The 72089-nt window shown below is 42.4% G+C and overlaps 4 protein-coding genes across 4 annotated transcripts; 3 read left to right on the forward strand and 1 right to left on the reverse strand.

Annotated features, from left to right (window-relative positions):
- The first annotated feature begins 8971 nt into the window (after positions 1–8971).
- On the forward strand, positions 8972–18370 carry rgmb (repulsive guidance molecule BMP co-receptor b). The gene is made up of 3 exons (XM_079160476.1): positions 8972–9450; positions 13399–13964; positions 16066–18370. Exons 1-3 carry the CDS (start codon positions 9333–9335, stop codon positions 16822–16824), a joined length of 1443 nt encoding a protein of 480 aa, XP_079016602.1. The 5' UTR covers positions 8972–9332; the 3' UTR covers positions 16825–18370.
- Positions 18371–20775: 2405 nt separating this feature from the next.
- erap2 (endoplasmic reticulum aminopeptidase 2) lies at positions 20776–28199 on the forward strand. The gene is made up of 21 exons (XM_079161492.1): positions 20776–20850; positions 21577–21950; positions 22055–22241; positions 22335–22504; positions 22599–22737; positions 22821–22955; positions 23053–23173; positions 23270–23424; positions 23508–23621; positions 23725–23856; positions 24172–24303; positions 24888–24956; positions 25086–25261; positions 25448–25527; positions 25632–25815; positions 25933–26089; positions 26188–26372; positions 26532–26693; positions 26899–27039; positions 27430–27511; positions 27811–28199. The coding sequence occupies exons 2-21, from the start codon at positions 21784–21786 to the stop codon at positions 27955–27957; spliced, it is 2835 nt and encodes a 944-aa protein (XP_079017618.1). The 5' UTR covers positions 20776–20850; positions 21577–21783; the 3' UTR covers positions 27958–28199.
- A 3398-nt stretch (positions 28200–31597) lies between these two features.
- lnpep (leucyl/cystinyl aminopeptidase) lies at positions 31598–45155 on the forward strand. The gene is made up of 22 exons (XM_079161483.1): positions 31598–31983; positions 34229–34320; positions 35002–35204; positions 36228–36339; positions 36418–36675; positions 36885–37075; positions 37269–37407; positions 37767–37901; positions 38053–38173; positions 38283–38434; positions 38527–38640; positions 38734–38865; positions 39051–39185; positions 39717–39877; positions 39951–40039; positions 40129–40315; positions 40441–40597; positions 41011–41195; positions 41414–41575; positions 41963–42103; positions 42216–42297; positions 42534–45155. Exons 1-22 carry the CDS (start codon positions 31956–31958, stop codon positions 42663–42665), a joined length of 3108 nt encoding a protein of 1035 aa, XP_079017609.1. The 5' UTR covers positions 31598–31955; the 3' UTR covers positions 42666–45155.
- A 9012-nt stretch (positions 45156–54167) lies between these two features.
- slc14a2 (solute carrier family 14 member 2) lies at positions 54168–58275 on the reverse strand (the record flags this gene model as incomplete). The annotated part of the gene is made up of 10 exons (XM_079160729.1): positions 54168–54551; positions 54638–54687; positions 54825–54959; positions 55210–55357; positions 55777–55969; positions 56166–56294; positions 56630–56819; positions 57489–57693; positions 57819–57884; positions 58252–58275. 10 exons carry the CDS (start codon positions 58273–58275, stop codon positions 54168–54170), a joined length of 1524 nt encoding a protein of 507 aa, XP_079016855.1.
- Positions 58276–72089: the final 13814 nt, after the last annotated feature.

The raw sequence follows: 72089 nt of genomic DNA on the forward strand, positions 1-72089 counted from the left end.
AGGCACAGTAACGGCTGTGGGAGCAGCTGGGGAATCAGACGGTGATTCTCTCTTCAGCCTAAACACTGGGATTTACACACTGCTCGATGCCCAGACACAGAGCGCTCCTGTGCCAAGATGAACATGCATATGCATGCAATCATGCACGAATACACACAAAGGAATCTTCCACGTGCACACATTGCGTCATACAGTTCAGGTCATTTCATCACCTGATCTTCATTTTCCATCCAAAGCGCTTCACCTTAAACAAACAATAATAATATTATTGATTTATTCAGAGAGAAGAAGACAGAAAGGGAGTCCCTTGTGTAGAAATTGGTTCCTGTTCTAGCAGTTTACTTTTGATATAATATGCTACTGTTTCAGTTCATTGCACTCACTCAGCAGCACTTTAAGCCCTATATTTAAACAGACAAATTGACAAACTCAGCACTGATTCTTTCTCCCAGAAGCGGGAGCACTCCGATATTGTGTGCTTTCACACTGGTAATTGTCCAGTTGAACCAGTCTACATGTTGAGATGCCTGTCAAAGCACAAACTGTCACAATGCAGATTGTCATTGCAGCTGTGTGTGCTCGCACTAACTGTGACAACAATGGCAACAGTGCTGACAGTGTTCACCTGGCGGGGAACCGGAGGGTGAGTGCTACACTACTGCGACGACGGCGTTATCAGCGGCGGCCATTAGCTAGCCAGTAATGCACAACAGAAAGATTCACATGCACTAAAAAGCATGCACAGCCAGCCCAGCTACATAAACAAAACAAAGAGAAGCTTGGACAACAACACACACACACACACACACACAGAGGAAGAGCGACTTCTTTCTCTGCTTTGTATTAATGCTCTGAATCCCGTATATAAAGAACTTTTAAGTGTTGTACAGCCCTAGAAAGCTAGGCTGCTGTGTTTACAGTCCCCCAACACTCACTGAAATGTAAAACTGAATCAAACTATTCTTTCAGCCACATTTACACAAAATAAAATGTTCACTGATCACGTGAGATTCTGTGTGCCAAGCAGCTCAGGACGTAATGCCAGTCAGGATATGTTAATTCCCACAGCAGCCATTTGGAGACACGCAGCCTCCTGTCTTCACAGTGTGACTCCAAATCCCACCGTCCCTATCGCGCTTTTATCCCTATACCTGTCAGCAGATGAGAGCTCTATACACCTGCGGCAGCCTGCGTTCGTGTGTACATGTTTGGGTATGTTTGTGTGTGCTCACCGAGGAGCTTGCTGTGCAAGCATATTCACAGCCAGCATTTCTGACAGGCCTAATGAATCTCCAGAGAACAACTACCTGCCAGCTCTCTCTTGTTCTGTCTTGTCTTCATTGTTCTCTCACTCTGTTTTCTCCCTCCCGCTCTCCCCCCCTCCTCGCTGTTTGTCTGCCGTAACCGACACTGCCTCTCTCAGTGCGGCGGGTTTTGCCTCCATCAGCTGACAAGCCTCCTTTATCTGTGCTGGGTACACAGCGTACATACCCCCCATTAACTCCCAAGCAAGAAAATGGTGCGAGAGAGACCTTGCTGTTATTCATGATGTGGATGAGATGAACTTCTCTCATAAGAGAGCCGACTAATGCTTTGTTTCTCCAACTTCTGCTGTGTGTGAGAAGGAACCTCCTTCCAGTGGGGAGGCTTTAATTATACTTACCCATGCTGTATTAGTCATGCCTCATCTCAGCTTGTCTATCCGAAATCCATTACCTATGCCTGAGGAGGCCTTGTTAGTTCACAATTGTGCGCTAATTACACAACATTATGATACATAAGCCTCATCTTGCTGTAATCAGAGTAATTAGGGAAATAAAGTTGGTCTATACGAGCAGGCAGGCAGAAGAACCACGACTGTGGAGAACAAAAGATTCAAACTCGGTATAACATCCACCTTAAACGTCCTTCAAAACACAAATGCGTGTATGTGCACGCACACACACACATATATCTTACATGTCAGTTAGAAAGTTGTGACTGCATCACTGATCTGTTGCCTCGCATGAACCGAGGTGGAGCGTGCACACAGAGCATGAGTAATGAAACGCTTCACACTCATTTGGCTTTTGCACTTCAAATGAGATTGGCACAGCGCAGCGTCTAAAACACAACCATTAGATCTATAATGACTCCACAGCCTACTCCCCGTGGACTGGCTCCACAGACACACACACACCCACACACACACACACTCCCAGCCCCCCAAATAGTCTATGTATTATGCATTCCACCCATCTGCCACTCTGTGAGCACTCTATCCCAAGGGGAAGAGAGGGGAGGAGAGGGGGAGGAGAAGAGAGGGAGGCACTCACAGCTGGATGTAGGAGAGAGAGCAGTGGTGAGCTCACACTCTCTCTCACTCTTTCTCTCTCACTCTCTAGGTGTGTTTTTTATCCACCTGTTTTAGACGCATTTTCAATTTGCGCATAAAAAAGCCAAACTTAAAATATCTTTAAAAAGTTTATAGGGTTGGCTGAGTTGAAGAAGTTTGTGTAGCAAAAAAAGCAAAATGCGAGAGTAAAATGGAAACAGACTTACATGTAAGAGACGAAAAATTGAAAATATCAGATCTGTGTGGAGCGATGAGGAAACATTCATCAAAAATACATGAATCAAACATAAATGCCTTATTTCAATAACGTTCTTTTTTCTCTTTTTTTTTCATCGTTTGAGGATTTAGAGTCCTTTTCTTCTGCAATGGTTTAATGGCACCTCACTGGAGAGTTTGCGCTACTTACTGTTCATCTCCTGATATTCGCAAAACAGTAGTTGATTGAGACATGAATCACATTTTCTTTTCAAGATTACGATTAAAAATTGCACATTTGAATAGAAACCTGGCTACACTCTTTGCTGTCCTTCTTTTCTCTCTCTCTTTCTCTCTCTCTCTCTCTCTCTCTCTCTCTCTCTCTCTCTCTCTCTCTCTCTCTCTCTCTCTCTCTCTCTCCTGTCAGGTTGCGGGCTGCTGGAATGTGAGAGGCTGTTTGGGCTTCCTCCTCACAGACAGGTATGAGCATATGGCTCCGGAGTGTGAGTGATTTATAGATGTCCATACCTTTTCCTTTTCTGTGTGTGTGTGTGTGTGTGTTGAGGGGGTTGTGTTTACAACTGAAAGATGGGGATCGCCCAGCAGGAGATGCCGCTGACCATCTGTAGCAGCAAGACTCTAAATATCTGTGAAGCTTCAGTGTGTTTGCATGTGTTGAAAGCACATTCACAAAGTAACTTGCTTTTGTGTGTGCGCGTGTGTGTGTGTGTGTGTGTGTGTGATACAGAAAACAGAAAGGGAGATGTGTGTGTGTGTGTTATCAAAGTAGGTGCACAAAAAGCAGCGTCAAACTGAACAATTATCAGGTGATCAGATCCTAAAAACGTCCCAGTTTTTGGAAGTCATGCACTCATGTATCCACCAAAAGACGCCCAAAAGGAGTGTTGATAGAATCACAAGGCCTCTCCACATTTAACTTGATGTTAGCTGGCAAAGTGACTGACTAAACAAGTTTCACTGCAGAGCCAGCTGGAGGCGAGAAAGGGAGCAGTTTTAATAGTGTGTCTTTGTCTCACAGCTGCCAAACATTCACCCTGACCCAAACCAAACCGCAACCCCATGATCCTCATCTGCCCTATTACATCCTTCAGCTGCTTCCTTCTTACTGCTCTGTGTGTGTGTGTGTGTGTGTGTGTGTGTGTGTGTGTGTGTGTGTTTGCCCCGAGAAAACAGAGGCTTCGTTGTCACCACGCTGTCTGATGCAGCTGTGTGGGCTTCAGATGTTTTTACAAAAAGGATGAAATGATAGAGGGAAATGAAGAGGGAGAGATAGAAAGAGGGTAAAGATAAAAACGGTGAAGAGATGGTAGAAAAATAATTCATTTGTAAAAATGGGTCGTGTTTGTTTTCCTCAGATTTATTCAGATTTATTTTGTGATAAATTATTCACTTTTCAATACCACAAAAATATTTTTTACTCCAAGGAATGATACCTCGCCCAGCTAAAACAGGAACGTATCCCTGACATTCATCCTCTTCTCAAGTAAATAATACCACAACATGTAAAAGATACAAGTAATAGTCTTACTAAGTAAAGTTTTACTTAGCCCGGAGCAGCTAATAAACTGACGACTGAGTGTATATTGTTGAGTTGTAAGTAATCTAATCTGTGAAGTAACAAGTGATTATCACTGTCAAATACATGTAGTGGAGTAGAAATTCATATTTTCCTAGAAGAGGAAGTATAAAGTTTGTGTCAAATTGTACCCAAATACAGTAGTGGAGTAAACACACTTACAGTTACTTTCCACTTATAGAAGGTAATAAGAGGAGGAAGAAGAGAGAGAAGAAGGAAAGAAGAGTGTGTTTGGAGAACCAGAACAGAAAGCAACATGATGAGTTCTGTTTCTTCTCCTCTTTCTATTTTTAACTGTAGTGTCATGATAGTATTTTGGCTCTACGTCAGCACCAGTCAATCAATGCACATCAGCAGGCTGGTCTGAGGGGAAGAGACCGGGGCTGAGAGCGTAAGGAGAGAAGTCTCAATGTGATAATCTCCCTCTCTGAAATCCTCTCACTCCACTGATCTGAGCTCTCTGATGACACTACGTTTCTCTTCAGCATTTCAAAAGATAAACTGACCCCGAGATGTCCCACTCTGACACTTTTTGCATAGACGCACCTGAAACCAGCCTTAGTATCTTGTCTTTGTAACAGTGAAGTGAATGTGTAGACACGGGAGGTCTGATAAGGCCAACTCAAGTGAAACACAACATGAGTTTGGCCAGGGAGTGAAACAGCTATTATGAGGTTGGGTTTCCACTCGCATTACAAGAGGCTTTGATACCTGGATTTTATCTTTTATGTTATCGTCACACATCAAGAATACAAACATACACACACACACACACCTGCAGGACCGCTTACCTTTACCACCCATCTGTGAGGCAAGATTTTGTGTGTGTGTGTGTGTGTGTGTGTGTGTGTGTGTGTGTGTGTGTTGTGGTGGCTGACACTGAGAACGAGGGAGTGGATTTACTGAAGTAAATATTTTCTATTTCATGTTACTTTATAGTTAGTAGTTACTTTCCCAATTACTCATTCAAAATAAAATCTCCGTGGAAATTATGATGCATTTGTTGCCTGAAAAAAAGTCGTACTCCTATTCATTTTACTTTTTGTCTGCCAGTTTTCAATGCAAATTAATTTGTTTGTTGTATTTGTCATAATTCCACTGCTACAGTTAATTGTAATTGTTCCAATACATTCAGTTCTTTTAAACAAGTTAATTTAAATTAAAGCCAGGCTCTTACTGCTTTGTCTTTGTCTCTTACAAATTACGACATCAATATTGGTAATCCATAAATAACACTAAATGGGCCATTCGACAGTGCTTTTACTATCTACTATTATCTTATCAATACTTATTTACTTTTACTTAAGTAAGATTTTAAAGCAGGACTATGACATGTACCAGAGTATTTTAACACTGTTGTATTACTGCAGTAGTACTACAGATGTTGTACTTCTTCCACCCCTTCTTGTGTGTCTGACAGATAAGTATTGCAACATCTTACCTTTCCTATAAGCACGGCCTTTAACATGTTTGCAACAATGCAAACTCTCAACACTTACACACCCTGGCTCACACACACTCATACACACTCATACACGCATGCACAGGTGTGCGTGGAGTTGTGAGAGCCATTTGTTGAATGACGGGCTGTTTGGAGTTGGGGTGAGGGGGGAGGTGAAGAGAGGTAGAAGTGGAGAAGGGAGGCAGAGGTGTGGAGGTGAAGACAAGCTGGACGTTCAGAGACAGACGGTCTTTGTGCCTGAGGCGCAGTATGTGAATGCATGTGTGATAGGCAGCTCTGCAGAGATGTGTGTGTGTGTGTGTGTGTGTGTGTGTGTGTGTGTGTGTGTGTGTGTGTGTGTGTGTGTGTGTGTGTGTGTGTGTGTGTGTGTGTCTGTGGAGCCGGGTGAGTTAGCTTCAGCGTCCTCTGCTCCCAGGTCTCAGCTGGGGTGTAATTGATTAAATGAATTAGTATGAAATATAGAATTAAACTCCATGAATTGGGTCGTGTGTTATCGGGGTTTGTGCGCGTCTACATGGGCAGATGTGTGATTAGAATGAAATTTGAAATTAGTCATGATGAATAGCACCATATGCACTCGTGTAATTGAATTAACCAATCTGTGTTCGGAGTGTTTGCGTAAATGAAACGTTCACCTAGTGTGCATTATCCTGCAGAGGGGTGGCAGGTCGGTCAGAGAGGCAGTTTTAACCCTTGAAACGTTGCTTGTTTAGTTTCTGTTCCAATATGTGATGCACATCTGGTTGGCAAATTAAGGGGAAAAACAGGGATACAAGGTCTTAGAAAGGTGTTGGACCACCAGAACACCTTCAATGCTCCTTAGCATAAACTCTCCACATGTTTCTGGAGGGATGAACACCATTCTTCTGAAAGATATTTCCTTATTTGATGTTGATGGTGGTGGAGACGCAGTTTAACATGTTGGTCCAAAGGTGTTTAATTGGGTCTAGATTTATTAGTTAGCTATATATTAGTTGTCGTAGTTAAGTAGAAAATGCCTCTAAAATGTGGTGAGTAGAATTATAAAGTAGTGTCAAATGGAAATACCTTAAAACTTCCTTTAAAACGTTCCTTTATTTGTCACCTATTTGTCATTTGTTTATCTCCTCCAGGCCTACTTTAAATACTCAAACTATACACACTGTACAAATACACGTATATACACTATACAATACAACATCTGACAAGATTGACTGACTCATGGACACTCACAGACTTCCTCATTGGCGAGATCAGAGGCTTCTGGCACAAACAGGAAGTCAATATAATCTAATATCAGAGCCTGTATGAGTTGCACACATCATCTTCTCTGGCCACACTTACTGTCGAATCCCCATGAGCTTTATAGTGACTGTGTGTGTTTATTTTTTCTGACACAATCAGTGGGGAAGGAGCGGCTATGACCAAACTTATGTCCGGCAGTGATGTGGGGGCACATACTGTAGTTGAGTCATGTTAGAGTGAAACTATCCGGCTATGACACATGGCACATAAAACATCAACCACAGAGCCGCTCTGTTTGCTACACAGCAGCCACTGTTATGGAGACACACACACACACACACACACACACACACACACACACACCTTCATTCACACATATGAGAACACACTGTACACATGCAAACAAGTTAAGCCACAGAATTACAGCACTGTGCCACCCTGACACACTTACTCTCCTGACAGAATACAAACTGAGCATTAAAAGAACAAACACACCGTAGATATGCACACTAAAAATGATCTATTGTAGATGCTTTGACGCTTCCTTTGAAGCCTGTCTAACTCCATAACCTCTAGTTGAAAAGGGAGTTTGGATCACGTTCAAAATCATTTGCAATACAAAATTAAAATGCGTTTCAACAGCCTCCAGAAAGTAGGTGCGGAGTGATTCATTTATGAGTTGTGGCTGCGTGGAGGGAACAATAGCAATTGCAAAGGTTTAGACAGTTGTGCATATAGTGTAGTGTCTTGTCATAATATCCTAGGGGTGTTGCCATTATCTGCTCAACAGTTTTGTTCTTTTCAGTTACAGATTTACGACTGTTACAGTTTAATGTGGCGGTGTTCTTATGTCAGTGACTGCTTTGTGTCACAGAGGTGCTCCCTTCACATTGTGTTTGTCTTCTGTTTCTGTTCTCTATTGTGTGCTTTTTGCCTATAATGATAGATGCACAAAATCCAGAGAGGGAAGGTTGGTCCTTCCAACTGCCGCATAATTATTTGGAATAAAGTTAAAGGTGCAAGATCCAAGATCAGGAGCATTTCGATTGACTCTCAACTGCTCTCAACATGGTGACGGCCAGCAGGCAGGCAGGTCTCAGCTAACAGCGCTAACAGTGCAAAGTATGACGAAAGTGCTGACAGAGCTAACAGCGTTGACCTGAAGGGGAACCCGAGGGTGGGTATTACGCTTCTGCGGAATGGCGTTATCAGCTGTAACCGCTGTAAGAAAGCAATGCAGAGTGCCGGTCGTGAGCTCACGTGCGCTAATATGCACTAAAAGCATGCACGGCCGGCCCGGCTATGTCAACAAAGAAAGGAGAAGCTTGAATAACAACACAACACAAGAGCAACTTCCTTCTCTGCTCTGGTAGACATTACTCCTCTTTATCAACATGTTTTGCTGTTTATTAGCGCTCTGAATGTTAAATACAGCTCCTAATGTTTTCAGTCCTAGAGGCTTTCATTACAAATCAGAGAACAAGCAATCAAACATGAGTTAGCCACTCTGTAGTGTACATTCATTGATTAATAATATTTATTTTCCACAAAGTATTTGCAGCTCATTTGGTCAGTGGATCAAAAAAACCTTAAGGCAGATTAAAATCCTAGCAGTGAGGAAAATTATATATATGCACACTTGTTTGCTCCTTTCTCAGGTAACTATGTGTTTCCTTTCCTAGTTCCGATGGATGGACTATTATTAGTATTATTTGCAAGAGTAGCAAGAGGAAGAAAAAACGTGCACACATTAGGAAGCATGGTGATATCTTAGAAGGTTTGTGTTGATCAGCTTTCTCTCTGCCAAATAAAATACCTTGGCAGCACTACATTACCCATTACAGCCCATTATTCTCTTCGGTATACACAGTGATTTAATGGCATCTTACCAACCTTTTACAACTTTTATCTCCGGCCTCTTTATTATTTTGTAGACTGCTCTCTCTCGCTCTCTCTCTCTCTCTCTCTCTCTCTCTCTCTCTCTCTCTCTCTCTCTCTCGTGGTAGGCGGGTTTTTCCGCCAGCAGGGTTTGGTTGATTCTCTATTGATTTGTCGGAGGGGCAGAGGAGGAGGAGGAGAAAGTGAAAGGGGAGGAGTGGAGGAGAAACCCCGGCCTGCATGGTGAGGAAGAGAGAGATGTGATTGTGCGTGTTCGGGACGAGAGAGAGGAGAGCATAGTGTGATCACAATCAAGGCGAAAGTCCGACCGTGGAGCGAGCGCAGTTAAAAAAATCACGTGGGGCCGTGGATTAGTACAGGGCGAAAAGTAAAAGTGTCGTCGGAGTGACTTCTACTTGTACTTTGTTTTCCTCCTCTCTTTGCCTTTCGACACCCTCCGCCCTGCATTCCGCGGAGCAGCTGTGTTTTAATGCCAGTACGCACCCGAGGTGGAGAAGAAGGAGAGAAGAGTGAGGAAGAAGAGGCAGAAGAAGAAGAAGAAGTAAGAAGGCCTGGACACCACCCGTCCTCTCCCTTTGGAGGTCCGTCCACTCTCCCCTCCTGGCCCTGCATGGACGGGGATGGGGAGAGCCGGATGCTGTTGCCGCGGGGCTGAGCGCCTCGCCTCCCCGTCTCCGGTGCGCCGCTTCCGGCCGCTGTTGCTGCTGATCATCGCTCTCTGCTGTGGTGCTCACATAGGTAACTAACTACACTTCAACACTGCAACAACTAGTGTGTCTCTCCGTCATGGTCGCAGTTTATCTGTAATTTTATGCACTTTTAGCATAAAAAAACTGTGCGCTGCACAAACTGCAACCGCAGTACCATTTATGTTCAGTCTGTTGCATTTCGAAGTGATCAGAGATCAGGTACTTTATTGGTTATTAGTAAGCGTTTGTGGTCGTTGCATGGCCGATCCTTTTCGTTGGGCCCAGTGCTGCCTGACAATGGCTCTCTCTCCAGCGGTAGTGCAGCAGTCTGAGCACGGATCGAGTTTCTCCTCCTCTCTCCTGGGCCGTCATTCTCCTGTCTGCCCCTAATGGCTCATGGAGGAGGGGAAGAGAGGCTGAATCGCTCCTAATGTCCACATCTAACAGATTACAGCTTTACCCAGAGCAATATTGAAACAAACTGAATCTATCCTGGTGTAAATCTGACCATAAAAAGTTAGGATCAGTGCTGCACTGTGTTGTAAATCTATTGTGGAATTCAGCTTTTGTTCAGTTGCATGATGCAAATTGACTAAATGTATCTTAAGAGATGGTATCAAAGTGATTTAAGTTACACAAGGTAGACTAAAATGCCTTTCTGAATAACAATGTGTTAATTTTGTGTTTTGAAATGTGTGGTTGTTTGCCTAATAAGCATAAAGTCACTCAGCTCAATTTAAACATAGAAGTGCAAATAACTTCTTACAAAGAAGTAGACAAAAGAAGAGTGTGTTCACTGAAAGCCTTAAGTAAATAAGGTGTCTGACACTAATGACTCCGTCTTTGTGGCTATACAGAGGCCACTACCCACTTATTTACCACATTGTTTGTTGGTTTTCAAGTCATCATCACAGATGCATTTTTCATACAGTGCAAAAAGGTGTACAATGTCCTCTTTCTGGCAAACAGCCTATTTTTCTCTGTATTGCTGTGTGTGTGCGCAGGGGGTCGGCTGTTGAGGCGGCTGTCTGTTGAGCAGTCACACCTCCAGTAATTAGTTTAACACAGCTCAGGCAGCGGGACAAAACCGCCTCTGCACGCAGCCTGGTGGGAACAGAGGGACCCACATCACGTTAAAGACCCTCTTGGCACCTACTGCTACACGCGCGTCACCTGGAAAGAATGTGTATTCTTTAGTCTGTTGTTTTATTTGTTATCACTTGGACATTTCAAAGCATTTATTTCATTGTCGCTCCAGTCGTGAGCTCCATGTGTCCGTTCAGACAGCGAGACAGGAATGGCTGAGTTGTTGAGTATTGTTTGCACTCCTGAGTGTCTGGTCGAGAGAGAGAGAACGAGTGCCTGCTGTAGTGAGCTCCTGTAAAGCTTTGTTTCTCAAAGCGCGGAGGGCTGTTTGTGTGATTTGAGCTCAGTGTATGCGTGGGTGTGTGTAGCACACACACACACACAACAAGGTGATCAATAAGCACTTCACAAGCCATTCCCTCTGCTGAGAGATGATCCCAGTGGATCCTTTTCTGATCTCCGGAGATCAGAGAGACTGCCGGATAGAGAGACAAAGAATCGCTAAACTGAGCCTGAGAGATTCGGCCAGCGGATCTTTTGACCTCTGTCTGGTGGAGAGCGTGCCTCGGGAGACAGAGAGAGGGCTTAGGGCTGAAAACAGAATACAATAGTGCTACAATATGTCCGAATAGTGCTGATGGAGGGAAATACAAAAATCTGACAGCAGATGAGCCTTGAGAGGAAAGAAGAGACGAGACCTGGGAGAGGGGGATGGAGTGAAAAAGAGGTTAATATTGTGGTAGGACATGGAAGGAGTGGTGTGGGCATTGCTGGCTGTTTTATTGTGTCTATATTAGATACTCACCCCAGGGGATGAAACAAACCAGGCTCTGGATGTGTTGAACGGCTCTCATGCCTCAGCTCTTCACATGAGGGGTTCTTAATTCTCCTCTTAACAATATGTTCAAGTCAATTCAGTCTTTATCGACTCAACTTATTGCTTATTTATCTGCATAGATTGGATTTTCTTTTAAAAGTACAGCTATGCGTGCTTAAAAAGGACGCTGAGGAGACCACCGGAAGCCTTTAAGAGCAAAAATATGCTTTTATATTATTTGTATATATTATTCTATTATTGATCTTCCACATGAAATTCCTCCTTCCTTTTTGCGTGATGCATTCACAGGGAGGCAAAAGTGCAGGGTCATCTGGTGTGAAACTTCAGCAGATGCTTGTCATCAGAGAGGTTTTAACCTTTATATAAGTCAGCGGTTTGAACCCGAGTTCTTCAGTTACAGGGTCGAGACTCTTCTCTGCTACGTCACCCTGCTGCGAAAATGTCAGTGAATGAGAGCTTTTGTGTGTTTTTAGAGCAGCTCATGATTCTGATACCCCTCCGACAGAGAATAAACCCACTCTGATTAGATTGGGAGTGGTATTTAGGTACTGCGGGGCAGATAGGAAGGAAAGAAGGAGGCTGTTGGTGCGCCAGTCAAAGACACAATGTGTCCTCAGTGCTCCGACCGTCTGTACAGTGGTGGTTGGCATGGACGGCAGCCTTTGCTTGTGTGTGTGTGTGTGTGTGTGTGTGTGTGTGTGTGTCTGTGGGTTGGTGTCAGTATTTAACAGGCAGGAGAGAGATTCTGAAGCATGGTGTAAGTGGGGGTCCGTTACCTGCGCTTTGATTTCTAAAACTCAGAGCACTACTGCCCCCAAATGGTGGCGCCCGACTCCGTCATGCCCCAAAATCAAATAAATCTACAAAGAAGAGCTGGAATGTGCTGTTTGCTTGTGTGTGTTTATGTGTTAGTGGTTGTGAAGTGATGGTGTGACGTTAATGGAATCCGTCGATTTCAGTAAAAACCACGCACTCTCTGGTTTTGCTCGGCAATTAGGAGATCATACCACCATCTGAACATCACTGACTGTGAGTTAACGGAAGCACAAGCAGCATTCTTTCTAAGACAGCTATTTGTGTGTGTATGTGTGTGTGTGTGTGTGTGTGTGTTTGTGTGTGTGTTTGTGCGGGCGTGCGTAGCTGCCCATACACTGCAGAGCCTCTCTCTGGCATAATCTAATAGGAGCACGCTGCGACTGATGCATTAGGTCTGGTCTCTAATCTCTCTCTCGCTCTAACTCCCTCTCCCTCTCTGATGATCTATGATATAAAAGGATGGTTTGACCCTTGTTACATTCAGAAATATAGCAACAGATAAAACATCAGGGACAATTTCGGACCAAGAAATGTGTTCCTAATGTGTATACAGGGGACAGAATAATCTGTCTTTTGGATGCATCAGCCTGCTCTGGTGCTCATAGCTGTAAACAACCATTAAAGTCACAGAAAACTAAAAGTTATATCTAATAAAGATATAATTGTGATTGAGTATTTTCTTTTGCTTAAGCCACACAGAATCGCAAATAAAATACCCTCGAAAATAACCGCATAATTCAATCAACATATTTCTGACAGTCTCAACAAAATGGATCATTATACGCTTTGGCAGTGTGTTTGTGTACATAGCACACCTTGTACTGTCTTGCTCTCTCTTTACACTCGTTGTGTTATGTGCTCTCTGGCTATATAAGAAGTATTATCTCACTTCTTGTGGAAAAAAATCTTCTTTATCTCTTCTCTCTGGCTGCTCTTTGGTTTATTACACTTCAGGTTTATTGCACTCGCAGAGCGGCACTACTGATTCATCAAGACATTAAACCAGCAGACGGCTCTTTTCCCAATTTTATTAGGTTGGATTGTAACAGGTAGCATTGTGTCTTTAAGTTCAAAGTAACCTTAGTTGTCATCTGAGTGCACATGAGTTTTGTATCTCTAGTTAAATCCAGCTTTAATAGTAAATACCTACACTATCAGACGTGTGATGATCTTTAAGGCCAATTTAGCTGGTCCCCTATCACTGTTACTGTTCCTGTGATGATACTTTGCTCACAATATTTCTGCTGTCCTCTCTAGGTCAGTGCCAGGTGGCAACCCCTCAGTGCCGTATCCAGAAGTGCACAACCGACTTCGTCTCCCTGACCTCCCACCTGACGCCGGCCGTGGATGGCTTTCACACAGAGTTTTGTATGGCTTTACGTGCGTACTCGGCCTGCACCCAGAGGACGGCCAAGTCCTGCCGGGGGAATCTGGTCTTCCACTCGGCCGTGCTGGGCATCTCAGACCTCATGAGCCAGAGGAATTGCTCCAGAGATGGGCCCACGTCCTCCACGCACCCCGAGGTCCAACACGAGCCCTGCAACTACCACAGTCGCACACAGCACGCCCACGCACACTCCCACGTGCACGCACACACGCACTCCCACGCTCAAGGCCACGGCCACGGCCACGACCACGACCACTCTCGGCCCGTCTACCTGTTCTGCGGGCTGTTCGGGGACCCACACCTGAGGACGTTTAAGGACAGCTTCCAGACTTGCAAGGTGGAGGGGGCGTGGCCTCTCATCGATAATGACTATCTGTCGGTACAGGTCACGAATGTTCCCGTGGTAACTGGCTCCAGTGCCACAGCAACCAATAAGGTGAGAAGAGAGAAAATGGGTTTTTGGGTTCTAATCTGCTGTTATTAAGGCTGAAAGAGTTTCTTAAGTGAGAGCAGCTGGTGTAATCTAGTTTAGGTGTGTGTGTGTTAGAGAGAGAAATGTTTCTGTAATGACCTCTAAGTTGTTTTTCTGTGCCTCAGAGTAAGAAATCTTATCAGTGTGAGGCTAGAAAACACGCTGGCTCTCCCTGCTCTACTTTTCTCTCTCTTTCTGTCTCTGTGTCTGTCGTATCCTCGGGCTCACAGGTGTGAGGCTAACGGCTCGATCTTGTGACTATCTCTTGTGACTGAAGCAGTGTTGGAAACCTAACTTGGTTTATGGCTGCATATAGCCTGACCTCTAATAACTTGGAATGACATGTGTGAAAGGACCCACTGTTTACTCGTGTGTGTGTGTGTGTGTGTGTGTGTGTGTGTGTGTGTGTGTGTGTGTGTGTGTGTGTGTGTGTGTGTGTGTGTGTGTGTGTGTGTGTGTGTGTGTGTGTGTGTGTGTGTGTGTGTGTGTGTGTGTCATAAGTGGCACTCATTACACTCCGCTTAAAGGACTATGTGTGCTAAGGACCCTTATCCCTTTATGACAATAAGACACACACGTACACTCACAAACACACACGCACCACCAAATGGATGGCGAGCCACACAAGGTGATCTTTGTGGCGTTAAAGAAGCAATGTTGATGTTTCCCCCGATGATCTGCCCTCTCTAGCTCAGTCGATAGCTTTAATTATTAAAACACATACACACCCATGCATACACTTAGTCATGTATGCTTTGACAGAAACACACACATTAAGCAAATAGTAGGGTTGCTACACTGTGGAGCTGAAGGTTTGACCTTGTGTCAGAGGTGGGGCAAGTTATTAGTCATGATTATTAGGGACACACACACTCTCTCTCTCACTCACACACACACACACACACACACACACACACACACACACACACACACACACACACACACATTAACAGCCCTCCCGGCTTAATGGCCTGCCAGGCCTCATTCCTCACGGCTGTCACGTGAACAAAGCAACCATTCACCGGAACTATGATGCTAGTGCTAACCGTAATGCTCACACCACACCCTGTATCCACCACCGCCTCCACTCACCACTGGAGCCCTATATGTGTGTGTGTGTGTGTGTGTATGTGTGATTGTGTGTGTGTGTGTCAGCATGTTTGCATAGCTGTGTCAAATTACTACGTGTTAAAAAGTCATTTCTCAAATCTAGTGTGATGAGAGTCAATAACCTGTGTAACGGGTGAATGTCAATATTTGTAAGTGTGTGTGTGTGTGTGTGTGTGTGTGTGTGTGTGTGTGTGTGTGTGTGTGTGTGTGTGTGTGAGTGTGTGATAAAGACCTTTTACCTTATTTCTAGGGCTGCAACCATTTTCTTTCTCAATTAAATTGATTCCTCAATCAATTAAATGTTTTGAAAATGTATCCAACCAAAAGATGAAGATATTTATATAAACCATGACTTGGTTTTCAAAGTAGTAGCAGATTAGTTGATTAACCAATCAATTAAATAGGGCTGCAACTCGTGTTCATTTTCATTACCGATTAATTTTCCGATTCTTTTCTTGATTAATCGATGAAAGTCAGTGAAGTCTGTAAATGATCAAATAAAGATATTTCATTGACTATTGTATGTAACAAAGACAAGCAGCAAATCGCAGAAAATAGTTCCAAGTGATTTTCTATTCAATTAACTAATCGACTAATTGTGGCAGCTCTACAATGATTCGGCTCATTGTTTCAGCTCTACTCATCTCCTTGAAGAAAGTTGTGTTTGTCATTAGATTACATTACATTACAGTAATTTAGCAGACACTTTTATCCAAAGTGACTTACAATAAGTGTATTCAAGAGAACTACTAGTCACCAGAAGTCATAAGTGCATCTCCTTTTTTAAACAAGCTTCTAAGAGCATAAACCAGATCAAACGTACAGTGTAGAAACAAACCAATACGAATACAATAAGTGCATCATCTAATGAATTGACTTTGTAACTGTGAACTGTACATCAATCAGCATCATTGAACCACTTTAAACTTGTCCCTAACTCTCTCCCTCTCTGTAGATCACCATCATCTTCAAGCCCTATGAGGGTTGTACAGACCAGAGGGTCTACCAGGCCGTCACAGACAACCTCCCCGCTGCCTTTGACGATGGAACCGTGAGCAGCGGAGACCCCATCCACGTTTCCGCTGGCGCAGAAGGTGCAACTGGGAAGGTCCGGGCTCTGTGGATCTCTGAGCGCAGCCCGGGGCACCACGTGGAGCTGCACGCCGGCTACATTGGTGTAACTGTAATTGTTCGCCAGCTGGGCCGCTACCTGACCCTTGCAGTGCGGATCCCGGAGGAGCTGTCACAGGCCTACGATGCCACCCAGGACCTGCAGCTCTGTCTGAACGGCTGCCCCGGAGGAGAGCGCATCGACCAGGCCGGCCATCTTCCCCTGCCGCTCTCCCCTCCTGCGCTCGGCCTGCAGCTTCAGCAGCTGCGTCGGCCCAGCTACTCCTCACAGACACAAGCATCCCCCTACGGTGCCACGCAGGTATTCAGTGTAGAGGGGGCGAAGGAACGCTGCAGGGAGCAGCTGGATGTGCAGGACATTTACTTCCACTCCTGTGTGTTTGATCTCCTCACCACCGGGGATGCTAACTTCACAGTGGCGGCTTACAGCGCCCAGAAGGACATGGAGAGTCTTCACCCACACAGGGATAGATGGAGGATCTACCCCCGTGGCTCTGCCACCTCCACCTTCCACTCGGATTCTCCACCTATCAAACGGCTGGCTCTGCTCCTGCTGTGTGCTCTGAGCTTGGCCTTGATGTAAGAGCGGGAGTGGGAGGCTTGTGTATGTGTGTGCACTAGAGAGAGAATTTGGGGTGTTTTGTTGAGCACTGATACTTAGCAGCGCTGTTTCTTCTCTCATTTGGAGAGGAAACAGCAGGCTGGACAGCTACTGGGAAACTAGTGTTTTTGACACCAGAGATACTGACAACACTAACAGAGTCTTACCTGGCAGAATTAGCCTTCTGGAGAATAACACGGGAGTTGTGATGACGGCTTTCTCAATCTGTCTTCATCTTTAGATAAGACTCACGCCAATGACACAACCGTACCTGTGAGGGTGAATGGAGTGTGTGGAAATACACTTCAAACTGTAAATAGCTTGTCTTCAGTGCACAGTGTAATGCCGTAGAGTTTTTTTCTTTGTGCCATTTGATGTGATTTCTCTTTAATACCTCAGACAGAGGATGTTTGTTTTAACAGAAGCACTTTATATAGTTTTTTTTAAGTTTTTTTTTTTTCTTTTTAACAAATCCACATCAGTGTTCTTCTTCTCTCACTTACTGTCCTGTACCAAAATCTCCAATGGCTCAAGTTTTGGAGACCATCAATAATTAGATGTTTTGAACCTTTTAATGTAAAAGTCTGTGGAATACAAGGAGCTGCCATTCTTTCTTCAAATCTTCCAGTAGCTGATTTAACTCAGCGTCTCATTTTTAAGTCAGTCAATGTGAAGTGTTCTCTTTTGAATGTTTTATGAATATTGTCGCAGCAAATGCCATCAGTACTATTTTGTTGCTGTATGAATTTGTTCTTTTTCCTCAGTCCTGATTTCAAACATGTTCGAGTGTGTATGAAAGTGTGTGTGTGTGTGTGTGTGTGTGTGGGTGCGTCAGTGTTTATTTTTTTAACCAGTTGGTGACACACTTGGATGTGTTTTATTTCCTCTGAAAATCATGTCAGAGGGATTCCCACCTTTTTGCCAAAAGGCTGTGACGATGCCGGCTCATGTATGTTGCTCTCTATATTCTTTGTTGTGTTAATTTGAGCCAAAGACAGATAATGTATGGTTTTGTATGTACAAAGGAGATCAAAACTCACCACCAAGCCAGCACCCATCTCCTCCTCACACTCTGCTCTTCTTTTTAAACTTGCTACTGTAGACTGTTTTACTCCTACTACCAGGATTGATGAGCTGCTCCTTACTGGTATACTTGTAAGATACTGGAGTGAAGACAAATCATTGAGAACTTTACCACACCGTCTGCTGAGATGTATGCTTTAGCAGTGTGTTGTGAGACTATGAGCCTTTTCAACATTGCAACATTCTGTATAATTATGCCCCATTTGGTTGACCATAATCAGCTTCATCTCATTTTTTGGCGATGTGATCTCTTACATCATGTGTGAGTCTCAGTTTGGTGAAGAGTGACTGGTCAATGTTGAAATACTTAACTTATTTATGAACGTAGTGTCCTGTAGAGGAAGTTAAGCTCCATATTCTTGCTGTTGGATAATAATAAAAGAAAATGTCAAATGTGATTGTACTGCCACTTAGTGGTGCTCTGTTGCTATGTCAGTGTGTTACTCAAGGTGCTAAAAAAAATGGAGGAAAAAAAACTGTCTGCAAGTGTTTTATTTAAAAAAAAAACAGAGTCAAAACAAAGCTTACTTCATGTTTACTAATGCCACATTAACAGTAATTAATTAACAACATAATAAAAAATTTAAAAGTATGTTTATAACGAGCCAAATTTCCCCCACTATTCTTTTTAGAGAGGGAATTCAGGATTAAAGATGATTACAAATACACACAGATCTTCTTACACACACACACACACACAGACACACACAGCATGTGCACTAACCCATCTGTCTGAGGTTAGGTTTCGATCAGATACCAGGCTTGGCCTCACAATCGGTTTTCAACTGCCACAGTTGGCAACACCTGGGATGTCAATGAGAAAAGGGCGCGACAAAAGATTTGAAGCATGTGAGAACTGCTCCTCCTGTGATCCTGACAGTGGATCATTTCCCATTTAGTCCTTGAGATTCCAATCCAAAAAAAACATAATCATAACTCCAACCGTATGGGAGGACTATGGTCTTCTTTCAATGTGGAAATCCTCGCTGTGCAGACCAAAGACAAGAAAGAGTTCCCCTCTCTGGGTACGTTTTCAGAAGCCCTCGATTTCCAACCATCTGAAACGTCATATACATTGTTCAGATCAATTACATATTCTAAACACATTCCCACACTGTAAGACAGCACTATGAAGGTGAGTAAAGATCTGGTAATTTTCTCACTGATGGCGCTTTCGTCCAAATAAGGCACACAGACTCATATGCTTACCACTTAATGACAGCGTAAGTGGTCATCAAAGTGTTGAAGACGAGGACCTTCATGAGAAGCAGCCTCATAACCAGGAGAACCACTGTGTTTGTCCACACACCAACATCTGCAGATCAAACCGCACAAACCCCACCAACTTCAGGAACATCTTTATGAATCAGGATTTTTTAATTTGTTTGCAAACAGTGAAAATGTACCTTCTGTCTTTTCATATTCATAGCAGATCTTGTCTTCATGATCTGAAATTATAAAAATGTATACAAATTGTAAAATAAAAAGGGAGGAATTTGGGAGAGATGTCAGGAACGAATTTCACGCTCAGCTGTAGTTCTACCTGACGAGGTGGTGTGGTGTCTCCTGTTGACTTTTGGGCGTTTCCTGTGACTCACAGAGCAACTGTAGGACGGCCAGTTCCCGGTCGCCACCGTGATCATCGCCACAGCGCTGTTGCCCCGATGCTTCCTGCCTAAAGCGATGCTGTGTGGCGAGCTGGACATGTGGCCTTCTGATGGTGACCTCCAGCTTACCTCGAGGTGCCCTCTCCGGAAGTCACTCACCATACAGACCAGCAGGGTCCAGCCCAGTCTCTCCCCCGACAGGTGCACAGGTGGGGCCAAAGATGCCAGCACATTGCCCTCTACCCCTCCTAAAAGATGATGGAGGACAACATGAGAGGATATTTGGGTGCAGACTTGGTCTGAAGCTAACGAACACAAGGTTTCAAAACAATAACGCAATGACTCACATAGAATGTATAAAGTAGTTAGCTTATAAGAAAAATAACACTATGTTACTGGTGTGTAACAGTTTATAAAGACTTCATGCATTAACATTATTGCCAATAACAACTACAGATATGATAATCGCTCAGTCCTTCTGATTGTGATTAAGTCTCAATACTAAATTGAGTCCTATACTAATCTTACTAATACTAATCTTGGCTGGAAATGTGTGATGTTGAGCTGTATAAATAATACTGACTTGACTTCCAACCACCTCTGATGAAACTCAAACACAGTGGTCATGCTTTAAAAAAAATAAAAGTTCTCTGAGAAGTGGATATTTTGGATATTTATGATTTTCACCAAACAGTGATATTAATATTCACCATAATCATGTATTATAAATGGAAAGCTCTTACCTGCCCATAAATAGATGATAGGAAGGTAAAATAGACCCCTGTGTGGTTCAGCCATGTCTGTTAGTTATAGTAGCTCCACTGTCTGTTTGTGCACTTTGTGAGTGTGTGAAAATGAGGGCATGCCGTTTGGCTTTGCCAGGAGCATTGCATTATGGGGGATTGACATGTCACATTGTCATGACCTTAAATACTAACAATAAAACACCCCCACCACACACACACACACACACACACACACACACTGGGAGAGAAAGAGAGGGAGACATAGTGAGCTCTTACACAGTGTGGGCTTTATCTGCATTCATAAAGAGGACAGAATCAGGACAGTGATGTGGACAGTAAAGACAGTTTAGAACAATTAAAGACACACCTGCTTATGGCTGTTAGCTCCCTGAGGTAAGAAAACCGATCATATCAACGCACCCAGAACATTAGATACTACTCCTGTAACCTGCATGCACACACACGCGCGCGCACAGGGTAATTTGTCAGCAGTGGGCGCGAGCTCAGCCTTTAAGAGAAAGTGAAACTCAACAACAGGAACACGAGGAAATGACAAAGCTAATATGAACGAGGTACGTTTGGGCAATTGCTCGTTTACTTTTGTTAAAACACGATTTCTAAAGAAGGTGTGCATTATGTTAATTGTAACTTCATAACAATCTTCCACAGTTAGTTTCTGCTATTTCATTTCTGCTGTCATAACGATACACAGCACGACTCCTGCCTGTGCAGCCTCATTTGAACTGTCGTTAATGCTGCTGCAGCTGTTGTCACCTCACAATTATAGCTGTGTCCTCACCTTGTTTTGTCCGCATGGAAAACCATGCGCTTCGTTTGTCACATGTTTGAGTCTCCGTCAGCCCGAGTTGTGTTGTGTGGCCGAATTAACCGACTGCTCGACAGAATCCATGTGTCATGCTTGCGAGGTCCAAAACAAAACTGTCCCCTTGTGGAACATTAACACCTTTAACTAGTGGGTAGAAACAGGGTTGCTACATTGCAAGCTATATGAGAAATGTGTGGCAGGTTAATTATTTAGGGTATGTATGAATATATGAATGCATAACATATTAACAGTGGTAGTAAAGGTTTGTCCAAGTTTTACAGCAAAGATAGTAACCTTTGACACCTTAACAACAACCGTTAATCTGTCTGGACGAGGCAGTAAGACATTAGTGGTGAGATGCAGTAAATGTTAACATTTTTGATTGGACTTGAGAATAACAGGAACTACAGTGGTATAAAAGTCCCATTGAGAGACGTGTGTGTGTTCTTAATCCTGCTGTAATGTCTTTCAGGTTTAAGAGACGTCATTGATTCATCCATATTCTGACAGTTTGACATCTGGACAAATCATCCCGGCAGGAATTCAACACTCACATCAGGTGCTCCTTCATCACTCCTCATGTTTGGGATGTGACCAGGTTCATTTAACTGTCAGCCTGTCGCACGGTTGGCTTATTTATTTAATTTTAAATCAGCGGTTAAAGGACATTTCTTCCACAATGGTCTTGGTGAGGCTTTTAGTGCTGTCTCTATTTCACATGTCTCTGGGTGGGTCGCAGCCCACCCAGAGTTCACAACAGTCCAGCCCTCCTCACCCCGCTGGACAACAATCTCCTTTGGGTACTAGTAATCTGTCCTTCCCTTGGAGCCGTCTTCGCCTGCCAAGGTACGCTTGCTTCTTAACGGCCGCATCCAAGAAATTTACAAGAAAATTGCCGGACCTCTATCTTTTTATTCATCGATTATAATTCAATTGTTTCTTTGTCTCAGGTACATCATTCCCCTTCACTACCACCTCCTCCTGCACCCCAACCTCACAAGTCTCAGTTTCACTGGCTCAGTGCAGATCCAGATTGATGTCCAGAACAACACAAACTGGGTTGTATTGCACAGCAAGGGTCTGCAGATCTCCAAGGCCACCATAGTGGACCAGAACTTCGCTCACCTGTCTGATCAGGTAGTTGTAAATGCAGCGCAGTTAATCATTAGACCTTATTTGTCATTGTTACCTACAATGGACCCAACCCCTCTCCATCTCTTCTTGTTCTAGGTTCTCCCAGTTCTTCATAACCCTTCCCACGAGCAGATCGGCATTTTCTCGCCCAGGGTGCTCAGCAGCGGGCAAAAGTACTTTCTGTATCTTGAGTTTGGGGCAGAATTGTCAGAAGGCTTCTATGGCTTCTATAAGAGCACCTACAGAACCAGCACAGGAGAGACCAGGTAAGACCAGATTGTAATATATCGTACACATACAGAGAGGTTCCAACTTCAGTTCGAGAGTCTATTGTCTTTACGCCTCTTTGTGTCTTTTCAGAACATTAGCTTCAACTCACTTTGAGCCCACGAGTGCTCGGATGGCATTCCCTTGTTTCGATGAGCCGAGCTTCAAAGCTAACTTCTCCGTTCGGATCAGGAGGAGTCCAGAGTACATTTCTCTGTCCAACATGCCTGTAGTGAGTGCTGCATAGATGCTAGCCATCACACATGTTCAAATGTGTGCGCGACATGGCTACAGTGATCTGTTTGTGTATTTCAGGTCAAGACGTTTGAAGTAAACGATGGCGTGCTTGAGGACCAGTTTGATGCAAGTGTAAAGATGAGCACTTACCTCGTAGCTTTTGTCATCTGTGACTTCAAATATGTCACTGCAACAACATCTTCTGGGGTGCAGGTGTGGCCTCACTGACAATATTTGAATTTACTTCTTTCTTGCCAACAACATTTCTTTCTCAGGGACACTTTTTTTTAATGAACTTTTGTGTCTGTAGGTGTCCATCTATGCGTCCCCTGAGAAGTGGCCACAAACCCGCTATGCCTTGGAGGTTGCTGTCAAAATGCTAGACTTCTACGAGGAATATTTCAACATCCACTATCCTCTACCCAAACAAGGTACCCTTTGTTTAGTTTTCTTGTTACTACTTTGTCAGATCCCCCTCTTTCACCCTTTCACGTTCTCTCCACTGACCTGTGTTTTCCCGCTCTCAGATCTGATAGCCATCCCAGACTTCCAGTCTGGTGCGATGGAGAACTGGGGTCTGACCACCTACAGGGAGACCAGCCTGCTCTTTGATCCCCTCACGTCCTCCATTTCGGATAAACTCTGGGTCACCATGGTGATCGGACATGAGCTCGCCCATCAGGTGAGCGTGTGACACAGTGTCTGCACCCTACTGACATACTTTTTGGCTTTGGATGCTCATAATCTTAATGATCTTGCCTGCAGTGGTTTGGTAACTTGGTGACCATGGAGTGGTGGAACGATATCTGGCTGAATGAAGGATTTGCCAGATACATGGAGTACATCTCAGTGGAGGCCACCTACCCTGACCTCAAAGTGGTATGTGCTTGGTTTGATGTGAGAATCGACTTAAATGATTAATAGTGGTAGATTAATACTATGTGTAGTAAACCACAACCCTGTTCTGTGCACAATCTTGCAGGAGGAATATCTTCTGCACACCTGTTTTTCAGCAGTTGGTCATGATTCGTTGAACTCTTCTCGGCCAATATCCAGCCCAGCAGAGAACCCGACTCAGATCAAGCAGATGTTTGACACAGTCTCCTATGACAAAGTATGCTTTCAGTCTCATACATGTGTTGTGCCTGCAGTTCATTATGCGTATCCTATTTGTGGAAATACAGGTCTCCAAAACCAGGGATAACAAAACAAACATAGTACATTTAAAACCCCACTGATATTGATGTTACTCACTTCTGATTGGCCTGGTTTGAAGTAGTTGAAGAAACTTCCATTAAACCTTTGACTGCATAACAATTGCATTTTTGACATTTATGACTCACAACATTCAAATTGCTTTGAAACCAACCTACAGCATAACCTGTCGGGGCTTTGATTAAATACAGCTTTTCTCTCTCTCTCCCACCAGGGAGCATGTGTCCTCCACATGCTGCGACACTTTCTGACAGACGATGTGTTCCAGCGGGGGATAGTACGATACCTCCGCAAATACAGCTACAGAAATGCACACAACCAGGATCTGTGGGACAGCCTAGCCAATGTACTAACACAAATTACATGAATTGTCCAATTCACGATTGTTAATCAATCAGTCAGTTCATAAATATTTTATTATGTTTAGTTCATATTTTAGAAGTTTGGTATATTTAACATGTCTGCTAAACATTTTATAATGGATGCTGTAGTGTTTTGGTTATTTTTATTTGTTTACCCTGCTTCCAGACAGACTTTGTTCCCATTCATTTCTTTATGGAGCATAAATCAGTTTGCTGAGACTAGAAAGTTACATAAAGTAGGTAATTGATTAAAATGAACATAATGTCTGTTTTTATTGCCCAATAATGTAATTGTGAGTGATTCTAAAAGAATGAACCTTCGTGCCATGCATCGATAACAAAACATTGACAAAAATGAAAGCAGATGTGGTGTCCACTGTGATGCATTACCAATCTCAAGCAAGTTAAAGGTCTCCCAAAGCTAATTGTACTGTATTATACAGAAGGAAATTGGAAGTGAGTTTTAGTACTGCCTTGATAGATCACATTTAAATTGTAAAGCATTGTAATGTACTCTGGAAAGGAGTAAGATAAATGGGATTTGCAAAAATCTTTTGTTGTTTTCCAGACATGCTCCGAGGAGGACTTCATCTCAGGAAAACACTGTTACAGCAGCAGCCAGGCCTCCAAGAATGCAGTGAGTAAACATATAAACATCCACTCACTGACATCTCTTCATTGTTGTCCTCTTATACATTTTACACAGTGTAAACAATTATTTTCTGGCCGTGTGACGTGTTGTGGCTGCATGTATTGTCTCCTACAGTACCTGTTTGCAGGAGAGCACATGGACCTGACAGCCATGATGAACACTTGGATTCTGCAGAAAGGTATTCCTCTGGTAACTGTAACTAGGAAAGGGCCCCATCTGCTGCTGAGACAGGACCGGTTCCTGAGGACAGTGCTGCCTTCTGACCGTCTCTGGTCAACTTTGCAACAGGGGTGAGCATGCACATGCACTTGTACAGTTTTGTTTACTACTTAATTTACTCTTGTAGCAAAACTGCACGTTGCTCCTCTACTCTGTGTTTTTGTTTTTGCAGCTACACGCCCATTATTACCTTTAATCTAAAGTAACTCTCAGGTTTAAAAGAGTATTTAAATAATACTCTTGTTTTTCATATATAGTTTCCTTTGGCACATCCCCCTGACATACAAGACAGATGCTTCCAGCACCATCCACAGACACCTGATGACAACACCCACAGGTAACAGGGAAGAGAGAATATGTTAAATATATTTTATGCACATTTCATGCTTTTTCATTGTGTTGTTTTTCTATGCTCTCTTTTGCTATTTATGTCTCATTTAGACAGTATTCATCTAGGAGAGGAAGTCAGCTGGGTGAAAGTAAACACTGACATGACAGGCTATTATGTGGTTCATTATGAGGATGGTGGTTGGGACGAGATGACAAAACTACTGAGGGAAAACCACACTGCTCTCAGCTACAAAGACAGGACTCACTTGATACACAACGCCTTTCAATTGGTCACGTAAGCCTCTATGTGTGTGTTTGTGTGAGACAACAAAACAGACAGTGACATAAACAATACAGCTTTAATCATCCCACTTGAAACAACACCTATAAATATTCTTGTTTGTCTCTAAAGGGCAGGTCATCTGCCGCTCGATAAAGGCTTAGACCTGATTGGTTACCTGCAATTGGAGACGCACACTGTGCCTCTCCTCCAAGGAATAGGCTATCTGGAGGCCTTTTACCGGATGACTGAGAAAAGGAATGAGTTTGATGTAATAAGCAACCTGGGGGTAAGAAGATGAGAGTACAAATTTAGTATGATGTTCCTGAAAATGTCGGTATGCGGTGCAGTTTAATTTCCTGTGAAATGCCGTTTCTCCGTGTGCAGATGTACATCCTGCGATTCTTCCGTGCGGTCATTGACCGGCAGACGTGGAGCGACAGGGGCTCTGTGTCCGAGCGACGGCTGAGGTCAGAGGTCCTGTCACTGGCTTGCCACCTGAAGGACCCTCCCTGTCTGGAGCGGGCACGTGAGAGCTTCAAAGACTGGCTTCAGTCCAACGGTACACTCAAGTACGTCTGTCTAAATTATAATTCAGCACGCATCATTATCAGTCAACAACCTCTGATATCATTCACATAAACAGCAGCTATTTCCTGTGCTAGCCCAGACCGTATAATTTGATGTTTCATCATATCTCTAATGTGCATCTCTGCTTGTGTTTACTCCAGCTTGCCAACTGACGTGGCAGACACAGTGTTTTCAGTTGGAGCTCAGGATGACCACGGCTGGGTTTCACTCTTACACACATACAACATGTCTCTCTCTGAGGCACAAAAAAGCAAAATCCTGTTTGCCTTGACCTGCAGCAGAGACACAAACAAACTGCACAGGTACATCTTCTCCCCAATACATTTTGAACATGGTAAATGCTGCCACCGTGTGGCAAACATGGGGAGCCACAGCCAACAGATATCCAATATTTATCCAGTGTCTCGTTACAGATATGCTAGACATCTCTCAGTGGTGGCTCCTCAAGTGATGGCAGATAATGGGGCGTTACTAGAGCAGGTTATATTGTGTGTTATTGTGTTCCAGACTGCTGGAGTTGGGTCTTGAGGGGAAGGTGATTCGATCCCAGGACCTGTCCTCTCTCATCCTGATGGTGGCCAGGAACCCGCGGGGACATCGCCTCGCCTGGAACTTTGTCAAAAAGAACTGGGACACGCTGGTTCAAAAGTTAGTGCAACATAATGGAGACCATCATGAACGACAATATCAGTCCAAACATGTGATGCTATGAAAATGCACTTTTGCTTACCTTTTTTAAAACATATTAATGTCTTACCCAGTATATATACTCTGTTAAAAGTGTGTTTTACTCATCAACCTGGTGTTTTTAGTTGGATGCAAAAACTTTGTGTAAACTAGTAAGACCTGGCGTCTTAGTGGCTTCCATGCCATTCAGTAACAAGTGGAACAGGTTTTGGATTTAATAAGGACCTGATTACACCGCATGCAACACATTGGGTAGCTTTAAAAAAAAAATGCCCTGAATAACACTGTGTGCATATGGAGGAAGAGATATTAACCTGTGAGTGTCCTCTCTGTTGTCTTTCTGCTCCGCAGGTTCCAGTTGGGCTCATTTTGTATTAGAAACATCCTCATCGGTACCACAGGCCAGTTTTCATCTCCAGAGGAGCTCACTGAAGTAAATGCCCTCTTATATCTTGGATTCATCTATAGTCTACAAGGCAATTTAGAGATTAAATTGATATTATCATTATTGGTATTAGTTGGCATTGGCAATATTAGTGATAATGATGATAATATCTATAAATATATATATATCTATAAAAGCTTAAGTATAATACATGTGTGCTACATTTCTTGCAAGCATAATTGTAGCTTTAACTGAAGAGGAATTTAACTTTTTTAGGTCTAAATCTGAGTTGTGTGCTTGTTTGTGTTTGTGTTTGTGTAAATGTAGGCTATGTGTTTGATCCCCAGGTGCAGCATTTCTTTGAGTCCATCAAAGAGCAGGCGTCTCAGCTGAGAGCTGCTCAGGTGGCCCTGGACAACGTGCAGAAAAATGTTCGCTGGTTTCAGAGGAACCTCGAGACTCTGAGAAACTGGTTAAACAAACAATTGCAGTGAAAGACAGCAGAAAGACAGGTGGCGGTTAACAGACGCCACAACGGGGATATTTGAAAGTTTCTTTGAATTTTGTACGTGTTTTTATTTGCTTATTGTAATATGGTCGATATCACTGAAGAGTTTTGTATATAATTACTGTTTTGTAAATTAGCAGGGGATTTATTTGTTAGACCCAGACTGAGAGAGAGATTACATGCTCGGTAGTCTAAATTACCAGATAGACAATAAAAGAGTTAATTGTACCTCCTGCCACCTTTGTGTGTGTTGCTGAAACATATCCGTGTGCTGAATACAACCAATGTGTGTTTGTTTGTGTTAGAAAAATTCACGCAAGACCGATGGAAAATCATTAATCAATTGGCCATTTATTCTTGCAAGAAGGAGACAGAGTTGATTCACATACAGTATACATGGATCAAGGCTGCTCAGAGGTCTGACTCTGAGCCTCGGATATTTATACCAAGTAAACAATACAGTGTCACAGGCAATACGTCACGAAAGCATAACACACACACAAAATGGCATCCACGCCATGTAGTCCAAGTAGATGTCTGCAACTTTACCTGAGCATTTGTTCTGGCACAAAGGTCACATTCTCATAGTCAGGAGGCTAAGTTCTCATAACATAGCTCTGTACCCATCTTAACGCTCCCACAGTCCTTATTATCATTTCAATCCAGGACATGCTGCTGAGTGTTCTTTCGCATAGACTAAACAACTGTGGTGAGGCAGTTCACACAACAAACAGCATCAGATATTCTGCTTGTACATGCCCCAAAATCACACAAAATTACTACTTTACATCCTTCAATTTAACTAACCCCACAATTCTATTCGATATAGTTCTAATATTTCTATTTATTATTCTTTACCGTCAGTTTGTGCATCAATGTGTGTGTGCGCTTTTACATGACCTGATTTATCAGCTGAATTAGGTGTCCTGACGGCCTCCTCCTCCAATGTCCTCCTCCTGTCCACTCTCTTCCACACACAACCAAACTCCGCTCCGTAAAACTCCCGTCCATCCTCTCTCTCCCCTCCATCCGCTCTCTCTCCACGTTTCCCACTGTCCCGTCCACACCTGCCTCCGCGTCTTTGATTGTCTCGGGAACACACATTAAAACAAACAGGTTCAGATATTTCAAATAGCATCATCATAGTCAAATATCATATTTTGTTTCCCTTTTTCCTTTTCATGGTTACGCTGCAACACTGTTGCTGTGTACAGTTAATAATACTGGTGGGTTTTGCTCACCATATTCTGTGCCCGATCTGGTGTGTGCTGGCCTGTAGAGTGGTCCGTTGGAGTCCTCGCTCATGAGTTTTTTCCAGCGCAGACACAATTTCAGCTGAATTGTCTGTGCTGGGATTTTTCGCGTTCGGGCCTGGCATGTCCAGAACAGTGGCAGGAGAAGAGCGGAGTGGAGTTTTTGGAGGATCAGGAGCCTGTTGAGCCTGTTGCGAGATGGCTGAAGGAGAAGCAGAGGAAAGGAGGTGGAGGAGGTCGCCCTTTGCACACCCCCTCACTAAAATGTACGCTTGGATACAAATCAGGAGAATTAGTCACGTTATTTTCGCATTTCTTTCTCATTGTCTTGTTTTTTTCTGTAGTCTTTACTCTCTTTTTATTCCCCTTGCATTTTTTCTATCTGGTGAATCTCTAGTTGACATCCTATGACTGTCAATTTCTCATTAAACCCATATTTTTCCTTCCATCTCTTTACATGTTTAATGCTTTCTCCATCTTCATCTTCATATATTTAATCTCTCCCTTTAAATTTTCATCTTCACTCTTCTTGCTCATGCATGAACCCATTATTTCTTATAGTTTAGTTGTTTTTCTTTTACTTTAAATTATTATTTTTATTTTAGGTGTTTTTTCTAGACTCCTTGAATCAAAGACAAATATCTAATTCCCCCAGTTTGCTCGTCAGCAAGGTCTGGAATGGCATGGGACTCGAACCCAGCCTCAGGACTTTAATCTGAAAAAGACACGAGACTCTAACCCTGTCTCTTTACCTGCAATGATTGTGGATTCCCAGAATCCCAGGTTGTAATGATTTCCAAACGGCCTGGTTCACCAAAAGGAACTCGTCACGCCTCCTCCTCTGCAGCAGAATCCTGGCCTCTCAATTTGCCAAACTATCCTCGTGTGAGGATAGGGCTGAGGAGTTTGTCAAGAGTCCTGGACTCTGTCGTGCACGATTTCAGGATCACAAAGCTGCAGAGAAGCAGGAGATGTTGAATCCGGCTCGAAGGACTATCTATGTTAGAAAAATTCACGCAAGACCGATGGAAAATCATTAATCAATTGGCCATTTATTCTTGCAAGAAGGAGACAGAGTTGATTCACATACAGTATACATGGATCAAGGCTGCTCAGAGGTCTGACTCTGAGCCTCGGATATTTATACCAAGTAAACAATACAGTGTCACAGGCAATACGTCACAAAAGCATAACACACACACAAAATGGCGTCCACGCCATGTGGTCCAAGTAGATGTCTGCAACTTTACCTGAGCATTTGTTCTGGCACAAAGGTCACATTCTCATAGTCAGGAGGCTAAGTTCTCATAACATAGCTCTGTACCCATCTTAATGCTCCCACAGTCCTTATTATCATTTCAATCCAGGACATGCTGCTGAGTGTTCTTTCGCATAGACTAAACAACTGTGGTGAGGCAGTTCACACAACAAGGACACATAAGGACACCAAGCTTTTTAAGCACACATTATAATTAGTAATTTAGATTTTCCCCAACAGTTTGTTTGTGTATCTACAGGACTGTCTCAGAAAATTAGAATATTGTGATAAAGTTCTTTATTTTGTGTAATGCGATTAAAAAAACAAAAATGTCATGCATTCTGGATTCATTACAAATCAACTGAAATATTGCAAGCCTTTTATTCTTTTAATATTGCTGATTATGGCTTACAGCTTAAGAAAACTCAAATATCCTATCTCTAAATATTAGAATATCATGAAAAAGTATACTAGTAGGGTATTCAACTAATCACTTGAATCGTCTAATTAACTCGAAACACCTGCAAGGGTTTCCTGAGCCTTGAAAAACACTCAGCTTGGTTCAGTAAACTAAATCACACGTATGGGGATTATCACAATATTCTAATTTTCTGAGACAGTCCTGTACTTGGTATTCATCATATTAACTATTTATTTAGGGGCTAAGACTTGGGGTTATGGTAAGAGCTATGAATATGTTATGGTTGAGGTTAGACATGTGGGTTAACATTTAGGGTTGGTTAGTATAAAACTCCACACGAGTATAGTAAAAGAAAAAAATGTGTTTGTTTTTGTTGTTTAAACCATTTATTTGACAGTTCAGACTTTGTTTTGCGGTTAGATTAACTGTAAATGGGTAGAGTTTAGCTTTCTTTGGGCCAGGTTGAGGTTAAGCATGTTAGGATTAACCACCATGTCATCAATGGTAAGAAATACAATGTTTTCACAAGTGTAGTAAAATATTTACGTATGTGTGTTGGCGTGCATCTGTGCATGTCTTATGTCCTAGCCCCGCCCTACGGTAGTAACATCCAATAGGATGTCAGCATTGTAATTCGATGAGAGGTTGTCAACAACCGGTCGGGGAGGAAGCAAAGTGTCATTTGTCCGTTCGTTAATTTACCAACGGGCATGTCAGAGTGAGATTTGTGTACATATTATTAGCGTAAGATTTTTGGATAACGCCGCACTCACGTTGTAGTCTACTAAACAGCTATGGGCGATAAAGTTATAGGTATCAGCTAACGCTAACGTTAGCTAACTGAATGTTTCTTCAGTCACTTACAAATGTCAGAAGTTGGCTAGTTCCAAGCTAACGTTAGAGCAGTGAGGACAGGCTGCTAATTATTGTGAGCGTTTGTTAGCCTGCACCGGTGGATTGTGGACCAGCTAGATAAGCACACACGTCTGTGGAGCTGCTGTGAAGGTTTCCCCTTGTTTTTGGACGCGAGGAGCTGTTTGAGATATCCTACCATGGATCCATTTGACAGCAACAACGCAGGTAAGGAAGGAAGATGATAGGCACAGTATCAGCAGGCTAGTAGCTTCAGGCCAGCTAATAACTAATGGGGGCATTAGCAGTGACATTCACCGAGGACACATGTTAAGAGGGATAGGTTTGACTTTTGGAAAGACAAAGCGGTTTGTGACTGTAACGTTAGGTACAACGTGTGTGTGTGTGTGTGTGAACCATGTTGTTTATTCATGTGACGTTTTGCTGTAATTTTAACAGAACGACGCCAATAACACATTTGTAGCAGTTTAAACAATGGCTGCCTTGACAGAAACATAGCATGGCACTGTTGAGACTCAAGTTGTCTGTGAAAACACTGCAGCATTGTTTGTTCAGTTGAAGCCTGTTGGTTTGATAAGAGCTGTTTTGTGTTGGTGTAGGGAGCTGATAAGTCATGCTCCGCTCAGCTCAGGCAAGCAGCTGCTTTATAACCTCTATTATGGTGCTACGGTGTCCATGACTTCATTAAAACAAACAATAAAACACAGCGCAAACACTAGTTTCTCCTCGGAGGGTGTTATTTTATTCAATGTTGGTCTCAACCTAGAAGAAGCAATCACCAAATCACAGCAGGAAGACTTCCTGTTTTCTTTCTTCCTGTTTGTTCTGACTTAGTGATCTTTAAGTAAAAGCCCAAAGTCACATTTCACAACCACATTCTGACCAGACAATGGTGATAAAACAGAAACAGATGCTTCCTTCCCCTAATTTGAATCACCAAACAACCAGTATCAGTATCGTGGCTCAGTACTCTGCATCTTTTAGGGCTGAATTAGTGGACACACTTGTCCAACAAATACATTTAGCTATATTTCTGTGACTCTAAGGTAGAGTTAATAAATGTTTTGAGTCAACAGGAAGAGCACAGTCAGAAAATGAAGCTGTATGTACACAGCATTAACCAGCTTGACGAAAGTACAGGAGTTGTTGGTTGCTCACATTTGCGTGGTGTGTTTTCTAATTGTAGTCCAGATGATAACCATCACATCCCTTTGCCCCCTCTCACCCGAGCACGTCATCTTGCTTATATGCAATAACTTTCAGCATAATATCACATCAATTAGAAGTAGACATGACAACCATGATTAATCCAGTTTGATGTGTTTTGTATGGATCTTATTTTTATCATATCCTCATGCACATTACCCACTACTTAGCTCTCAGCCTATTAATAGACAATCATACCACAGCAATGTGGTCCAGACAGGGACGTGGTGACAGCACATCAGAAACACTTTACAGGATATACAAGAAACTAAATTCACCTCGTGCATTTCTGGACTTTCGTCTTTCTTTTGGGGAAATGAAGCTCAGCTTATTTTGGTGTCATTGTGTCTGTATGAACACTGTATATTCACAAGAGTTCACTGGCTCTCTGTGCTTTTCCACACCAATCATCACCAACTGAGAGTGAAAATGCTTTGTCTTAAGTTTGTAAAAAGCATGACGGGAGACTCGCATTGCTTCGAGTTTTACTACTTTCGGTATTATTAAATTAGGAGGATGAACATACCCCTGATTGTTTCAAGGATTACTGAGAACTATTGTTTGGAGAATCTGTCTGCCAGAAAATCACGTGGGTTTTGTAAGACACGGCGTAACTCATGTCATGAATCTTGAGTCGGAAGACGCAGGTTATGGAAATGCGGGCTTTTGTAAACTGCAGTGACGAGGCCAGATGATGAATATTCACTGTATTAGCTTTTTTTAATGTCCTTGTTTTCATTTTTTTCAATGTCCTTAAAGCTGATTGTGATTCTGATTGTTCCTGTACCTGAGCACTCTTTGTCAGTTCATTCATTCTCCACATGAATGAATGAACTGTGAAGGAATTACAGCTATTTCAAAACTTATTAGTGTATGTCTTACAGCCTTATGAACCCATTCTTTGTAGGTCAAAGTACCAGGAAATGCTGCAGGAGGTTTACTAACAGGAAACTGAAGAAACTCAGTCAGTGCTTTGTTAAACAAGGCTTCATGTTGCCTGCACAGTCACACAGAACAAAAAAAAATGGCTTGTTTCCACAACTCTTCTGTGGAAAACTTTGAAACTCCAAAAGTCACAGCACGTATGTTAACATACAACACTGTGAGTGTGTGTGTGTGTGTGTGTGTGTGTGTGTGTGTGTGTGTGTCAGTGTCAGTGCATGTAATAATTTAGATTCTCTCTCTCTCACTTCTCTTCCTCTTTTGAGAATCTCCTTTGTGATTTCTCTCCCTCTGTGTGTTGCAGAGCGAGCCAACCTGCCGAGGAACATGATTGAGAACAGCATGTTTCAAGAAGAGCCTGATGTTGTGGATTTGGCCAAAGACTCTGCATTTCCAGTATGCTCATGTGATCTTATGCCATGCATGCTCTACATGTGTTCATTTTAAGGACCAGCCTGGCTCAACAGTTTGCATTTCACAAAAAGCGTATTTGCACCACTCTGCACATTACCTTTAGCAAGTGCTTTCATCTGTAAATCTGATAATGGGAACAGATCAAGGCAATATAAATACGGATCAGTTAATTCAAGGGTGACACTTGTGGATAGCCAATGATGCTCATTTGTACGCTTTCAGTTCACATACTACTGCTCTGGAAAGTATTTTAGATCTGTCAGCCACAACTATCTAAATTTAATAATTTTACCCCATTTTCCCCAATTAGCTTCTGTCATTAGCGACATACTGTCACATAAAGCTTCATCAACAAAGTCTTATAGACCTTACCTTTGACCCCCAGTCCCCACTACCTCTGCCCTCCCTCACTGTCTGACATCCAACACACCCTCTCCTAGATTTTACCCCCCTTTGCATCGCTTACGTTCAAGTTATTTATTTCTGCATCAACCGCAAACCTAATAAAGACTCTAATGCTCTCCAATTATTATAATTGGACACGTATCTCACCCTGTTCTTATTCATTTATCTGGGAGGGTAATCCAGTTATTAACATTATATGGAAAACCCTGCACAGCCACACTGGAAACTAACAGAGTGCACTGTACATGCTCTCTGCAGACGTTTCCTGCTCTTGACCCAGATGAGGTGGCGTATGAGCCTCGTAGCTCCCGGTTGCTTGTGCGAGGCCTGGGAGAGAACGACATGGACGAGGATGAAGAGGACTGCGAGTCTTCAGCCCGTCTGCTGGGCATGTCCTTCATGAACCGTAGCGCTGCTCACAGATCCATCTCGTCCGCATACACCAGACAGGCTCCACCCAGGTAATGCTCTGAAAAGGTCATAATTTGGGATAAATTATGTTGGCATAAAAACGCAGCGCTGCATAAGCAATCAAGCATCATCACATGTAAAGCTCATGTGATTAATATTTGAGCCTGGTGATATACAAGTGTTGAATTCAGGTTAATTACACTGTAACTAAGCTTCCATATGTAAGAAATACTGCAGCATATTTGTTATTTTTTTGGAAGCACATTTTGAGATAAGTAAGCCATATTGAGCTCGTAACTGTTGATGGGGGGTAATATAATAAGCACCATTTGTAATCTCTGTGGGCTCAATCAAATTCTCTTTCCTCCATGACCTCATCTTTGACTAAGATTTACATAAAATGATATAACAAGTCCTGGTGGTTTAGGTGAACAGGTTGGACAAAATGTTCTGAAACTGCAGCTACGTTGTAGTTACAGTTGCAGAGTAAATAAGCAAATCCATGCTAAATTAGAGTTAGTGCACCTCAATGTAACAGGACATATCCTTTTAATCACTCAGTCAGTCCAATCCAGTATAAAGCATATGTAACAACGATACTGTTCAGGGACGCTTTCAGTGGTAATCCCAGACCAACAAAAGTAGCCGTTAAATGCAAACAAAATATTAGAAGCTTCCTGTTCAAGTATTATGCTCTGTTCACACTACAAGCAACTAAAGCATCAAAACGGCCGAGCATTGCCAGATGCATTGTTGGCGAGTCGCCGTTGACGTAGTTATGTTGTTAAATAGCACAGAGAACTGACTAACCGCGTTTGATGGATGGAGTGGAACAGGGTGAAACAAAAACATATTATTGGTGCTAAAGTGCTGACAACGTAAATATGCCCAAACATTTTTCATTTTCATGTAAAAGGGTTTTAGTCCGTTCAGCAACAGAGTACCAAGTTGAAGCTAATGTTCAGAGCTTCTGTTTCACCATTCACAGATTTTTCATTCGCACTGCTGTTAATTTTCATCCTGAATTAGTAAATTAGTAAAAGTAAGTAATATTATACTCTTTTTGGTCTCAGGTCATGTTCCCGACCCTCAGCCCGTACCATGGTTGTGTGTGTGTTATTCCTGGTGATAGTGGCCTCTATGACTATGGTACTGTACTTCTTACCTGGATGCACCTTTACCAAGGTAAGAAAACAATCCACTGCTTCTGTGATTTATCATACTCATTTCCCCAGCTGACCCCGACCCTCCATCCTTCTGCAGAGTGGTTGTCCAAAGACCAACAAGACCACTCCCTTCGAGCAAGTCTACCCCGTGTCCACAAATGGTGAACTGTTTCCGTGGGCACAGCTCCGGCTGCCTCGCAGCGTACGTCCCCTTAGCTATGACATCACCCTGAACCCGGACCTCGACAACATGACCTACACCGGCCGCACCGTCATCAGCATGTCTGTGCATCACAACACCAAGCGCATTGTCCTGCACGGTGCTAATCTCAACATCACCAAAGCTACTTTCAAGGTGGGATTGGGAGGGGTTTGTGTGCGGATGATAATGTGTTATAACACCTTGAGAGTTCAGATGAGTTAGTTGTCCTTCTGACTAGATGTAAAGAACATATATACACACTTAAAAAGATCTCTTTTGAGCCAGAACAAAACACTTGATTGAAACCTTTTGCTTTTCTTATGTTGTCTGCTGTTCATCTACTAATAATCCATGTCTTCCAGCTGGGTGATGGGGAGGCCAGAGATGTGACTGTACTGGAGTACATACCCAGGGAGCAGATAGCTGTTCAGTTCTCAGAGGAGCTGAAAACAGGCCTGAACTGTGTCTTGACCCTGGAGTACTCTGCCAGCCTCTCGCATACCTATAGTGGTTTCTACAACAGTTCATACTCCGATAAAGACGGAAACAAAAGGTACACTTCACTCTTTGGCTGTGAAAGTACTTCACAATAACTGAAAGATGTCCTGCAGAGCAAGGACTTTATAAAACGCCTGTACAGAGAGGGTTGTGTGTCTTCATAGCAAATCATAAAAAAACCCTGAAATGACAGCAAATATCTAATTTGTTATTTTTAGCATGATCATGCTCTTCCCCCTCGTCACCAGGGTCTTAGCAGCAACCCAGTTTGAGCCGCTCTCAGCTAGGAAGGCCTTTCCTTGCTTTGATGAACCGGCTTTCAAAGCCACCTTCCTGATTAGAATCAGCAGGAAACCAAACTACCTGACTCTTTCTAACATGCCTCAGGTACTGTAATATTCATTCATTCATGCTTATTTTGAAGTGTTGAAACACCCCCACATAGTTTATGACCTAAAAATAGTTTTGTCTTTGTCAGTGTGCACGGCCGCATTCTCTGCTCCCCCACACATTGTCAACTGCAGCTGACCAATAATGTCACGTGTGTCACCTATATAGACACAATTTACAAAACACTATGTCACCACTCACTCTGTACACTATGTCACCCCTTCTCTTGAGGAACTCGTGGGTCAGTCCTGTCCCCACTGCGACTCGTGGGGACAAATAAGCAGAGCGTGTATTGTTTTTTTGCTTGCAGCGCTGTATTAATTAGTTGGTAGTAATATTGTCCTTTTGTATTTCAGGCTAAAAGCACACCACTTCTCAATGGCCTCATTCAAGATGAGTTTGAAATGACCAGCGTCAACATGAGCACCTACCTGGTGGCCTTCATCGTCGCCGACTTCACCCCCATCAGCAAAAATGTCTCAGAAACTCTGGTAGGTCTTACACAAATATGAATCCGTTTGGCTTTCAATATATACTTATATATACATATATACATATACTTTTGTATTTATTTTAATTTAGTATTCAGTGAAGTTCTGTTTTTGCTGATCAAATTATTTTGTATTTCTTTCTGTGTTTTAGGTGTCTGTGTACTCTGTGCCAGAGAAGAAGGAGCACACTGACTATGCTCTGGACACAGCCTGCAAACTGCTGGAGTTCTACAATGGCTTCTTTGAAATTACCTATCCCCTCAAAAAACTAGGTGAGTGCACAAAGGTACTTGCATGTTTCACACAAGGTGCACACACACTCTTGTGCCCCCCCCCCCTTCTCTTTACACATCCCAATATTCTTCCTTTCTCTTTCGTCAGACTTGGTAGCCATCCCAGACTTCCTGGCAGGAGCAATGGAGAACTGGGGACTCATCACTTTCAGAGAGACCAGCCTGCTGGTGGGCAAACAGTCCTCTCCTCTGGAAAAACAAATAGTTGCCTCCGTCATCGCGCATGAGCTCGCTCATCAGGTAGTTGTGTTTGCCTGTTTGTTGGTGAAAGTAGCAGACACGGTGAATGTGCTGCGGTCGGGTCCTAATCTATCTCTGATGATGTGTTGCAGTGGTTTGGAAACCTGGTGACGATGAGGTGGTGGAACGACCTGTGGCTCAACGAAGGCTTTGCCACATACATGCAGTACATGTCGCTGCAGACTGTTTTGCCCAAGCTGGACATTGTATGTTTGCACATCTGCCTCATATCATTTGAAGCAGATAAAGCTGTGTGCTTCATTGTGTGCCTTCGCAGTAAATCCTGTGTTTATTTGCAGGGTAATTCGTTCCTGGCAGTACGCTTCAGAGCGTTGGACAGTGATGCACTTAACTCCTCCCATGCTGTGTCGACAGAGGTTAATACGCCGGAACAGGTGGAAGAGATGTTTGACTCTGTCTCCTATGAGAAGGTACACTTTTGTAATTTATATGTACTCAGATAGATAGATGCAATCCTCATTAATTCACTGAACTTCCATATTCAGCTCTTTAACTCAGAGAGAAATTTCTCAACTGGAGCTCCCACTCTTTCAGAGCTTTAGTCAGTGCTCTATTTAGGGTGTGATCACAGATGCTTTGTGCCTGTGTCTTCCAGGGTGCCTCCATTCTCCTGATGCTGAATGCCTCCCTGCCAGGGGACCAACAGTTCAGAAAAGGTATCATTCAATACCTGAAACAGTTCAGTGGATCAAACACGGACACCAACGACCTCTGGAACAGCCTTACACAGGTTTGTGTGTGTGTGTGTGTGTGTGCGCGTGCGTGTGTGTTTATCACTTTGGTTACATCTAACGTTTAACTTCCCTCAGTAATCTGTCAGCCAGCCATGTGGTTAAAATATACTCATCTGACACCAGCTGCGTTTGGCTAGTTTCACTGTCATCACATAATGGTTGAGCTGCATTATCAACATAAAAAAGCAGTAAATTACTTCTGATGATAGTTGATCATGTCATCATTTATTGATCCTATAAGAGTCTTTTTTCTCACATTCCTTTGAGGGGATGTCAGAGCACAGCATGCTGTAGATACAGACAGTAGATTTACTGTCAAAAAGGTTTGAAACCACGAGCCCCGTTTATTTTTCCCTCAGTTAACATCCCCTTTGAGTTTGGTTTGTAGAAATTGTAATCTTCTGAAAATAGCTGCAAAGTGTCAGACTACTGCCAGTCACAGTTGTCTTCATTTAATTCACATAACAAAAAACAGTAAATATGGACACTGGACTGCACAGACTCTGGATTTCTCTTGCTGTCCTCAGGTTGAGGTCGCAGCGCAGCACCCGAATGTGTCAGAGATGATGAGCTCGTGGACGTCACAGAAAGGCTTCCCATTGGTCACTGTAAGCCGTAAGGGAGGCCAGCTGACCCTCACACAGGAGCCCTTCCTGCTCACATCGGACAATGCCAAGCAGACTTCCAGGTGGGTTCAATTCCCCCCCCCCCCCAGATCATAGAAACACAACACAACCCTGACTGTATTTTGTTCTCTTCAGCTTGTGGAATATTCCGGTGACGTACGTAACTGACGACTGTAGTTTGGCCCCTGAGTGCATACAGATGTTCACTCTGAAGAACAAGTCAGGTAAAGCACAAAGCATTACCTGCAACATCAAGTTAGGAGTCAAGCTTTTTATTTTGTGACAAATGCTACATTTCTGTGTGTGTTTTCAGGGACTCTGAAGGAGCTACCAGAAGGTGTAAAGTGGCTGAAGTTGAACTACAGAAACACAGGCTTCTACATCGTCCACTACGGAGAAGAGGGCTGGGCTGCTCTGATAACAGCTCTGTCCAACAATGTCGGTGTTCTTACACACGAGGACCGGGCCTCGCTCATACACAACATCTTTGCTCTTTCCAGGTAAAGCGGACAACATAAATAGTTGTTCTCTGAATTGCATTTAGTTACAGGAGAAACGGAAAGTAGAGGAGTGTTTCATTCTCCACCTTTCTTTCCTCTCCCCCGCTGTCCTGTCTTTTTAACAGACTGGGACGCGTGTCCTTTCACCAAGTCCTCAACCTGTTGAAGTACATGACCAATGAAACTCATACTTCTCCTGTGACAGAGGCCTTGTTACAGCTCAATGTAATCTACCGGCTGCTTGACAAAAGACAAGAGCACCATCTTGTGGCCCGCATGAAGGTATACATGAACACACACACACACACACGCGCGCTTACAGTTAAGAAATGTAGGTCACAATACATTTTGAGAATAAAGATATAATGAGCCACGTTTCTGTCAAACACCTGCATAATATCTTGAGTTTTTGAAAATCCTGAAAAGTTGGTAAAAAGAAATATGTTTTTCAAAATCAATGTGTGGACTATGAAGTGTTTTTATGAGTGTAATTGTCTCAATAATGAGAAACATTAAAACACACATTTTCATATCTTGATTGACTTTATTTAAGATGTAACTTTTGATGGCAACTTATTGTTGTATCAAGACATCTAGGATACAAGCGAACATCCCACGTCTGTGAAAAGAAATCATTCATTCTTGTGTTTCTGTGCACTAATACAATCCATTATTGTTTTTGTTGCATACGACAGTCTTATATTCTGCATCAGTTTGGTTCTCTGATGGACAAACAAACATGGAAAGAGGAGGAGAGTGTGTCTACACAGGAGCTGCGCTCAGCGCTGCTTGGGATGGCCTGTAGTCTGAATGAAGAAAACTGCACTCAGCAAGCCCAAGCCCTGTTCAAAGAGTATGTCGAGTCCAACGGGACCTCACGGTACGTATAGCCCACAATTTACTTTTCAGTTGCTTTTCTGGGTCACATTGACAGCTGCAGCAGGGTGAGAGGGGCAGCGCAAACCTCTTTACAGAGATAGAATCCATGGGGGAATGTCTCTGGGTTGAATTGGTATCTGACGTTGAGTTGTAGACCGTGAGCTGAATTTTGGTCCACGTTTAACCTAAAATAGGTTTTCATCTTTCTATTTCCTGTAGGATCCCAGGGGATCTGCAGCAAGTTGTATTCACGGTGGCTGCTCAATCCGATGAAGGTTGGGGGTCTTTGCTCAGCATGTACGGACGTGTCACCTATGATGCAGAGAAGAGAAAAATGCTGCGGGGCCTAGCGTCTACTCAGAACGCACGGCTTATAGTGTGGTAAGTGTTTGTGTGTGTGTTGGCCTCTGGTCATCAAGCAGCAACGTCTTTCCTTCCCCACTGAATGAGGGAACAATCCAATACACTCGTTCAAAGTTTTTTATTTTTTTATTATTGGAACATTACTTTAAAACCAATGTGTAACAGAGCAGCAATATTTTGAATCTTGGGTACTGTGATAAACGTTGAGTTACAGGCAATAAAACACCAATATTTGAGATGTGATAAAACATTTTTTCCTTGGCGCTGGTATTTTTTTGTTCTTAATGTGTTTTTTCTTCAGTGGTGATTTAAAGGGCTTGGCCAGCAGTTTATTTCCCTGCTGTAAGGAGGTGAGTGTCGTGTCAGTGTTGTTTATGCTCTGAACACTTATTGCGGTCTGTCTAGGATTCTAAAGGCAGGTCTGAGGGGGGAGATCATCCAGACGCAGGAGTTGCCTTTGGTCATCAACACTGTGTGTAAAGGCTTCACCGGCTACTTGTTTGTCTGGGACTTCATCCAAGAGAACTGGGACAGCCTCATAGAGAAGTAAGTGGTCCCTGTCAGCTCCATACAAGTCGTCACTGAGAATACATTCTAAGATTATTTCACATAAAAAAGGAAAAGCTCAATATCAGCGTTTTTGTGTTTTTGGCTAAAGGTTCCCGATGGGCTCCTTTGCCATCCAGACAATCATCAACTCTGCCACCTCTCAGTTCTCCACACAGGCCCACCTTGATCAAGTATGTTTTGTTTCTTTTCTAATGCAGCGTATTTGAGGGTCTGTGCAACTGTTTGTGGGGAGATATTAACTGTTCACTGTGTTTTGCCAAGTGATAACATAACATCTGTGTGTGTGTGTGTGTGTGTGTGTGTGTGTGTGTGTGTGTGTGTGTGTGTGTGTGTGTGTGTGTGTGTGTGTGTGTGTGTGTGTGTGTGTGTGTGTGTGTGTGTGTGTGTGTGTGTGTGTGTTGTGCAGGTTCAGACTTTCTTCTCCAGTTTGAAGGAGCGCGGCTCTCAGATGAGGAGCGTGCAGGAAGCTCTGGAAACCATCAGGCTGAACCAGCGCTGGATGGACAAGAACCTGCCCACGCTCCAAAAATGGCTCTAATACAGCCGCTCCATCCGGCCTCTGCCCCGCACTACAGACGGTGTTTGCACTATTGTAGGACGGTGTCTCTCAACTCCCCTTATCCAGGCCAGAGTACGAATCAAAGCCAGAGGTTTGGCTCTACCTGGGTGGACACGGTGTTCTCTTGAGGTTTGTACTGTGGGTTGCATTTGCTAGCTCAGGGTGGCTCTGATTGTGTGTCTGACAGGAAGTTGTCAGATGCGAACACACACTCCTCACAATTGATGCTGTGGACCAAACCTCTCCTCTGCAGCTCTCATCTAAACCTCACGCCTGAGCAGACCATCGTGCTTCGCCCCCACACTCCTTTTCCTCCACCTGCCCTCAGGCACCTAGCTGTATGAGCTGTGCAATGGCCACTTCAAAAAAGAGGAATTATGAAGAATGTCAACATTACTGTGTGTGTGTGTGTGTGTGTGTGTGTGTGTGTGTGTGTGCGTGCGCGTGCGCGTGCACGCGCTGTCAGTCAGTCAGTCAGTCAGTCAGTCCTGGACTTTATCTCAAATTGTCTGATATATGTGGATGCAGCTGTCGGGGATTTCTTAGCGATGAGAAGTTGTAATGACAGGTACGTTAGAGAGGAATTAAACTGACCTTGCATCGCCATGTTATAAAATAGCTGCCTGCCATTCTGAACTCTAGTTACACATGCTACTGTATATTTACTATATTAGTCATGATTTGGCTAGAAGATTGGTTGGTTGGTTGGTTGGTTGATAGGTTGATAGCTTAAAATACCAAACTTGTATTTGCGTCAATTGAATGTAGTGAGAAACCTTCCCACTGTGTACAGTAGGTGGCGTACTGCACACCAGTGCAGGTTCAAAGCAACAACCACTGTGTCTTAGGTGAGAGCAGGCAGTGCTCGCTGGAGCCAAACGTTGATTTCTTTCTTCCTCTACGAGTCAAAAGCCCAGTTTAGCTCTGATCAACACGTTTTTATTTTGATAGCTTTTTGCCTGCGGTGCAGTCCCTGTACAGACTCATTCTTTAACACAGTGTGCTTGTAAACTTGTAATTATAATGTAAATATGCTCAACCCTATAGTGTTTTCTCCTGCCATTTTGGATGTAATGTTTTGAACATCTTGACTTTTAACACTTCAGGATTTGCTTTGTGTTGTGTGTGTATAAAGTGTAAAGAGGAAATGTATCCATAGAATTGTTTAGGAGTCTTGGTCAAATAGTATCTCTGTATTTTTTGATCGACTACGCTCGGGAGGTCATTTGCTGATGAATGTTAGTCTTCTAAGGGCTAAAGTGCATCATGACGATACAAAGTGTATAGAAGAACATTTTTACTGGGCGGGACTCATCTGTCCAGTAATCTAAATATACAGAAGGTTTAAAGTTAGTCCAATAATCATGTTGCTCCTGAGAACGACGAGCAGCCTAGCTATTGTTTTTAGAAAGTGTCTGAACGTGTTCCCCCAGCTTTTGTTTTTAAGATTTTATTTAAATACAGTGGTACACTCATCCTGAGCTTTCTTTAAAGTGGTACTGCTTACTTATTCACTCCATCACTGTCATGATATTCCATAGAATGGAGTAAATAACGTAGATTTAGATTTGATCATTTTCTTTAAACACCTTCATGAGACATGCATCTGTTTTTTGTTGTCGCATTATCTTCTTCTGAAACCTTTTTTGTTTCTTTTATGTAAAAACCTTTCTCAAACGTGTGTCAAAAAGGAAACGCACGTTGGTTCAATTCCAGGTAGCATTATCTCATCTATGTGCACAGGCTGGAAATGAACAGGGCCATGTGCCTGTTGCTGCACCAGCGACTCCTACTGGTGGTTGGTGGAAGTGGCTGCTGGGAGGAGGGGGACCAGCCGTGAAAAACACACACAGAGAGACATCATGTGTTTCAAAAGCATGGCTGTCTACACTCTGCCCAGGTGTGGGGGTCAGCAGCATGAAGCATCTCTACAGAGGGTTGTGCATTCTGAACAGGAGAAAGGATTAGTGTGACACTTCACTTTGAAGGATCTCATGGCAGTTCTGCTCTGTCTAGAGACTATCAACAGTATTTGACTTGTTCCATCCAGTCCATTTCACAGACAGTGTGAATATGCCTTCAAATACACAACTCAAATATTGTATGTCTTCACTAATTTTACTAAATTTCTTTTGCCAGCAATCAGAGGAATTAATCAGCTTCATTGAGGCGCTGCCACTTTAATGTTCCATCATGTTTTTGTTAAGAAGACAACTGTTTCATGTGAAGTCAGTTGCAATAAGCTTTAAGAGACAAGAGTTGCTGATGTCAATCAGGTACCAGGTTCAGTGGAAGTTGGTGAATCAGGGATGTGGCCGGTCTGATGACAGGATTGTACTAGAGTACCACATGTGCAGTGAACCCAATCGGATCGTCTTTGTTTTTGCACTGGGATAAAATCCTGCAGATGCTTTTGAAACTGTGTTGCTCCTTATGTGAATAAGATATAAATAAAAGTTGTTTTCTGAAGATGTTGTATTTTATTTTTTGTTTAAATACAAAGGCGACACAATACTAAAGATGATGCAACTTTTAAGATTTAAATTATAAATCTGAGGAAGGACTTGAAAGCTGTTCCTCCAATCCATTTCCCCAAGCTTCGTCACATTCAAAAACAAAAAATAATTTGACATTCTTGCTTTTGAAAAATCTATTGTGAATATCAGGCTGCAAGACCTCTATATCCCAACTGTCTAATCACAGTGGAAATGTTGATGTGATTTACAGTGAAGCCTTTCACACGATGCTTCTCGCTTGTACCACCAGAGGTCTCTCTAGGTCTTCTGGAAACTTGCCTAGTTGCTCTTATTCATATTTTCCACTGTAGGCTACTGTTTAAAACGTGGATGTGAATTCTGCTCAACTGTGTATGTTGTGGAATGATCTTCTAAAGGAATTTTAGGTGGTGAGTGAGTGTGCACCTCTGTGTCTGTCCACGGCTTATCTTACATTCTGCTGCAGCAACCTGCAAAATATGTTGGCTGGCCAGTTATGACTGCACGCTCACCTCGTGGTTGAGGTGAGTCCCACTTTCTCAAAACACCTTTTATTGACTGTGTTAAACTGCCATTGACTGCCTGCTGACTCTGCAGTCACTAAACCAGCCCCCGGCTGATAGGAGCTGCTAATGATAACACAGCTGAGTGCGATTCTGACCCCCCATCTTTCTGGGCCAGAGACAGTTCCAATACCCATACTGTCATATTTAGTATGTCAGAAAAATGTTTCGTATGTCCCAATACAGAGTGTGTCAAATGCAGTATACCAAAAATACCAGGATGCCCAACTACGTCCCTTTGCATTCTGCAGTATGCAGGGCAGCATGATTTTCTGGCTATTCTGAAGTTCAAGGTGCAATGTTCTATAGAAGTAGTATGTCCCAATTAAGTGCATTGGGACAGTACAGACTTTGTAAGGGCCGCTGCAGTATGTACTAAAAGTAAAAAGAAAAAGTTTGCAATTTGGAACACAGCTTCAGTTTCCTGTTTCTTTGTTTCATGGGTTTTGCCACCGCCCTGTCCTGTCTTATGTCATTGAATAAGCATGTCATTTAATCCCATATAATAGATTTGATTGGGGAGTTGTAATATCACTATCATTAGTTTGCCAGGGAGAAAAAAATGTGAAAAGAGTGTTAGATCTCGTTATGGACATTTTGAGCATCAAACACTTCATTTCCTGCATTCTGTTGACTTTTTATGCACCTGTTTATAGTGGAAATGTCTTTATTCATGTAAAGGAAACAAAAAATTCAGATGACAGGTGACAACATTGAAAAATATAATGAAATACAAAGCAGTAAGGTTATCAGGCATTCTGTTTTTCTTTCAAATATTTATGTTATTCCTGCTGAGCCAACACACATGTCGCCTGATTTACACCTCCGTCCTCTTTGGTTTATTTAGTTTGGATAAATAACCTCTTTAAATGTGAATGTGGCACCGATTCACTGATAGCTACGGTATTTCATTTTACTTAATGTATTAACCCCTGGACACTAATAGATGCATGTGTGTTTTAGCAAGATTTCCACTCATGTTTGAAACGTTTGGCAAAAAAACTTAAACTAACCGATGTCACTTCCCATCGGGCATAAATCTAATCATTTTGTGGCTTACATCCAAATATTCACTTAACAAACCTCCAATAAAGCTTTTCAGAAGCACACGCAGCAACGCAGAGCTTCAGGTCAGAGGAAAGCGTCGTTCCAACACACACACACCACACACACAAATTATATATATATAGATCTATCACACATTATGTACATAAATATACATTCTTAAGTTTCTTCAGAATTTTGTATGTAACCACTTAAGATACAGTACATGGTCTGTAGAGGGTTGAGCTCTCATGTAGTTATTTGTAGGACGTAACATCGTGATTGTTCAAAATCAACTCCCATGTTTGCAAGCCTTGTGAGGTGTCATAATGTTGGTGTGAATCATTTTAAAACTGTATTTTAAAAGCCCATCAAAATACTCAATAAACTGATAGCCAGGCATCATGTTTTTGAGCTAATTCATTTGATTGCACATAAAATCCAAAGAAACTACAGCAAGTGCGGATCAAACAAAACAAATTAAATTCAGTATTATTGTTTCCATGTATAAACACATGAATAACACCAAAACTTTAGACACGTTAAACACAAAATGTCCCATCTGACTTGTAGTGGAGTAAAAGTATTGAGTCTCACCAAAAAGAAGCACTCTTACTTTAGAATACAAAACTTTAGAATTGTGCCGGTACTTTGAAACTGAAGTTGAGTGCAGTACTTGCATGAATGCACTAAGTTACTTTACAGCTCTATCTTGTGCTCGGCATTTTTACATCTTTGCACTGCTGACGTGTGGACGCAGATTTATGTCTTCTTTGTTAGAGAATGCAGCCATCCCGAACAATCTCACACAGGGTGATCTGCAAACTCTTTGTAGAATGTAGCCAGCGGTTATGTAAGGGGTTTCGTTAAAAAGGAGATTAAACATTAAACAAAGATTAAACAAAGATTTAAAAGCAGATAGGATCCTGTTTCGGGCCACAACATGACATCGATCTAAATAAGGAAAAAGGCTCGCACATGTACAAACAAAATGATTTGACAGGAACATGCGTCATGAGTCACAAACCTATCATCAAACAATGAATCAATCACTGTTAACCCCATTCAGTCACAACCCTTAATAGAAGAGCAACAACCATTTTATCTATGCAGTCCTGCCAAGTGGAGTCACCTGCATGTGCAGCTTCAGCTCTCTGGGCATCAGATTGATCTGTGGATCCATTGGTGTGCCAGTGAGATTAAACATTAGCTGACGCCTGATGACTGATACACAAAGGATTGTGGAGAATGCCTTTGAATGAGGAAATGTGAGTAATAGTGTGAGCAAGTTAGTGGACACAACAACACAATGCTCCATAACTCAACTCTTCAGTCTCTATCTCTATTTCTTGTCACCTTTGCTGGCAAATGCTACTGTTAACCAGCAATGTGAATGGAAATGTGAGTGCTTCAGTTTCTACGTTTAGTGACATGTGGCCTGTAAATATGTGTTCCCTGAAGACAATGACGACAATGAGTCAGCTGGTGTTGTTTGTTGGTATGTTGGAGATGGTGCCACCCGACTGGAGGCGTGGCATTGACATTACATTACAGTCATTTAGCCGACGCTTTTATCCAAAGCGACTTACAAGAAGTGTATTCAACATCGGTATCGGTTGAAATCGGTAAGAGAACTACTAGTCACCAGAAGTCATAAGTGCATATCCTTTGCTAAACAAGTATCTAAGAGCATAAACCAGGGCAAACGTACAGTGCAGAAACAAACATACAATAAGTGCAACGAGCAAACCCGCAATACAATAAGTGCAACGAACTAATACGATTACAATAAGTTCAATAAGCTAATACGAATAAAATAAGTGCTAAAATAAGTGCTAAGTGGAAGGGTCAGGGTATTGACGTGATCGAAACCACTGTTATACAATCTAAAATACAATCTTGGATGACATAGTCAAGAATTCAGCACGGTAATGATGTTGCTTAAAGTACACTGGAGTTTTTATTTATTGGTAAGGAATTGAATTTGCCGTTTTGTGCCATTTTATTGTGCTTTTCAGACCATTATACTTTACCGGTATGATATCTCATCATGAGATGATACTACATTTGTACTCTTAACGTTGTAATCTTTCTGACTGTTCAATTGTAGCCTTACCACTCTTACAAATCAGCCTTTCCACAGACAGACAGGCTGGTTGAGTCTCAGATTTTGTGATAACCTGCATGCTTCTGAGATGTTAGGATATGACGTTACCACTCCTCTGTCGAGACACTGCGTAGCTGCTGTGCTGCTCCACTAGAGGACCCTCTAACTTTCCTCTCTCTGGTCCACATACAGAATATCTGCTGTGGGTGCTAGACTGAATGATGCAGTTGTAGTTCAGCATAAATTGTTGTGTTTCTAAAGAGAAGCGTAGTAGATTCAATTGGTTATAGGTCCTTATGAGGTTGATACCATTATATCTGAGTATGTTTGTGTTGCTCCAGGACTTGGTCTTTTGAGTTAGCTATGATTCTGCCAATATGTTAACGTTAGGGAAGACAATGAGTATATGGCTGGTGATTTTCAGGGATTAGTCAATATGTGTCTATCTAGCACTATCATTACATTAGATTTAAATGTTCAAGACACACCCTGTCATTATACTGACAAATATTAATTGAACTAGCAGAGATTCAAAAATACTGTGAAAGTATTCAGTAGATCAGAACAGTCATTTAAACAGCAGTCACTTTAGGTCATACTGGACATGTGAAGCTGCACGAATCAATTCAAAGTATTTGTTAAAAATGTGATATATCATTCGTGACTCTCTGAGGACAAGCAGTTATCTCCGTCCAGTTTTAAAATAATTTTAGTTTAAAGACTCAAATGGGTCTTGCTACTACAAATTCATTATTCATATTCTCTGATTATCAGTGAATCGAACTTACACATTTTCTTATATATATTTTGAAAGTAAAAAAATGTTGCGTTCTAAAATTGTCTCCTGCTCAATAGGTCTCAGTCTAAGTCATGCTGCTAATCTGAGGGCAATACCCTGATCCAGTAAGGCTGAATGAGGTCGAAAACATGCCACACTGCTTTAAATCATGACGTAAGCATGATTTAAGATCATACACATTCAACAGAAAACAGTCCATAGATATTGGTGGTCCACCTTGTGGTGTTTGTGCTTTTCTGATAAACTCATCTTTCAATAAATCATTGGTACTTTATTTAGTTCCTCTTTGACTCTGCAGACAAATTCCTAGAATATTCTGGTTAGTTGTACTGTGCCCGCTTATCTGATCATCTGATCATCTTCATCTGATCGTGTATCTCACATGCTTGCCTGCGGCCTTTTATCAGTTAATCTTGCCCCAGAAACCTTGCACCCACTGGAATAAATTAAAAGAAAAGGTACATGACAGAAGTATAGACAAAAGGCAGAGGCATATCTCACCCCATACACCACCAGCTGGAGAACCCTTCAGATCATCACTTTGTAGCAGCACAGCACGTGTTTTTACTCTGAAAACATCCGCTCGCAACAATAATATTTCTCTCAGCCACAGAGCAGCCGGTGCTGGGGCAAGTAGAAGGTCTCTTAACATTTTCAAATGCATTTTCATATATTTCTTTGATATTGTTATAATGGCCTACACGGGGCAAAAGGAGCTACAATTTTTGTATCTTTTTCGTTTTCCCTTTGCCCTGCCCAACCACCAAACCTATAGGTGTAGTATGGCTGCAGCAATCTCATAATGTGACTGATTGACCATGCCATGTTTCAATAAAAGCTTGAATCCACTGGACATGATAGGCCCTCGGAACAGTGTAGATGACATCATTCAAGTAAACTACACAACCATCCAAACCAGCAATCACTCGCCTCATTAAGCTCTGTAATGCTGCAGGGACATTGTGCAAAGATCTCCTGTGCAGATCAGTAGAGCATATAGAGTTATGATTTTTAAGGGCAGATTTACTGATTCGATTTTGCTGAGCCGAAGAGATGTTTATGAAAGATCTATAAGCATTGTTTGGTTGTTTTACCAAAACAAGACAAGGTCTCAAGACAGCTCAAACTAGAAGGTTGAGCAATGTACTTGTCAAACTGTTTACTGTACCTCTAAATGTAGCTGTTTTGATTGCAACATACAGTACAGTCCTTGTATTTCCCTTGTCCTTGGACAAATCACTGTGCCGTGTATCTAAATGATATATTACTAATTTCTCAAACAAGAACAAAATCATATGATACCAACACATGATATATATTTCCAGGTTTTTTGTAATTATTAACCACATATGATTTATTATTATTTATTAATTTCATATTCAGATATTTCCATATATTGTGTTGACTGTGGCTCAGAGGTGGAGCAGGTTGTCTTCCACTCAGAAGATTGGCGGTTTGATCCCTTACTCCGCAGTAATTAATCCCCAAATGACTGTGCTATAGGTGGGTGAGTGTGAATTAGTGTAGATCTTGATGGGCAGGTGGCACCTTGCAAGGTAGGTCTGCTGTGAATGTCTCTCAGTGAATGGGTGTCAACTAATAAAGTACTTCCAGACAACACTGAATAAACCAACCTTCACTTGACCGATTATTAGAAAATGATTTATTCAAAAAGGATATACAATTAACATACAAACAAAGTTATACAAAATTATTGGAACCCAACTGTAGCAGATGTATTACCTGCATGTGAAAGACAAGGTAAAAATATGATAGATATTGTACTCTCATATCTGTCTGTTAAAATATGTGGCTAGCTAGGAGCCAGTAAGCTTAGTTCTGCACCCATGAATCACGCTGGGTTGAGGATGGAGATATTTCAAGAAAATGTTTAATTCTGCAAAAATAAATAACAATAAAATAAATGTATATCATCAGCTGGTCGTCAGTAGCCTTACTAATGTCAACGGCAAACTCACAACAATGTACAATGGCAACAATCGTTTGTCAAATGTTGATTTGTTGCGGTAAAAGGAGACACAGGAAGTCAAAAGGAGAAGAAAGAGGATTCAGAGAGCACCATTGTCTGGACTCCACGGGGGGATTTATCTTGCTGCTGCTCAGGGCACACATTCCTCGATTACAAATCTCCCTGTAGAGTCCAAGCGCCACAGACTCTTACAAGACTTATCATCACATATCATGTAATGATAAGTCTTGCTCATGCTCGTCTGAGGGAAAGCCACCCCTGCCTCACTGTCTGCTGTTTTTCTCCCTGACGGACGTAAATGCACCCCTGGGGGTGGATGCGCTGTCTCTATAATGGCCAAGCGTGCTGCTCTATGCATTCTCCCCTCTCAGCCTGAGCCGGGGCCTCTACCCATACGAAGGGAACTCCTTTCCCAGGCATGCAGGGAGATCTACCAACCTCACCCACACTGTACACATAGCGCTCTGGGCTTGGCCTGTGAGAAGTGGAACCTGAATGCAGCAGGCCTGCCTGCTCTCTTTACAGTGGGAGGCTTTTTTAGGAGTGGTGCAAGGCACACCATTCCTTTCCAGTGTTTGGGGGTTGACCTGCTGTGTTTCTTGCAATAATTAGTAGATAATCTTTCTACAATTAAAGTTGATTTAGCCGCTATCTCAGTCTGTCATTTAGACTTTGGGGAGAAGCCTGTGGGGCAGCATCCTTTTAGTATGACGTTTCATGACGGTTGAACGCCACAAGCTGCTTGTTTCCAGGACCCTGGTTCCTCTGTGGGATCTGTTGGTTGTGTTGGACGCCCTTTCTCATCACCCATTTGAACCTAGAGGCGGTGGGCATGGAGTTTATTTCACTTAAAACAGTGTTGCTCTAAGCTTTAACCACAACAAAGCTTGTGAGCGACTTACAGACTTTATCCATCCGCCCTTCCTGCTTGCTTCCTCAACAGAGGAAGCAAAGGCTTAACACATTATGCCCGGTGCGGGTGCTGCATGTGTGTGCGAGTAGATCAGCATGTCCTAGGAAAGTGGAACAGTAATTTGTGTTCTGGGCCACTCCCCACAAAGGCAAGCCATTGTTCCGCCAGAAGCTGTCGCACTGGATTGTGGAGGCCATATCTCTGCATTAGCTGTGCCCCAGTGTTTGAGGGACCTGTTCAAGGGAGTTTCAGTGCAGGATGTTCGTGCTGCAACGAGCTGGAGGCAAACGTGCCAGAGTCCTTGTGACAACCACTGCCAGGCTCAACATTATTTGACAACAGAACATTTGTCCGATTCACAGAAAGAGATTTAATCCTGCAGATGTCGAGGAAATTGCAGCTGAAAAATGATGGCCAACAGATCCAGTGCATACACCTGGGGGAGATGCAAGCCCTGCTACCCAGTACTGGCCCATAAAGCTTTGTTGTCTTTGACTTTTTCCATTATTGAGACTCATGTAATAATTAAATGTGGGGATGACTACGAGACCCTTGTTATATTTAGGAACACCTATCATCAAGCCAGATTTTTTGGTAGCTTGATTTATTGTTTAAACTTTGGGTGGTGCGATATTGTTATGTTATTAGAAGGCATGCAAGACTGATGTGTCAGATGCTAATCTTATTTATACATTATTATATTAGATTATGGCCAACAAACAATATTTCCCCAGAAATTATTCAGCCCTTGAATTATAAAAGTTCCATTACTGTATTCAATAGATTTTAATTCAGTGTGGCTTTATTGACATGAAAGTAAAAAACAAAACAAAGCATCAAAATACAATAGTGCACAATAATGTTTATATCAATATTAACATAACATTACAGTTATTATATGATAATGATATATATTCAGTCTCATAATCACATTTCAACAACATGTTGAAACTCCCTGATGCTGTTGTGGTTAAACCAAGGCAGGTATAACCTATACTATATACAAGGATATGGTTATTTATGGTAAACTGATATTTGTGCTCCTGACATCTGGGGCGTTTCTTGAAGAACCATGACAGAACTTTACTACTATGTCCAACAGTTGTTGTAGACTTGTTCAGTAGACAGTAGAACCAGGTCGTCAGCATAAAACAGTCACTTCATGACTGTATCTGGGAGGGAGAGGCCAGGAACTGAAGAGCAAGTTCATTTATATACACAATAAATTAATTGGATTTAAATTACCCTGACGAACACCTCTTCTCTGATTGAAGAATTCAGTTTGTTTTGTCTCCATTTTTAACAGCACACTTATTTTTCAAATACATTGATTTAACCACATCCTACATTTAGCCTCCTTTACCACAATGTAGATGTCTGTAAAAGAGTCCTTAACTCAAACAGAATCGAAAGCTTTCTTGACATCAGTGAAACAAGTTGTTTGTTAATTAAAGCGTGAATATACATGGTGGGTGGTGCGGTGTTTTGGGAGGATGCCAATACAATCTTTGCAAGATGGAGTGTTTCGTCTCTATCCTCTGTCTATCTCTCCCGCTGCAGAAATGCAGTATTAAACATGATCCGCAATAGTGACCTCAGTTAGCTCATTGTGTCTGATATCTTCAGCACCCTGCTGTTCGACCCCAGGTGCATAGCCTTCGACACATGTCTCACTTGCTGCTTCTTCCAATCTTTCAAGCTCTAGCCTCAGCTGCTCTTTCTCGTTCAGTATCATCTCTTCTTTGATGGTGTTCTTCTCCTCACGTTCTATCCTCTCTTTCTCAGCCTTTTTCATTTTATCCTGCTTCTTCAGCTTCCAGAAGAAGCCCAGGTTTTTCTCGGGGTACGTGACATTGGCCAGCGGCAGCTTGAAGATCTTCTTGGTTTCCGTTGTTAAGAGGAGGAAGGTGAGGGCAGAGAGACAGAAAGGCCAAGTGCAGGCTGGCAGACCAAACTGTAGAGGAAAAACAAATCCCGTTGCTGTCAGTAACTTGTGTTTATTATGGACTGATATAACATTACGAGTCAGAAAAACCTTACCGTGGCCATGATGTTGGCAATGGCTGAGCCGAGGTATGCGCAGAAAAAAGCTGTTCAGGAGATGAAGAGAGATACTGTGAGATGCCATTCATGTCCATATCTGGTCACTCTCAGCGACATGTGTCATGTTATCATTCTTTATGATTATTGTTATAGATAGTGTTTTAACTTCCGGATGTGTACTAACCACACGTGATGGCAAGCAGATGCACCTGCCAGGTGAGAGCGTAAAACATTCCTCCGATGGCAATGCAGGCTAAGACACAGTTGTATCCCCAGAGGCCAAAGTAAATGTCACCAAATGGTGCTGCCAGTGCCAAGCCTGCAAAATATGATAAATCACAGCAATCAAAGAAATGCCAAGTTACGTTCAAGGTTGGATTATCTTAATAAATGATGACCCTACTGGTAATTTTGCACGGATTTTGAGGGGATTTCATCTTGTGGTTGGAACATATTGACTTGAATTCATTCTGAAAGCATGTAAGGAAGCAAAATAAGTGTTTTGTAGTTGCAAGCCCTTTAGGACAGAATGACTCTTGCATTCGACTGTCGAGGTATAGTCCTCTCACCTGAAACCATGCCCACGGCAGATCCCAGGACAGCATGAGCGCACGTGATAGGGGAGGAGATGAACAGTGAGATAATGAAGATTCCTCCGGTCCACGGGTTGTCGCAGCCGTAGACCTGGCCTATTCCCACAGGCACCGACATGAACAGCTTGAGAGGTAAAGACATGGAGGTTGCATAACTGTAGATCCACAACACAGCATGATTTACAACTGCAGGTGTTTCCACTTGTGTTTCCTCATTGAACCTCTTGTGGGGGTGTGTAGAGACTGATTGATTTCCGTCACTCTCCTGTCAGCTTTGATGCACCCTCACAACTCACACACACACACACACACACACACTTATTTGTAATTACACATAGCTCCTACAGAAAATTTCAATCAGATACCTTGCAGGGAACATGTTATATAAGCGCTGATGAATCGGTCACATTTAAATTACATAACGTTGAAATGCTATCAGAACAAAACTAAAAACATTTGATTTTGAAGTGCACAGTATCTACAGTGTACCAGCCCACAGAGAGGTGTGTATCGTGTATAAACAAATCCTGGCCTGTCACTGACCTTGGTTACGTCGATTTCAGACCAGGTGATGTTGGGCAGCTCTGAGCGAGGCTGAATGAGGACTTGGGGGAAGTGGTGGTTGTAGTGTCCAGTGGCAACCATGTGGAGACACACCAGGATGTTGAAGGGCAGGGTGAACACTGGCAGATCCCATCGACTGTTAATAGATGCCAGGGCACTGGACACAATCGGGCTGAAAACAGAAGGATATAACATCACCCGTGTTAGGTTTATAACCAACTCATGTACATGGTCATACTACTGTAAACGGATCCGTTTTGACATTTGTCTTGTCTTGTTTTGGTTACTTTATCTACTTTCTTACATCTACCTCTCATTTCTTATGAAATGAATACATCATTTTATTATTAGTCAATCTCGTTGCTCACCACATCATGGACATGAAGATGTTTGGTAGCAGGAGCCACCAGTACCAGTTTCCTTTGTTGGAGAACACCGCCATCAGCAGGCCCACCAGGATGCCGTTGTAACCGTACAGCCCTGCAGCTATTGCACCCCTGAATGAAAAGTGATTTGAATTGATTAATTCAACATATTCTGCTATACAAAACTATGTAAAATCGTCCTACATAGTCATTTCACCTTCCTCTACCTAGGACAATGATCATATACATATGATATATATATATATATATATATATCATTTTTTGCATCATGTTTCCGGTCAGTACGTCTACTGTCGTCGTGACTATTAGCGAGTCATGGGGATTTAGTGTGAATGAAGGTACGTGGACTGCAAGTGAGCGTTAATTCACAACCAATTTTCTTTATATACAGTAACATCTAATTCAGATTTAATTTCTTAATATCTGTAGCATTAGTTTGTTCAAACCTGTTCTGTTGCAGAATAAGGGCAGAAATGGTGGCAAAGAGTGTGCCCACAAAGCCGTTGAGAGCCCACCAGTAGTTTTGCAGGATGAGGCCAGCAAAAATGATGAGGCCGCTTAGAGGGTTGTTGACGAACATCACCTGAGCAGCTCCACGCAAAACCCAGTCCAGCAACTGCAGCAAGAAAAACTGCTCTGGAGGACAGAAAGAAAGAACAGACAGACAGCGTTGACATTTGCCCAGAGCTGCTTGATAGGATTGCCACATTGAATGTTGTGCACGCTTTAGTTTTCTCAGGCTCACAGTCTGGGACTCTGAGATAAATAAAGACAGCGGGTACATCTGTGTCACAAAATGCTTGTTCAAGGTCACGGAAGCCATATCTTATAAGAACAACAGGTTTGTCGACTGAAACAGAGTAGCTAACCCTGTATCTTATCTTCACAGGGAACATGTTGCACATTGTTAGTTTAAATTCCCTATAGCCTAGCTTACCTTAACGGTGCAGTTCCAAGTTCCTGTCAGTCACACATAGATGTTTGTAGGTAGATATAACACATTGCATGGTTGCGTGTTACTTGGTATTTAAATGTGTCCTTGATTAACTCTCTCAATTCTAGTTTCGTAACTGATCTCAAGGTTGAGTACATCCCATCTGATGAAGGCAGAATGCCAATCATTTTACAGCAACGTTGTGCACCCTGATTAGTGTCGGGATTTAACTTTTATTTCCCAGCGTGTAGTTGTTCAATGGTTATCAGTGTCAAGTTGTTTACAACATCCAGCAATTTTTTAATAATGTCATCAGTATATTCAGCCTTTGTGTTGACCAAGAGCAAGTAAAAAAATTTGAGTTGACTTACTTTCCATCCATTTTCCAAACACCTTCATGTCTCCAGAGAAGTAGGAGACTCCTTTGAGGATGCAGGAGACTCCTTTGAGGATGTGGGCCCTGGCCGCCTGCAGATTTCTTGGCACTGGCTGCTCAGGCTCAGGCTCCTTTCTGTCCACCTGGGAGTTGTCATGCTCAGACGGCAGGTCAGGGTTCGCCATCAGGGGCTGGAGCTCCTGCAACCACCATGTTATTGGTGAGAAATGAATTAGAGAATCTCATTCCAAGGCTGTTTGAAGCATGTAAAATACACACAACATGGAATTTATGTTGTGCATCTAAACTGTGAACACTGACTTACAGTGAATATGGTAGCAGGAGAGGAGCAGGCAGACGAACTGGCACTGGTGATATTCTTCTGAATATCCTGAGAGGAGAGCGGAAAAGTTGTCACTCAGCAGTACATTAGGTCTTCATCACTACTTATTAAAAGTGATAACAAAATTCATATATTTGTGAAGTATTTCAAAATAGAAGAAAACAGAAAGAAATGTTAATTGCAAATTATGATCATGATTTTGCTTTATTTACTGCATATAATACTCTTCCTTGGGTTGAATTAACTATCTATCAAAATCAATGCTCTCAGATGAGGGAATAATATACCTTTCATAATTTTATACCTATAATCTTTAAATATTAGTTCATTCGATCCAGCAGGCACACATTAATTTAAGTTTAGTAATATTTTACTTTCCTGCTTGACTTTGAAAAACATATACAAGCGCTCCTACCTTCGTGCAATGGGTTCCAGGCATGTGTCCTAGAATAGACGCAGGCAAGCTTCTGTCAAGCTGTGCAACAGAGGTTTGCATGGAGAGCTTTTATAGCAACAGACCGCAGAGAAAACCCCACCTCTCGTCTATCGGTCTCTACAGGAATCTCTGTCGCTGTACTATGATCATTTTTGCCACACCCAAGAAAGATCTAAGATGTTCACATCTTAAACAAGATAAAAGGCAAGCTGTAAAAGGGGTCTGTGGTATTTTTTAAATATTTCAGCTGCCAATATTTTTCAATTTGAAATGCAAAATATGTTTCGTTATAGAACATATTAAGGCCGATACCATGTTTATCCCATTAAAAATAACTTAAAACGTTCTATATCCATCTAAAGACAAACATGGAATAGTTACGGCTCACTAGTACGAGCACAAACACATCACACTGACGAGCATTGTCGCTTCATAGCAAGGGCGTCCCGGGTCCAATCCCGTGCTGGACGGCCCTTCTGTGTGGAGTTTCCATGTTCTCCCCGTGTCAGTGTGGGTTTTCTCCAGGTTCTACGGCTTCCTCCCACAGTCCAAAGCTTAGGTTAATTGTGGAAATTAAATTAAATTGAAATTTAAATGACATATTATATCCGTAGGAGTTATGACTACATGCCATGCATCCTAATTGTTATGTGTCTTTCTGACTTTCTATCACATCTTGATATATTGTTTTGGGGCTTTGTGAAATAGGCTACTTACCTGTGTGATAAGGTCAAAACAGGTGAATAAGGCAAACTGTTCAAATTTAGAAGGAAGTGGTTGTCTATTTACTTATGTTTGCTAATCATGATGAAGAAACTTAAAGGATTCCTTCTATAAGAAGTGGATGCATTAACGATGTAAGCCAAATCATGTGTCTGTTGTTTTTTATTCTTCGTTGTGGAATGCATGTCATTATATTGATTTACGTTTGTTCACCGTGCAGAACAATGATCCATTCATCCTCCATTCATTCCCTTCACTCAATAAATGGTAGAATGGCTCTTTGATGCTTGTGTTTAATTTGAACACCAGCTACAAGCTCTACGGTCCAGTTAATCACTTACTCCATGATCAAACAATAATAATCTAAATTGAGTTTAGATTATAACGTCTTTTATTTAAAACACATTTACGTGTTTTTGGTAAAATAATAGACAATTTGCACCATCTGAGGAGTTTACAATGGAAATGTATCTTTGGTAGAACTACTAACAGCTCATAAACATCTGTAAATACAGTATTTATTCTGTGGTACAAAATGACCATCTTCACATGATATCAAAGTCACATCATCAACAGCAGACACTCACATGCGCACAACACAGACTTACAGATGGATAATGCGAGGGCAGAGGGGTGTGTTTGTTCCTTTAGCATTTATTTAGTCGTTAAACACAATTACAGTACAGTTACACAGCTGATGATCAGCAGTGATTGCTGCTGCAGACATCTAGTCATCGCTGAAGACGGAAGACGATAGCCTGAAAGAGATTTCCAACATTTTTCTTAAACTCATTAAAAGAGCAATCAAGGACTAACAGCTATGGGTTTTTTTTTCTTTGTCAACTCTTGAAATAGTTTGAGCTGTGAAATATTGTTTCACATGTTGTTTCACTTGGATGCATGTAAATTGACATGCCCTTTTTTTTTTAACAGATTTGTCTTTCAAACATGACAAACATGTTTGCAACACTTGTATAGTTGCAAAATATTTTATTAAATGTATTAGATCATAGCATATGAGCATATCAAAAACACACCAGCCACAACAATTCTACTTCAATTACTTTAAATAAATGTAGCTCAGTTTTAATCCTCTCTCCAAACAGTGAGCTCTTTTTCCGTTCTCCAAGGATTGATACAAGTATCAGAACTTAAAAATTGGATGGTGACCTAAGAGACATTTGTCTCTTACAGTGTTCGTGGCACCTACGGCAGCTGTTCCGTGACAGAATGTTCATCACGTTCCATATCAGCAGATATTTAACCTGTCTGTCCAGTTACCTGAAGCAGTTATTGAATGGACCGACTTCTTAACCTTCATGTTTTACTGCTTCTTTGCACCTGTCTTCCTGGAAACTCAATGTGGCATACCCGAGTGGTATGTGTTTCTTGACAAGAAAATAGGAATGTGTGGAAGGCCATTTGAGCGCAAAACATTGGTCGGGTTAACATGTCAAATTCTCTATGCGTTAACGCAGCAGAAATTGACGCTCTAACATGTCAGGAAGTTGTTGTACTCTGTAAGATGTCTAATTTTGGCATGTTGAAATAAATATCTGTCACAGCCAACAGGTTGTTTTCTAATAGGGGTGTTACAAAGGAAGTCCGTGCTCAGCCCTCCCCTGTACTGCCTGTTCACGTTTGCCTGCGTGGCCCCCCGCAACTCCAACAGCATCATTTAGTTTTGACACAACCATCATCGGCCTGATCGCTGACGATGACGAGACGGCCCACAGAGAGGAGGTCAGAGCCCTGACGTCATGATTTTATTTTCTATACATAGCCTATTCATTCAGCATGGTTGAAGGGAGATCTAGGATTTCCGTTGCCAGCGAGTGCTTCTCTGTAATTGTTGTGCATACAGTTTGACAATAAATGTCTTGAAACCTATAACCGATTGGATTGTATTCTTTTAATTTACGGTGCTTCCAGCTTCTGTGACAAAGTGGCATGTTTCAAGTAGCTTTACATGGGAGTTGTGTGGGTCACTGGCACACAGAGATTTTGGAAAATCTGAGCACTGATTTGTTCAACAGCCACTTGAGCATCAGTGGTCTTTAGAAGAGTAGGTTGACAGTGACATCTAGGGGAAAGATAAGAAATGACACATCAACTGTGTCTTCCTTCCTCTCCTCACACTGGAGCAAACCAACACATTCCTCTGGATCCATTCAAGCAGCTTCTTCACTACAGACTGAGAAGGTTGTTTCATAGATGATACACAAACTCTTACGAAATCAAACTAATCAGGCCAAGCTGCATGCAGGATCAGACTCTTCTGCCCTTTACTTCTACAGAACGAAATCTGACAAGATTAGAAAAGGCAGCAATTCAGTGATTTCATGCAGCTAACTGAGCCTCATGCACACACAAAAAGGACGGGGCTACAGTGTGCCCCTATGCACGTGTTTGTTTCTGTGTGTGTGTGTGTGTGTGTGTGTGTGTGTGTGTGTGTGTGTGTGTGTATGTGAGTGTGTGTGATGGGGTGGTGGGTTGTGAAGGGGCTCTCCAGTCTCTGCCAGAGTCTATGGAACCTGATACTTGATGACTCCCCATCAGAAGAATGTGAGTTTCCTTCTCTTGGAGCATCTGGCGTGACGCCCAACCACATCTCCATGTGTGTGTGTGTGTGTGTGTGTGTGTGTGTGTGTTGTTACTATTTGCCCCTTTTTCAGAATGAGCGGCCTCTTTCAGCACAGTGAGACATTCTTTGTATGATGGTTGTCTGATTTGTTTTCTTAGTGTTCTGCTAACATGCCGTCACTTTCATTAGAAACTTTCTGTCTGGGAAAAAGGGAAGCTTCCAGGCTTTGAGCTGCAGGGGTCTACACGCAGGCGACAGACACTAAAAAAACAGTGCTGCTAGCACATTTTCAGACTGTATAAATATTTTCGGAGGATTTAAATAACCTAACAATAAGTGTGGATATTTTTCTTAATCACACGCCAGGAACAGTTATAAACTAACCTTAATCGTAAAAAAACCCCATTACATATCCCTCATTTATAACACAGTTTGATGTCATGCAGATGTAATAATGCCACCAGTTAGTGACTGAGCTTTGACATGATATTTGAATTACAAAAACATTAGGCATCAAACTGCTTAAGGGAACGATGTACTTTCAATAAACCCCAAAATCAAAATAAACGTCACAGAATATCTGTATCGCTCATACAAACAACTTGTCACTTGATACTGTGCTTTATTGGGACCTTAGAAATACACCTGCCGTGACATAGTTGTGTCCCCAATGCTGGAGTAGCCCATACCATGGATGTATAAAGAGGACGGAGTATATGCGTCATTTGCGTGCAAAAGCTCATGAACGTCGACGGAAAGCAAGCTGTACCCAGCATGCCGTTCGGTTGTGCGCATTACAAGCTCCGCCAATGGTTTGAAATGGTATACAATTTCTGTCTCCTGAACATTGTGCGGATGGATGAAAGCAGATTGGGTTGTATTTGCATATTGTATATATATATATGTTTTGCTAACATAAGATATTTACACAGCTAACGGACATATCTAGCATTACAAACATTTAGAGCGTTTGAGAATGTTATTCGGCAGAAGGCGAGAGTGTGTTGCTGAGTCAGTGAAAGGTCTCCAACAAAGTTCACTTTCTCCTGATTTGTCCGTCTGAAGAAATGTCTTTTTAGTGTCAGGATGTTGGAAAGATATGTGACTTGTGAAAAATGGACCCTATGTTTACATTGGTTACTATGAAGCGTTATATTCGGTCAAAATCTGTTTCCTTGTCACTTCCCATTGGAGTTAATAGACTCCTAAAGGGACGGGCCATTGGTAGAACCCACGTGATACAGATTCAGGAAACTCTCAGTCTCCTTTCTGAACGATCACTGACTAGATCTCAAGAACTCACACTCTACACTGCACTTCCTTGGGTCCTCAGCAATACTCCCGCCAAGTGTGAAGTTGATCGGCTGAATGACAAAATTGAAGGACATATACACATACAAACAGAGACTCCTCCCATTTCAGTGAGATTCATTTTTTAATAAGATGTACCTGTAGTTGATGGTTTCACTTAGCAGACTTTTGAGACATTACAACTAAAGTAAGAGGAGCTGGGAGAATACAAATTAGACCTTTCACCATCTACTCCACAACATAATCAAACGGGTTTTTTTTAGTGGGTTTCTTTTTGTTTTTTACAGTTTTCTCTTTTTATTTGTTCTGCGGTAGAGAATATTGAGAGAAACCTCCCCTTTGACATTGCCACTTGAAAAACATCATTAAGTGTGTGTGTGTGTGTGTGTGTGTGTGTGTGTGTGACAGCAGGGGAGGCGAGTGAGAGCAGGTATGAGTGAAGACAAAGGCTCACTTGTTCACAGCGGTGCTTTATCCTCATTACACTCCTCATTTGTTTACACTGTTAACTCTCACTTCCTCCATCCTTCACTGCCTCTCTCTCTCTCTCTCTCTCTCTCTCTCGCTGGTGACACATTCATTCAGCACACGATCTGTAATCAGTGTTTATACTCTTGCCTCCCCTCACTCATAGCATGGGTTGCAGCTCAAACATGTTACTGTAAATTGGTCCGTGCGCCGTGTTGGCAGGACACGCAGGCTTACAAACATTTCACATCTGAATCAATAAGCTGAGGTGCTAAGCAAGATGAGGAGAAGTCAACAGACATCTTTTGGAGGATTGTGAGGAGGGTGAAGCAGTGGAAGTGTGTTTGGTGGTGATGAGTTACACCAGTTGGTGGAAGAGAGATGTGAGCGAGGGGGTTAACTGTGAAGCAAACTCTTGGTTCACAAAGAGACGGGCCTGCAGAATTAAAATCAGACCGTCAGAGAAAATGGGAGCAGAAGAGATAGATGAAGAGAACGAAAGAGAGGGAGAAGGGAAGAAAGAGGGAGAGCGAAGGAGAGCAAAAGACAGAAAGTAATTGGTTCTATGATGGCTTCCAGCTGCATGGCACTCGGCCAGAGACCAACTCTTCATGACACACACACACACACACACACACACACACACACACACACGCACGCACGCACACACACGCAAACACACACACACACACACACACGTCAAGTCAGTAGTGCAACATAAACATAAGATCTTGGTATTTTCTGTCAATATATAGCAATATGACATGTTCGTTTGCTCAACGTGAAAAATCCATTTTGTGATTGAAATAATGGCCTGTTACTTCCAATCATTTCTTCCTGCTCTGGTGGCTGAAAATGTATAACACGAATACAAATGTGTGTCAGTGTATACTATGCGGGATACGAGGGCCAAATGCTTTTCTAAGAGCTATACCTCTGCAGCTTGAGGCATTACATCAGCTAGCACGAGGGTGCAGAAGACTGGGGACCACAATGACATGCAACGTTACAAAGTACATTACCCATCCATTCAATATCTCACTCCTGCAATTACAACATTATCTCATTTTAGCATAAAGATAGAAAGGAGCGCCCTATATGTGCTGGCAAACAACTTTACACTCACGGTTTATTAAAGATTCTCCTGTGAAAAGTGGAGCTGAAGCTCAGCTGGAGACGTCAAACACATGGTGACAAAGATTCCCTGACAACCGCTTGTCATATACTGCACATGTGGGCAGATGTGAACGGTTTGTTGGTGATATATGTTTGTGTGTATATGAATGTTGGAGGCTTAATGTGGCATCTGTTTGAGAGATAGTAAATTAGCAAGTTTCCCTGCGAGGGAAGCGACAGAGTGTCACTCAAAACAAATTGCTCACACACACACACACACACACACACACACACACACACACACACACACACACACACACACACACACACACACACACGTATACTTGCTCATACAGAGTGCACATCACAAGAAAACCACAATCACAAAAGCTATTATAAACATTAAATAGTGGAAACATGGTGAATAACTTAGAGACAAATCAGGGCTGTGTGGCAGGAGAGAATAACAGATGAACAACAATTCTATAATTTACAAACACTGTCAACAAATAATCAATCAAAATGAATTATGATAGTGGAAACAAACAGAAATATCTCTATTACAGTATTGTATTTATTGTAAAATCACTGAAAATGTGCCCTATTTTATAAAAAGAACACATGCAAGCACTTGCAAGTTACGACTGTGTTGGATTAACAGGCAAATAGAAGTCATTATTATGATATATTAATACGACAATATTTATAAAGACAGAGATAGGGAAGGGAATTTGTCGGCCTGTTTAAGAGCTCATTTTTGGTTCTAATGTCAATCTCTAAAGAGAATCTCTCTAATTGATAAGCAGCTAACACTCTTCTCTGCAGGTTAGTCTTGGGCTGTTTAGTAACTCCTAAAACAAGGCTTTCAGATGGCTAATCGTCGCTTTGAGCCAGTAAAGCCGTCTGCTGTTTGACATTCTCCCAGCTTTTCGCTCTTTCCCTCCAACCCTAGTTGCCTAGAGGCTTTATCCACTAAGTCAAAACATTGGCAGCTTCAATATTTTAATCCCTTTTTGAAAACTGATTTTCCCCTTTATGGCTCATGCTCATCTGTTTTTATGTGGCCGTGACCAAGAGAATAATGTTATTAGAGTCCAAGTAAAGACGAGAGCGTTGTTTGGATCAGATAGACCTTGATGAGGGCTGGAAAGAGCAAGTAAATGTATCTCTGTGGCGAGCCAAATTTCTCCCGCTCCCTCCCTTGCATTGATGGACGTCCACCGCTTTGCTCTCAAGCAGATGGTAGAGGCATTAGGACGGGGATCTTCAGAAACCAGAGAAGTAAAATTATTATCTCTGACATTTCAATACAGCCTTTAGTCCAAGCTTCCACTAGAGCTTCCAAATCCATTTAAGCTAATCTAGACCCCTCTTCACACAGCTTATCCTTCTCAAGGCTCTTCCTTTTTAAACCCCTTGGATCACTGCTCGTCAAAATCATCTCAAACAATTCACAGTGTGTAGAACGCCCCTACAACATAAAGACACTGTCGTGTAATGACATTTAAACCCTCAGATACTGACTGGAAGTGACTGTATCCATTTCTCTCGGTGTTTATGCTCTCAGCGGGAGACGAGCCAAATCCAAGGCTACGGCACGGTGAATTAGCATTGCATGAGTCGACTGTGGGCTTCACTTTCGCTGCAATATGAGCAGTTATCAGAATCACAGAGAGTCTTATTATGCATGCTAGTAAATGACTAATATTTAATGAGACCCACATTTAACCTTCTAATGGCTCTTTATTAGACTAACAAGCTATGCCCTAGTGTGTAGGCAGTGTGTGTGTGTGTGTGTGTGTGTGTGTGTTGGGGGGGGGGGGGGGGGGGGGGGGTGTGTGTGTATGAGAGCAGAAGTGAAACACTAATTAAGCTGTCGGATGGTGCAGCAGATTAGGCAGGCCCCCTGCAGAGTCTATGGTCCCAGTAGGCAAACAGGCTTCATCCCTGAGTCAGCCAACCCAAATACATCTGAGCCCAGCACGACCCAGAGCTCAGCAATAACACCAGCGCTCACTACACCCAAATATCTTTAGTCCAGTGAGGACGGATCAGATGGCCTGCCAGAGACAACAGCCCAGACTGCTGCTTGACTCAGAGAAGGCTTGACAGAGATTTTAACTTCAGCTGAAGGGGAGATTGTTCACCCTTCTCTCCACACACGCATTAGTATGCACATAAATGTATGTGTTCATATGCGTTGAGCATGTATGCACGCGCAGATCAACTTGCCAAAAATGCTTAAACACAGAAAATGAAGATTATCAGAGATAAGGTTCAGGAATGACAAAAAAAGATGAGAAGTTTGAATGTTTTGCAGAGCGTTTGTTTCATGGTTTCAAAAACCACAAGGCTGTGTGTGTTATTGTGTGATGTGTGTGTGTGTGTGTGTGTGTGTGTGTTTTAAGATGTAGTTACCCCACCACAGAAGGATGGAACTCTAGCCTCGACTTTGCACAAATAACAGTTGAAACTACTGTAAGAGGTATGATGGGGCAAATGTTAACATAACTTTTAACAGCCTATTAGTTAACAAACACACACAATTAATCTGCTGTCAGTTAACATAAACGAATGAGGTAAGTTCTGTTCTTGTCCTTCTCTTGTAGTCCAGCTCAGCACTGAGATGGGCTGTGCGTCTCTGAAGGTTTTGTGAGTCCTTCATCCACGTCCTGACCTGGGTTTAAATAAATGAATAACACATATTTTGTGTCTCTATTGAATTTGAGGGTTTTTCACTCAGGGTGGCCACAGATTCTGATCTGGACTTCTCTTACATTGAGTACAGCAACAGAAACGGCATCCTGTCCAAAGGGACCACAGCACTGTTACCCCACCTCACCGTGGGTGAACCGACGAGCAAACCGCAAACAAGCAAAAGATCGTTTTCAACCTTTCAAGTGATTTGTTAGATGGAGACTATTTCAGGTGAAAGCCCTTCCCAGGCTGTGTGCATGTACCTACGTGCCAGTGTGTGACTGCAGCTCGTCCTGGAGGATATCAGGCTGCTCTCCCAGGCTATTAAAATGGCCGCCTGGAGGCATGGAGGAATAGGGCTCCTTTTATTAATGCTACACCTTTGATTAATCTGAGCAAATCTGTTCCCCATCCAATGGCTGACAGCTCTGTGGCCGAGGCAGGGACCCCAATACACACACACACACACACACACACACACACACACACACACACACACACACACACACACACACACACACACACACACACACACACACACACACACACACACACACACTGTCTGTGAGTGTTGACACAGTCCAGATGTTGGCAGCTCTGTTCGAAATGAAAGCAGGGCAGCCGGCCAACAACCTGAACCACTCTCCCCATCAAATGATATGTTTACAATAATACTGTTCTGAGACTCGGGAGACACACGCACATGTGCACATGCGTGCATACAGAGACCCACACATTCACACATACAGTGTGCACACACACACAAGTTGCATTCTCAAAGCAGGGGAAATGAACTAATGGAAAGCTAGCGTACCACATGGGTGCAAAGGCGAACCAACTTGTGGTGTGGCAGAAAAATAGAGAGAGAGAGAGAGAGAGAGAGAGAGAGAGAGTTTGGTAAGGCCAAGAAGAGAAGAAAAAGCTGAAAATGTGGAGACGGGGTGTGACAAATAGACTGATCAAAAGAGAGTAAGGAATCATTATCATTGCCTTGTTTGGATCTGTATTTCCCCCTGCTGTGTCAGTCAGACAGAGAGACAGGAGATGGAAAAATAATAGTGTAGTTATGTAATGTGCCATGGAGGGTTGGAACTGAAGATGCCAATGGTTCCACACAGAGGTGCAGCAGAGGTCAGACTTTACCTACTGTTCTCTATCGCAGCCCCACTTGAGCATGTTCTACCTCTGGACCCCTAAAAACTACGTGACCCACTTTTGCACGTCCAAATATTGAACTGCACCAACAGCAGAGATTGAATCTTTTTCTTTCCTTTATCAGGCTGTTTCACTTAATTAATTACTGGTGCGAGCCTCAGGGCTGTAAATACTCAATATATCTAAAAAATGTGGCATTTATCACAAAGATTAAAAACACGAATATAAATGTATGCAATGCAGTTTTATTTCATGAGATAAATCATTTGGCAAACTGTTTTTTTTCTCTCACAAAGCTGCCTGAGGAGCTCTGAGCTGTTTTTTTCTTTTTTCTTTCTCACACACACCTCTGTAGACACAATAATGTATCTGCCCAGGTGTTTTTATCTAATGACTGCCTGAGAATATTTCTATATGTTGGCACATCACCAAACATCGTCAATGTGCGTCTAATGAGCATCCACTCAGTTTCGGTCTGTTGACTCTCATCACTTGTTTGTTCTCCGCATGTTGCTCTTGCCTGTCACACAGTGTCAAACCTTCATGTGTACCTGACAGCTCAAAGCTTCACTCTTCTTCATTAAGTAGACACACCAAATGCCAAATGCACACATTCAGGCGTGTGCACGTCGGCACATATGTTCAGAAATGTGACGATTTGTTCAAACATACAGGTTTTGCAATAAGCATCCTATTGCTGCTGTTCAGTTCCTGGCTGAATCCAACAGATAATATCACCTTGTTGTCGCCGAAGTAGACAAGCCACAGCAAGCATAAAAGAAAGAAAGACTACGTAAAACAGTCTGACAGTCATCTGTTCCAACAAGACTAGACAACAGGAGAAGTGGTCCTGACTGTGCTTACTGTTTGCCTCGGCTCGTTTGGAGGAAGTTGATATTCACAGTCAGCTCTCCTCCACATATGTTTGAAGCCCTTTGAAATATGACATTGTACTGTATTAGGATGGTATGTAAATACTGAATGATGATTAGTTTACTGTAATGCAGAACATCCAACAAAGGTGCTTAATAGACTGTTGGAAAATGACTTTATGTCATACATACCTGCCCTTACTGAGAAAAGATGATATCAATATGCAAATTGGAAAACTCTGCTGTGGGGGAATGAGTCTTTCATCATTCGAGCCACACGCAGAATCTTCCAGACTGGCCAAAGTGTGTGTGTGTGTGTATGAGAGAGAGAGAGAGAGAGAGAGAGAGAGAGAGAGAGAAAGATAGAGTGAGAGAGACTGATTATTGTCTTACCAAGAGTGGACATGAAATAAAAATTGCTGGCATTAAAGCAAAATCCACCTGTATTACAAATTCTTTGCAGAAAACGGTAAATCACAGATGCAATCAAGTTAATATCAATCCACAACGTCCTGCACAAAGAAATAAAATGTATATATTTTAAAAGGCATAGCTTTTAGGATTGCAATATGTTTCGATGTGTCCACCACTTTGTTCCAAATTGAATAATCTCTAAAATCTTCGTGGTGAGGAAGAATACCAATAACGTCAATGATCCCCTGACTTTAGCGCCACCATGAGGTTCACGTTTGTAGTTTTGAGTAAAATGGATTGACAGGTATTGGACCCACTGACATGACATTTGGTTCACATGTTCATGTCCCCCCTTCAGGACAAGTTTTATCTTCATTTAAACATCTTAATTCATCCAACACTTTGGTTTATGACTAAATACATGTAAAACTAATGATGGTCCCATCAGGCTCAGCTGTACGTTGTGTTTAGTGCTAATTAGCAAATGTTAGCATACTAAACTAAGATTATCACATTATACCTACTTAACATCAAGATGTTAACGTCGCTCTAGTTGCTCAATAAGATCATGTATAGATTTAATTAGCCACACAAAAAAAGCACACTTTATAATAACACTGCAGATATTCAAAAACAACTGCAATTGTTGGGAAACATACCATTGAAGCATATGAGCAAATCAGTTTTGAAGGAGTGCACTTCACCACAGAGCTTGAAATGCCCGGCACTGCTGAAACATATGGGATGAATTATTTGCACAACGCTGAGGAAGAAAGAGAGACGGAGAGAGACAGAGACGAGAATATTTCCACGAAATGTTTAACTCAATAATTGAGCGTCGCCTTTTATTTTGCTGTTTTCGGCCTTTTGAAGCGGCACTGTTCCATGCTATCACTGAGCTGATGGAAGTGTAATGAAGTGTGGAGGAACAGTGCCAACTTCAGCAGAAATGCCTGCGGTTCTGCCTTCCAGCCCAATACTAACAACACAGCAGACAAACAGTGCAGATGAAAACTAACCGAGGAGTTGAAATCATTTTTAACACGGAGACACGCTCCCTGTGCATCACATAATCTCATCCACTAAGGGGTGTGTGTGTGTTCGCTACGGGGGTCCATTAATAAAATATGACTGTATCATATAATAGACTCATCTGCCAAATTACAGGAGACAGAGAGACAGCTTATTAGGAGGATTGAGGGGGAGGTGTGTGTGTATGTGTGTGTGTGTGTGTGTGTGTGATAGAGAGAGAGAGAGAGAGAGAGAAAGAGTGTGTGTGCGAGATGAAGCCTGAATAGAGAGATTAAGTGGCTTACTCTCATCAAAAAGGCACATTACCTAAGTGTTGGCATCATTAATAAGACTAAGGCAGAGCCAATCTGCTAACAAAAGCTCTAACTGTGACCAATGAGACATGAGAGAGGTGGACAATTACTCCTGTGCAGAGGAAATTCTCCCTTTTCTCCCTTTTCCCTCTCATCCCACCAGCACACAGATATAATATACATGTACATGTATTTACGTATACGCCGATAGGTACATTTTCACACATACTTATGCGCATCCACACACACCTCACACGCTCACACACAAAGCAGGGCACCGCTCTAAATCCAAATCAAACTGCCATGAGTCACACTGTCACCGTGGCAACAGTGGCCAGCTCCATGCAGAACACATTCTGTCATATCACTGGTGTTTTTTTTGTTTTTTCTTCCTTCTATGCACCACACACAGACGTAACCGACTTTCAGCTACAGTAATTCCTGCACCGATCCCTCCAGCGGATAGATGAATAAAGCACTGGAGTGTGTAGGTTTGACTGCTTGAGGTCATAGTTCAGATTGTTGTCATTCAAATCCATAAAAGACATTTCACCTTTCTCCATCTCAAACTGGGAAACTGCATCCGTGTAGCCTGCCTGTCATTTTAACTGACTTGACTACTGTTAGCGATGAGGCTCTCAGTTCTGTGGATGTGACATGAGGGTTTTGAGGGCTTTGAGCCGCACTGATACATTTCACCACCAGATGGTGTCTCCCATCGCTGTGCAGTGGAGGAAGAGAGAGGAGGGAGCTCAGCGTTGCCGGCTCTATCCATCTTCATAAACACAAGCAATAGTCATCCTCTGAAAACGGCAACAGAGATAGATTGGGCGGTTACATGGCAGGCTTCCTGGTTAGTTGTCCTGCACTGCAGGACTATCTCTTGTAAATGTATGGCTTTGTCTGTTGTCAGTGGCCTGAGTGTCACTGGCACTCACTCATACATCCTGACTCAAATTGTCACTGTTAAGACTTGGAGATAATCATAAATAGGTAGCGACATAATTGGTTAAAATGATGCAGTATAAGCAGTGTCAAAAAAAATATATATATATATATATTTTTTATTAGACAGTGATAGCGGAAAGAGACAGGAAAAAAGAGTAAAGGAATGACATTTAGTAAATGGCCTGGTCATCGAACCTGCTCTGG

Source organism: Pholis gunnellus (assembly GCF_910591455.1).
Source record: "Pholis gunnellus genome assembly, chromosome: 6".
NCBI classification, from domain to species: domain Eukaryota; kingdom Metazoa; phylum Chordata; class Actinopteri; order Perciformes; family Pholidae; genus Pholis; species Pholis gunnellus.

What these genes read in the sequence shown, in the direction of transcription:
- rgmb (XM_079160476.1), top strand. Translation starts at nt 9,333, where the DNA reads ATGGGGAGAGCCGGATGCTGTTGCCGCGGGGCTGAGCGCCTCGCCTCC. An exon ending in CTGCTGTGGTGCTCACATAG is followed by an intron (nt 9,451 to 13,398) that starts GTAACTAACTAC and finishes TGTCCTCTCTAG; the next exon opens with GTCAGTGCCAGGTGGCAACC. An exon ending in GTGCCACAGCAACCAATAAG is followed by an intron (nt 13,965 to 16,065) that starts GTGAGAAGAGAG and finishes CCCTCTCTGTAG; the next exon opens with ATCACCATCATCTTCAAGCC.
- erap2 (XM_079161492.1), top strand. Translation starts at nt 21,784, where the DNA reads ATGGTCTTGGTGAGGCTTTTAGTGCTGTCTCTATTTCACATGTCTCTG. An exon ending in CCTACCCTGACCTCAAAGTG is followed by an intron (nt 23,622 to 23,724) that starts GTATGTGCTTGG and finishes ACAATCTTGCAG; the next exon opens with GAGGAATATCTTCTGCACAC. An exon ending in CCTGATGACAACACCCACAG is followed by an intron (nt 25,528 to 25,631) that starts GTAACAGGGAAG and finishes TGTCTCATTTAG; the next exon opens with ACAGTATTCATCTAGGAGAG.
- lnpep (XM_079161483.1), top strand. Translation starts at nt 31,956, where the DNA reads ATGGATCCATTTGACAGCAACAACGCAG. An exon ending in TCACCAAAGCTACTTTCAAG is followed by an intron (nt 36,676 to 36,884) that starts GTGGGATTGGGA and finishes CATGTCTTCCAG; the next exon opens with CTGGGTGATGGGGAGGCCAG. An exon ending in TCTGGAACAGCCTTACACAG is followed by an intron (nt 39,186 to 39,716) that starts GTTTGTGTGTGT and finishes TGCTGTCCTCAG; the next exon opens with GTTGAGGTCGCAGCGCAGCA.